The 72,089-nt window shown below is 40.8% G+C and overlaps 2 protein-coding genes across 3 annotated transcripts; one reads left to right on the top strand and one right to left on the bottom strand.

Annotated features, from left to right (window-relative positions):
- Positions 1-27,575: 27,575 nt before the first annotated feature.
- Positions 27,576-56,547, bottom strand: RPAP3 (RNA polymerase II associated protein 3). 2 transcript variants are annotated; one of them, XM_054988746.1, is made up of 17 exons: positions 56,411-56,547; positions 54,692-54,876; positions 51,885-52,022; positions 50,235-50,357; positions 47,945-48,072; positions 42,499-42,620; positions 41,781-41,851; positions 41,573-41,701; positions 40,754-40,881; positions 39,648-39,769; positions 39,012-39,082; positions 38,769-38,882; positions 37,353-37,573; positions 33,291-33,477; positions 30,613-30,710; positions 28,754-28,854; positions 27,576-28,132 (listed from the first exon to the last, which is right to left on the bottom strand). In XM_054988746.1, exons 2-17 carry the CDS (start codon positions 54,842-54,844, stop codon positions 28,047-28,049), a joined length of 1,992 nt encoding a protein of 663 aa, XP_054844721.1. In that variant the 5' UTR covers positions 54,845-54,876; positions 56,411-56,547; the 3' UTR covers positions 27,576-28,046. The 2 variants fall into 2 exon arrangements, with proteins under 2 accessions (XP_054844721.1, XP_054844720.1); XM_054988745.1 differs by having other exon boundaries at positions 54,692-54,852.
- A 133-nt stretch (positions 56,548-56,680) lies between these two features.
- On the top strand, positions 56,681-64,963 carry ATP23 (ATP23 metallopeptidase and ATP synthase assembly factor homolog). The gene is made up of 6 exons (XM_054988747.1): positions 56,681-56,975; positions 59,177-59,222; positions 59,349-59,430; positions 60,801-60,938; positions 62,966-63,049; positions 64,491-64,963. Exons 1-6 carry the CDS (start codon positions 56,786-56,788, stop codon positions 64,692-64,694), a joined length of 744 nt encoding a protein of 247 aa, XP_054844722.1. The 5' UTR covers positions 56,681-56,785; the 3' UTR covers positions 64,695-64,963.
- The last annotated feature ends 7,126 nt before the right edge of the window (positions 64,964-72,089 follow it).

The raw sequence follows: 72,089 nt of genomic DNA, 5'->3' as shown, positions 1-72,089 counted from the left end.
TCTAGTAAAGTAATGCATGTATTTAGGTCCCTGTTGATTGTTCAAAATCCAGTGCAAGGGAATAGAATTCTTTTGGCCAGCATCTGATGCGAATGAAAAGGGATAGAGAGGCTTGCAGGAACCGGCATACTGTTCACTGCCCTGAAGAGATTCAAAAATACACATTCCCTAATTAGGAGGAGGAAAGGAAGGACATGAGAACTGGCCCTGTGAGATTTATATCTAAGATTACAGAGTTGAATCTGTGAAGGAACTCATTGTCCTCTGGGATGGTACTGTTAATGGTTGGAGACACTATAGAATTTACCCTGTGATAAACTGGTTATCTAAAGTGGTAAGTAACTGTGTTTGTCCAAAGCAAAACCCAGAACCAAACACCCGATTATCCCTTTTATTGTGGTAGTGGAGAGCACTGTCAAGTCATAGTTGACTTATGGCGACCCTGGTGGGGTTTCCATGGCAAGAGACTAACAGAGGTGGTTTGCCTTCTCTCCCTTCTTTTGTTAAAGATCCAGCCTGATAATGAATTCTGTAGAAGTTGAAATATGTTGAAATATGCTGTTAGTTTGATTGGTCTTAATAAAATGGATGCCCTCTCCTGGATAGCCCAGGGGAGCCTGATCTTGTCAGATCTCAGAAGCAAAGCAGGGTCGGCCTTGGTTAGTAATTGGATGGGAGCCCTCCAACAAAGACCAGGGTTCCAGAGGCAGGCAATGGCAAACCACCTCTGTTAATGGTAGAACAGGCTGCCTTGGGAAGTGGTGGCAAATGTGGATTAAATCTATCATGTTGTATATACTATTTTGACACATCAACTGAATGAGAGAAAAATGGCTGTTGAGGAAAGGTCTTTCCTTTCTTAGGCTGCCATCTTTCTAGCCTCAGATGGTGGGGGGACATGAAGCAAGATCTCTAAAAATGAGTAGGTTCCTGTGGGAGAAGATAGTCCTTGACGTATGTTGACTCCAAGCTGTATAGGGCGTTATTTATACATTTTTCTGCACATTAAAACAGCTAAATAAATTATTCCGTTTTTCTTGGTAGGAAATGTAAACAAAATCAATTTTATTAAACAGGAAAACAATTTGATGTATATTCAAATGCTTATTTTACACATTCCAGATCTGAATCCTAACACTTAGAAAAAGTCTTGTGCTCAGGAGAATGCTGGCTCATTGAAACTCAGAGCAGTGACAAAAGCACAATTAAGGAATTTTGAATGGGTTGAACATGGACTTATGGGCTCTCTGTGTTCATAGTGACTCATTCATAAAGTCAGAGGTGCAACCATAAGCACTGTTGGAAGATTTATTTTATTTATTTTCTGTCTTTTATAACCTGCCTGTCTCCTCAACTGGGACTGAAAACAGCTTATATCATTCTCCTCAGCTCCATTTTTTTCCTCACAACAAACCCTTTGAAGTAGGTTAGACTTGGCCAAAGTCACCAAGCAAGCTTCCAGGGCAGAGCAGGGAATCAGACCTGGGCTGGCCAGATCCTAGCTATCGTTGCTGCCATACAGTCTTTTTTCTCTCCTGCTGCTATTACTGTACTGGCTGCTTTTACTTTACTGGCTGAGGGAACATAGGGCCCTAACAGGTTATATTAATGAAAGCTCTGGTGGGGCAACATGCATTTTAAGATTGCCTTTCCTAGCTACATCCTAAGTCTTTTTACTAGAAAGTAAATCCCATTTTGCTTGATGAGATTTATTTCTGTATAGGATCAGCCTGCATTACATTAACTGTAATACTTGAAAATTATTATTCAAGGCAGCTTGGTATTTCTTTGGTGGTGCAGCTTCTTTAGTTTGACATTGAAAAAAATTGAGTAAGAAATGTGTAACCATGACAATACTTTGGCATTTGTTTCACTATTGCCCTCTTTCATTAGTGTCAACAAAAACAAATAGCAAGGAAAGACCTTTCCTCAACAGCCGTTTTTTCTCTTATTCAGTTGATGTGCCAAAATAGTATATACAACATGATGGATTTAATCCACTTCTGTGTCTCCTCCATACCACAAACATGATTGCATGTTATAAATCAACATAACGTTGCCTTGCATTCAAAAGCAAATTACTACTGTAAATTACTATCAGAAAAATGTAAAAATGGAAGCATTTTGCTCTGCTCTGGTTAGACCTCACTTGGAATACTGTGTTCAGTTTTGGCCAACACAGTTTAAGAAAGATGTTGAGAAGCTAGAACATGTCCAAAAGAGGGCAACAAAGACAGTGAGTGGTCTGGACTCTGGAGACCAAGTCCTATAAGGAAAGGTTGAAAGGGCTGGGTATGTTTAGTCTGAAGAAGAGGCAATTGAGGGCGATATGATAGCCCTCTACAAGTTGTCACATAGAGGATGGAGCAGATTTCTGTTGCCCCAAGGGTGGGACCAGAAACAACAGGTTAAAATTAAAGCAAAAAAGTTTTCAGCTAAACATTAGGAAGAACTTCCTGACAGAATGGTTCCTCAGTGGAACAGGCTGCCTTGGGAGGTGGTGGACTCTCATTCCTTGGAGGTATTTAAGGAGAAGCTAGATGGTTATTAGACAGCTATGATGATTCTATGACTCAATATGAATGTATGCAGACTGGGAAAAGGAGGACATGAAGAGATGAGCCGGTGCTAGGCTCTCATGACCCTTTCTTACATGCCCAAGGTAATGCTGATCACCACTTTGGTATCAGGAAGGAATTTTCCTCCAGGTTAGATTGCCCAGGGATCCTGAAGGTTTTTTGCCTTCCTCTGGGCATAGAGCTGGGATACCTATGTTTTTATGTTTCTAATATGAAACAATGGAGCTAGGGAACTGCAGTCTTGATAAATGGACATATGTTGGAAAAGAAAGAGAAGACAGCTGTGTGGTCTTGCCAATATAAAAGCCACATGAGGCACAGGTAGATGTGCTAGCAAATATTAACAGTGAGACCATTATTCCCCTCTTTCCTTTGTTCATTGCTTGCTTGCTTTGCTTCACTTGTTCTTTTATTTGTTTGGATGATTTCTTTTCCTAAGGGAGGTGTTGGAAAAAAGTACAACCTGTTAGTACCATACTTACCCCAAAGAAGATGACCCTGAATGTAAGATGACCCCACTTAAAAATGTTATACACAAAACATTTATTACTCTTGTAACTTGTATGTAAATATCAGGTGACTTTCTCTTATTCTCGTCTTCCCCCATTCCTTCCTTTCTATTTGATGTAAAGGCATTCAAGATTACCAGTAGTAACCTAAATTCTGAATATTTGAGCAAAACCAAGAATACTTATATTTGTCAGGATTGGTACAAGGGAAGCATAAAGAGAACTGAGTGATTGTTGCTAGTGTGTAATCCCAAAGTATAACTTCTCATGGAATGGGGGCCTAAAATTGGTTGTATTTTTAAAGGGAGCTGAGGTTGTCATGCCCCAGATTTCAGTGTGTGACACAATATGATGAGTGGTGGGATATTCGGAGAAGGAGGGGACATATGGCACTCTGTGATCACTTAAACAGACTCTAGTTGAAGTTGATTATTTACATAGGAATAACCCATCACTGGTTGTCTTGGAAGCAATTACATTCCATCAGGGCTTTTTTTCTGGGAAAAGAGGTGGTGGAACTCAAGACCACACAATGACATTATTTTGGGTCAGCTGGAACAAGGGGGAGTTTTTAAAAGTTTAAATTGTCCTTGGCGAAAATGGTCACATGGCTGGTGGCCCTGCCCCGATCTCCATACAGAGGGGAGTTTAGATTGCCCTCCACACCTCCGAGCGGTGTGGAGGGCAATCTAAACTCCCCTCTGTCTGAAGATCAGGGGGCGGAGCCACCGGCCATGTGACCATTTTTAAGAAGTGCCAGAACTCCGTTCCACCGTGTTCCCGCTGAAAAAAAGCCCTACATTCCATGTCCACTTGATTGAATGATGATGATTTGCTGAAGGTACCTGGCTGGTACACTTCCTCCTCAAGCAATTTAGTAGCATATCATCAGGACCCAGGTAGCAATGGAGGTTTGATGAAAGTGATCAAAAAGGCTATCACAGCACACAGTCAAGTCTACCAATACAAATAATATACAAATATAACTCATTATACTCAAATATGAAATGACTGTAGTTAGACAGCCACTCGCCTAAATCCAAGCAAAGTATATTTTCTGATTTCTAGATTGGAATATGAGGGCATGGTAATGTATCATGTGATTGAGGGCCAATTCACATTTGTAGCATCCAGTGATAAACATGCTTCTGTTAAGTATGTCCATGTACATAAACTTGGCCCTTCCCTTATCCCGTGTCTTCTTTTTCCCCCCTTGAATATGCACATGACTCCTTTCTTTCACAATGACATTTTTAATTCATGTTCTTCTCCTCTGTCTCTGCTGAAGTGGGGGAAATGCTGCAAGGATTTACTGTATATAGCTTTGCTGTGACCCAGTTTGCGTGAACTGCAGATAATGAGGAAAAAACAACCCAGCACATAGCCCAAGTCAAGGAAGTGTCACAATGGATCTCATGCCCAACTTGCTTCCCAAAGATACAGTTTTTCCAAGGGTGAAATTTGTAAACTGAAGGAGGCCTGGATCTGTCACAGATTTCATCTAACACTCACAACTGGGTGGGAGGAAGAAAGGAGAAAGAGTAATATGTATCTAAAAATAACATTTTTCACATTCATCTTTTTTTAAAGCCAAGGAAGGAGGATCTTCTAGGCTGTGGTGGGAATTTGCTGCTTTGGCAGTGATGTGTTAAGCCTGAAGCTGGACAGGGATCTGTCTTCATGCAAATATATTTTAAATGGTTATTTCTGATTATTCTGCTAATTTTGATTTTTATATGTTTGATAATGATTACTTCCAATACTTCAAATTTTACTAGTTTTTAAAAAAGCGTTCAAGGTGTTCCTAGTTCACATTTTCTTACTATAATAATGTAATGCAGTATAAAAACACAGCCATGTAATTTTTCTAAATGCTTGCAAAAATCAGTATAAATGGTATTAATCCTTCCACAGATACAGAGAATTCACCAAAATGATTTTCCTTTTTTTTTATCACGTGAGTTCACGAAGCTACTGGGAGAAGACAAAGTAATTAAAAATTGGTTCAATGAAACATCAGCTTTCATAGCTAAACATTCACAGAAGCATTGGATCCAGCCCTATGATTTCAGGATCATGTTACACCCCCAAATTAAGAACTTCCAGGATTTGGACTTGTACTTGAAATAGGTATCCCAGTGTGCTATTGTCAGTGAGACATTGTCCTTCAAAGAACTTCTATTAGATGTTATTAGAATTGTACCTTCTAATTCATGAAGATAACCTTCAGTATACCCACTGAGTACATTATTAATAACTTTTTCCTGTTTCCATATATCATATGCATTTAATCTACATGGATCATAGAATATGCGAATTATTCTGAGAAGTTCAGTGGAATGCACAGATCAGCTTTGTGCCCCATGACAGGATGCAGCCTGTTGACTTGTCGTCAGCTGGTTTGTGGAGCTGCAGGGTGAGGTCGGGTTGCGGGCTGTGGAGTCTCTCCTCTGGCCATGGCTCGGCCTGGGTGGCTCCTTTCATGCAGGGCCTATTGTGGAGTGGGAGCATGACCGGCCAATCAAAGGGACTGGTTGGGTGATGATGTGGCTTGTTCTTACTTTGTGAGTAGGCGCCCAGGCCCACTCACATGTTTCACCATGGCCAGTGAGGAGGTCAGAGCTTGGCTTCTTTTTGAGGCCCATGTCCCACTTGCGCCTGGTCCTCCGGTGGTCAGCCCTTTCAGGTCACCTGCCCCTCCTCTGCCAGCATGCACAAGGATGTGGTGTCTGCCAGCACTGGGGTGCAGTGTGTTACAGCTGGAAAATAGCTCGCCTCAACTGGTGCTGGGGTTGGCCTTTTCTCCCATCTGCAGGGTGGCCCTCTGGCCCTTGCTGGATCTTTACCCCAGCTGAGAGGCCACCTCCTTTCTCCAGGAGGATTTTTCTCAGGATTTCTGGATTTCCTTCAAGGGTCCCATGGGGGCCACCATGTCCAGCAAACTCAAATCCACCATGGACTTGCCGGAGGTGGTGGCCACCAAGGTGGCCTACAAGCTTGCTGCCAGACACATCACTGGCCCCTTTGCAAGCCCACTGCTCCCTAACCTTAGGGTTTTGCCTTCGGGGCGGTTCACAAGAAGGCCTCAGGGAAGTACTATTTAATTCACCACCTTTCCTAGTCCCAAGGGGCCTGGATATTGTTCTGTTAGATACGCCTCCTTCAACCAGGCTATACTCCTTGTCAAGTCCTGTAGAGAGTGGGACCTCATGACCAAGTGTGATGTGCAATCAGTCTTTTGCCTGCTGCCCATCCACCTGGAGGATTTTTGTCTCCTGAGTTTCAGGGTTGGGGTTCCTGGTATGTAGACGCCAATGCCTGTGGGCTGCTCCATAGCCTGTGCGGCTTTGGAGGTCTTTAGTAGATTCCTAGAATGGGTGGACAAAGGTTGCATGGGGTGCCCTCACATTAACCACTATCTGGACAATTTCCTCATAGTGGGTCCCTGCCACCATTCTCACCTCTGAGGCCAAGGTTCTCAAGTACCTCACCTCCCTTTGGGCATGGGGCTTAGTACCCAAGTCCATGCACAGCCACCTCGTCGCCATCACTTTTTTAGCAAGGCATGGGGTTCCCCTGACCACTGTGGTTCCTTCTTGGCTTGTAGGGCCATCAAGGGCTGGCAGCAGTGTAATCCTCCCCTGCAGACAGCCACAGACCTGTCACTTGGCCTGTCATCATATGCATCATGGCCCAGTTCCCAGTGATTTACCACTCTCCCTACGAGGCCAGTCTTTTCAAAGCTTTGCAGGGATCCCTTTTAGGGCTCTTGTGGTAGGAAATGGGCACAAATCTGTTTAAGGTTAACACGGCCTGTGTGCTCAGTTTCTCCATAGTAGGGGATCTCTTATGGGATCTTGGGAGTGGACAGGGAAATGACAAGCCAAGCTCAGGGGATGCCGGGGCATTCTCGCTTCCTGGTGACAGGGGAACCACGCACAGGTTCGTTCCCACTTACTGTCATCCTATGGTGCCCCCCTTCAGCTGGCAGGTGAACCAGTCAATCTGAGATCTGTGCCCCATGCAGCGGCAAGGCTCTGTTACACTGTAAGCAATAAAGTTGTGGCCTGTTTTACCTCCAACACCGTATCGTCTCCTTCCTCCTTCCTCCACCCTCTCCCCTCAAGCTAGCAATACAAAATATATTTTACCTGAAGTACCTTTAACAGCTGCCAGTTTAGCCTTAAAAACCTGTCAATCAGGAAAGTCCTCAAGCTCCCAAGGCATCATGTGCCATTGCAGAAATGGTAGTAAAGCTGGTAATGTTTTTGTTTTTAACTACCATCCTATATAAATCTAATTTCCTGTCATGTAAATCCCTTTTTCTACAATCCAGTCTTTCCTAGAATATTGAGAGTGAATGCCTTTTTACATGCTAAGCTCCTGGGCTCCCAAATGTCAAGACTGAGAGTATTTATTTTAGTTAGTTTAAATAAGAACTTCTGATTACAATACTGAAAGGCTTGTAAGTTCCCCATCTGAAATGCAGTTGGGCAATATTTGAGAAATCAACTCATGCTGAATTGTTTAGAGCTGCTTGAAGATTGAGTTTTCTGATGTCAGATTGGGACAATAAGGTGAAGCCTAAAGTTGCTTCAAATCCCTCTCTCTCATACATAAGACGAACGCTTTAAACATTCTACATTTCTTTTAGTTCATTTTTAATCTTGCCTGAAGGCCTCTCAGTTGAAAGTTGAGGGTGGTTTAAAAAAAAAAACCCTTTGCAGGTTGTCATAGCTGTAGCTAGCAACAGGATTTTTCCCAGAGAAAATTTAGAATGGGACAAGGGTGGCTGGTGAAATTTGGAATTGGTAGGAAGATTTGGCAGGTAAGATTTGGGGCTGGTTCATGCATAATAAGCATATGCTCTTCCTCTCTCTGTGTGTGCACATCCTTTCAGTCATATCTCTCCTCCTCCTCCTCACTATTCCTACTCCAAGTTTCCAAATCAGTTGCTGTACAGACAAGGAAGTGCCCCTGAAGTCTGATTTAGATCTGAATATTGCGTGTAGAAATAAATGTTAGGAAACCATTGAACGTTAGCACAGGACAAAGCTATTTTTTTTCTTTTAAAAATCTTACTAAACCTATATGTATGACAAAAAGGAAAGGAAACCTTAGGGCATTTGCTGTTTTTGATCTTCACTGACCTTCAGATGCTGTAAGGGGGTAATGGTGAATGTGGAATTAGAAGACAAAGATCATTTGCTCCTGACCTACAAATATTCAATGGAAAGCATGTATTGAGCTTACAACAGAGAGACACACATGTGCAAGTGTCCTGTTTTATCTGTATTACGAAGTATTTACCATAGTTGCAAAGAGAAGGTCCTATCCATGTCTGATTGTAACTACGTTCTCCACACACTTGTTCCAATGAATATGTGCAGCACATAGGCACGATCCTGCTTCCACCAACGTATATTATTTTGCTTCAGACTTTTGACTTAAGCTGTGATCTTGATAAAAACATAAGAAAGCATTGTATGTGCTTCTACTGCTGTTTGTTTGCAAGATTTTTATCCTGCTTTTCCACTCTCTTTGGGCCACGTAAAAACCATTAAAATCAGCACACAAACACATTATTAAAATAATTTAAAACCAAAGATAAAAATAACACTTAAAACATTAGGGAGGGAGGAGGGATCACTGACAGAATCTCAAGTGGAACAAAAAAAAGTCTTCACCCTTTGGCAGATGTCAAAGAAGAGGACAGGCAGGTCTCACTTGGGGGAGAGCGCCAGCGTTTTGGTGCCTCTCTTGAGAAGGACCTCTCCTGGGGTTGCCACCTGCCTAGTCTCAGAAGGCAGGACATCTCAAGCAGGGTCTTAAAAGATGACCGCAGTGGTTGGAGGAGTTCAAAAGAGAGCAGGCAATCTTTTGGGTATGTTGGCCCCAAACCATCAGAAACAGCATCTTGAATTGTGCCTGGAAACAAATCGGAAGCCAGTGTAGATAAGCTAGGAGTGGAGGGATATGTTCCCTATGATCCTCTCTAGTCAGCATCCTAGCTGCAGCATTTTGTACCAATTTAAGCATCTGAACACTTTTTAAGGGCAGCTCCCACAGCACACATAGAGGTAATCTAACCTAGATATAACCAGGGTATGTTCCACAGTGGTCAGATATTTCCTGTCCAGGAAAGGCTGCAGCTGGCCAACCAGTTGAAGCTAGTAAAAGGCACCCGTGGCCACAGTTACCACCTGTTTATCCAGCAGTAGGCCGGGGTTCAAGGGCGTCCCCAAACTCTGGACCTTTTCCTTCCAGGGGAGTGTGACCCTATACAGAATGCATGACACCTTGAATCCTGGGTCAGACCTTCCGCTCACCAGTAGCACTGCCATCTTGTTGGGATTAAGCATCAGTTTACTAACTTGCATCCCCTCTAAAAGTGCCTTCAGGCACCAGTTCAGGGTTTCTACAGCCTCCCTGTGATCAGCTAGGAGAACAGATAGAGCTGAGGGTCATCTACATATTAGTGACAACCCAGCCCAGATCTCTGGATGACCTCACCCAGCATGGATGGGGAACTTTTGAGCAAGCCAATCTTATGGTCTGGCCAGGCCTTCACTATGCTGACACAACATTTTGTGTAAATCCACTGACTATGCCAACCTGTCATTGTGATTTACCAGCATAAAGGATTTAGTAGTGTACGTAGGGTTGCCAGGTCCCTCTCTCCTCCTGGTGGGATGGGGGAGGGGACCTGGCACTTACCTCATGCTGCTCATGTGTCTCTGTTTGTGCATATGCAATGATATAACTTCTCAGACTGACGTCATCACACCGGCCCTGCGAGCACTCCTGCACTCTGTGGGGCCAATTTGGCCCATTTGGGGCCCAAAATCAGCCTCAAACAAAGCACAGAAGTGTTCACACATCTGGTCCTTGCGGAAGTGACATTGTCGTGCCCCATGGGAGCGCATGCACTGCAAGTGTTCTTGGGGTACCTGACAGTGCCGGGCAACCTCCAGGGGCCTCGCCACCTCCTGCTGGTCACTGGTGGATTGGTAGGCAAGGAGGCAAACCTCCGGGAGTTTTCTCACCACCGACAGGCACTTGGAACTCTAACTCATGGCTATGTTCAAGGTTAGGATTGCACTAGTAGTTACAGAACTCAGTTACTTTTACTAGGAATTTTTTCATGATAATGTAAAATCACGATATTTGCCATCAGTTGGAATCCTTTCATCAAATTAAGCATGAAAATATAATCCTTTCTGCAAAATCACACCCTAAATTGAATGCAGGGGGTAGTTCTTTGCATATCTTTACGGAACAGAATCTACTAAGAAGACCCAGTTGGTATGTGTACTCACTTAAAAGCTATTACCATTCACAAGTATAATCAATTAACATCAGTGAATACATATAAGTATTTGTATGTGTGCTGAGATGGAAATTAAAGCAGCAGCAAGAAAAAAAAAGTCTAACAAGAGAAGGGAAAGCCCAGAATACCAAAGCAATGATTTTTAAACATGCTAAATTAACCGGAGAGCAGAGTTGGCACCTCTCAGCCAGCCCCATTCTTCTATAATTCTAGAGCTATTCCAGACAATTAATTTATTGCACAACAAATGCTAATTTGCTGCATGGGAATCATAATATTCTCTCAAAGAAACATTTCTGTTTAGGGGTAGTGCATTTTTGCAGCAATTGAACCACAATATATTGTTGCTGTAAAAAATCCTGTTATGTCTAAGTGCAACTACAACTTGAGTTCTGTGTGGAATGTGGCTGTGTGAATGTCATGGATATCTAGTAACTAGTGTCCATGATGTCAGCAACGATGAACAATACAATTCCTACTTACCACATTGTGACCTTAAACATATATGTCCTATTTAAAAACTGCCTCTTTTATCTGTATTTGGCTGGTCTTATGACTGTAATAAAATCTGTGTGCATATATGTCCACACTCACTATGCTGAGATCTTCAACATAAATGCAACAACCAGGTGAACTTGCCTTGATTGAACTTCATTGATTACAGATGAGGAGCGCTCCTGATCAGATTACTTTGATGGCTTTTGTTGCCATTTGTCTTGAATGTCATGTCATGCATTTTTCTACCTGCACAGTTGCTGCTTGTATTGCAGGTCCAAGCTGTGCCTTCGTAATGAGCAATGAATAACAAATTTGACTAAATGTTCTCAGCTACAAGAGAAAATGTATGTATCCCTTGGTGTCATAGTCAAGCCATCAGAGTGAGTGACTTATGAAACATGAAACTACTTGACGTTCATCATAACTTTGCATCTGTACATTTGGACACATCCTTTAAATGACTAGCACTGGATATATTGCCTAATGTCTGCATCTGGGCAGTGATTATGATTGCAAGACTGACTTCTGTTCATGGGCAGAACCAAAGGCACAAAGGGACATCCTAGTACTAATCTCAACTCAAACCCCACATATTATTCTATAAACGATGTACCTTTTATCAGTTAGAGGCAGCCGTGGCAGATGAGTTTCAGTGGGTGGCAGCTGTGAGACAGCAATCTAATCATGTGCATACAAATAGACACACTGAAATTTGTTTGGATACTGAACGGCTCAGCAAATGACTGCAATCCAAAAGCAAGATGTGGGACAAATTTGTGTGTGATGGAGCATCCCTGGTGGACACCAACTCTTTCCTGGAAAAATTGAGATTTGCCCTTAAGCATAAGAACATAAGCAAAGCCATGTTGGATCAGGCCAGTGGCCCATCCAGTCCAACATTCTGTCACACACAGTGGCTAGAAATCCAGTGCCATCTAAAGGACTGTCAGTGAGGCCAGGACACCAGAAGCCCTCCCACTGCCTTCCTTCCAGCACCAAGACACAGAGCACCACCTCCCCACAAAGAGAATACCATCTATCTCCTGTGGCTAATAGCCACTGATGGACCTCTGCTCCATATATTTGTCCAGTCCCCTCTTGAAGCTGGCAATGCTTGTAGCTGCCACCACCTCCTGTGGCAATGAATTCCATGTGTTTATCACCCTTTGTGTAAAGTAGTATTTTCTTCTATCTGTTCTAACCCGACTGCTCAATAATTTCATAGAGTGCCCACGAGTTCTTGTATTGTGAGAAAGGGAGAAAAACACATCTTTCTCTACCTTCTCTAACCCGTGCATTATCTTGTAAACCTCTATCATGTCTCCCCTCAGTCGTCTTTTCTCCAGGCTAAAGAGCCCCAAGCGCCTCAATCTTTCCTCATAGGGAAAGTGTTCCAACCCTTTAATCATTTTAGTTGCCCTTCTCTGTACTTTTTCCAGTGCTATGATATCTTTTTTAAGGTGTGGCAACCAGAACTGTACACAGTACTCCAAATGAGGCCTCACCATCGATTTATACAGAGGCATTATGATACCGGCTGATTTGTTTTCAATCCCTTTCCTAATAACCCCTAGCATAGCATTAGCTTTTTTTATGGCAGTCGCACACTGTGCTGACGTTTTTAGTGAGTTATCTATCATGACTCCAAGATCTCTCTCTTGGTCAGTCTCCGCCAGTTCAGACCCCATCAACTTGTATTTATATTTTGGATTTTTGGTTCCAATGTGCATTACTTTGCACTTGGCTACATTGAACCTCATTTGCCACATGGATGCCCACTCTTCTAGCCTCGACAGATCCCTTTGGAGTGCCTCACAATCCTCTCTGGCTTTCACCACCCTGAACAATTTCGTGTCATCTGCAAATTTAGCCACTTCACTGCTTAATCCCAATTCCAAATCATTAATAAACAAGTTAAAAAGCATTGGACCCAATACCGACCCCTGTGGCACCCCACTGCTCACCATCCTCCACTGTGAGAAGTGCCCGTTTATGCTCACTCTCTGTTTCCTATTAATTAGCCAGTTTTCGATCCACAAGAGGACTTGGCCCTTTATCCCATAGCTACTGAGCTTACTTAGGAGCCTTTGATGAGGAACTTTGTCAAAAGCTTTCTGGAAGTCAAGATAAACAATATCTATCGGGTCTCCCTTGTCCACTTGTTTGTTCACTCCCTCAAAGAACTCTAACAGATTGGTGAGACAAGATCTTCCCTTACAGAACCCATGCTGAGTTTTCCTCATCAGCTTTTGGTCATCAATGTGCCCACTAATTTTATTTTTGATAATAGTTTCCACCAACTTACCCGGTATTGACGTCAGGCTGACTGGCCTGTAATTTCCCGGATCTCCCCTGGAACCTTTTTTAAAGATGGGGACAACATTAGCTACCTTCCAGTCCTCAGGAACAGATGCAGAGTTTAATGACAGATTACATATTTTTGTGAGGAGATCTACAAGTTCACACTTGAGTTCTTTCAGAACTCTTGGATGTATGCCATCTGGGCCCGGTGATTTATCAGTTTTTAAATTATCTAGCAGTCGCATAACCTCCTCTCTCGTCACCTCAATGTGACTCAGGTCTTTCAAAACCCCTCCCAAAGTCAGTGCTTCCGGAGTGGGCATGCACTTCTTATCTTCCACAGTGAAGACAGAAGCAAAGAACGCATTCAGCTTCTCGGCCATTTCCCTATCACCCTTTAGTAATCCTTTTACGCCTTGGTCATCCAAGGGCCCCACGGCCTCCCTAGCTGGTTTCCTACTTCTAATATATTTAAAGAATTGTTTATTGTTTTTCTTTATGTTCTTTGCAATATGCTCCTCATATTCCCTTTTTGCCTGTCTGATCACAGACTTGCACTTTTTTTGCCACAGCTTATGCTCCTTTTTATCAACCTCACTCCGACTAGTTTTCCACTGCCTAAAAGAATCCTTTTTACCTTTTACAGCTTCTATTACATTGCTTGTTAACCATGCTGGCCTTTTCCTAAACCTATTTGTGCCTTTCCTAACCAGCGGTATATATTTAATTTGAGCTTCCAGGATTGTAGTTTTAAATAGTCTCCAAGATTCCCCAAGTGTTTTGACCTTTTTTACTTTCCCTTTCAGTTTCTTCTTCACGTACCCCCTCATCTCAGAAAAGTTACCCCTTTTGAAGTTAAACATGGCTGTGTTGGTCTTATTTGGCAATTTCCTATTTATACATATGTTGTACTCAATAACATTATGGTCACTGTTCCCAAGTGGTGCAATCACATTTACATCTCTCACCAGGTCTTCAGCATTACTGAGGACCAAATCCAGGATCACCTCTCCCCTAGTAGGTTCTGTAACCATCTGTTCCATAGCACAGTCATTGAGACAGTCTAGAAACTCACTTTCTCTCCCCCGATTCGAACACCCATTGGCCCAGTCAATGTGTGGGTAGTTAAAATCACCCTTCTTGTTTTAATACATTTTTGTTAATCTTTTCACCTACGCACAGGTGAAAAAATTAACAAAAATTAAGACATGTAAAACAGGATGCAAGAATTATTTCTGAGAAAGTCATAGCACACTCATCTTTGGCAGTTATGTGTTTGAACTAAGGATGTATGAATATACCTGTTTTAGTTTCCTTTTGTTTTGTATTTTATGTTGTGAGCTTTTCCATTTTGCTCATTTTCACTGGTGATGTTCCCAAGTCATGTGTTTGTTGTATGTCATTTGTATACTATATGCCATTTTATGCCAACTCAGAAGCAGCAAATTTATCAATGATTTTTAGGGGTGTGGTGTGGGATTTGACAAACCAAAAAGTTGCCCAACTTACTGAGAATTGGATTTTAATGTCTATATCTGACTCCTGAATCAGATCATGAATTAATTGTCAGGAATTTGATGGCACTTGCCTTTCTTCTAGCCAGTCATAGCCCTAGAACCAATCATGCAAGTTACCTTGAACAATCACATAGAGCCTCGCTACAAGTGACATTTTACACATGAAGGGCACTTGATCATTTTCACAAGTCATTCTGGGAACTGAAGTCCCTCTCCCGCATCCCTTTTCCTTCTGTTCCTTCCCCTCTCTGTTAGAATGGCTGCCTGAAGAGACAGAGAAAGCCTACGGCAACAGCAGCTTTTGCAAATCGTCTTGCTGGGGGGTGGGGGAATGCTCTGGAGAAAGCTGACGTCGGTGAAGTCCTAGTGTCCGTCTCCTGTTAGAACTGTTAGAACGGCTGCCTGAAAAGTCAGAGAAAGCCTGCGGCAACAGCATCTTTTGCAAATCGTTCCTCCAGTCACAAGCCTGCTCTCAACGATCTTTGAGGGGGGGCAGCTGCAACTTTCTCAGCTTTCTCCAGAGCATTCCCCCCCCCTCCCCGAGCAAGATGATTTGCAAATGCTGCTGTTGCCGTAGGCTTTCTCTGTTTCTTCAGGCAGCCATTCTAACAGAGGGGAAGGAACAGAAGGGGGGAGAGGGACTTCAGTTCCCAGAAAGACTTGCGAAAATGATCAAGTGCCCTTCATGTGTAAAATGTCACTTGTAGCGAGGCTCATAGTCTTTCTTGGAGGGGAAGGAAATTTTTAACTGCAGCTATCCATTATGCTGGCCACTTGGTGCCACATTTGTGCCATTTGTGTGCTGAGCTCTTTGCTGCTCCTTACATCTTGGGAGAGATGCTCTGCTTGGCCTGGACTGTGTTGGACTCTTGACATACTGTTTTGATTCATTTTGATTATTAATTTATTGCTACTAGCTAGCCTTTCCTTTATCCTTTCCCCACAGGGACGGTTTGTAAGGGGCAATGACATTTGGTCCTTGGGGATAGGTATTTTAGTTGTTGTTTTGGGTTCTGTGCAGATTAATCTCTGGTTTGTTGTGATATTCTGCCTTGCCTTTTTGTGCTTCTGAGGAGTTTGTTTCTTGTCTTTCATTGTGGGTTTATTTCTTAAGTATGTTGGCTTTTCTGGTTGCCTTGCGTTAATGGGTTACTTGCTTTCCACCTTTTGCAGATTAATTAGTGATTTGGAGTAACGTCAGTAGGATGAGTTAAGTGGGTTCACAATTGGGAGGGGCCCTGGAAAAAGCTAGGGATAAGAGTATGAAGGGGGGGGGTAGACAGTGCCTTTCCACTCTGCAACAAAGCCTTGAAGGCCTGTCCCCTGGTGAATTGGTGAAAGATGTCTTGTTGCCCTCAGGGATCTATTACACCAGTCAAGGGCACCCTTTTTGTGATGATGAACTTTCACAACATGAGCTTGGCTGAAAGACCTTGTCCTCATGGCTAAGAAAGTATTACTCTCTCTCCATTGCTCTCCAGGAGAATACTTTTTCTGCAGTATGTGCAAACAGAGACCAGTAGTCCCTCCCCCCACTCCCAACGAACCTATTGCAATGCAACGTGAGCTTGCTTCAACTTAAAAAAAATGCCATTTCTTTGCTGTCAGTGGGACTGTGGGACTCTCTAGACAGAAAGTATGGAAGGAGTACATTTACTTGCAGTTACAATGTTTTTTTTTTAAATACTGCTCCAGAAAACCAACACCTAATTCTGCATCTTTTCCCACTATGCAGAAATGATAGCTGTGGGGATCTTATTCAAGACACTTGAAAATCTGGCCCCTTTGTACAATTTTCTTGAAACTTAGGGAGTTTATTGGAGAGTGGACTAGGTTCCCTGATATTAAGATACTCTTTGGTGGAAAAAATCTGCTCTGGAAAATCTGCAATTTTCTGCACGAGGAAAACAATGGGAGTGGGGAGGGGGACTATTGGTCTTTGATTGCACATACTGTAGAAGAGCAATAGAGAGAAATGGAGAGGGACCAATACCTTCTTAGCTATGAGGACAAGGTCTTTCAGCACATGGAAAACATATCCAATCTGATCTAAATGAAAATGGAAATGGAACCTGAGATTTAAAAAAAAATAGTAGAGTCCTATGCTCCATATATTTTTCCAAAATAGTAAAAAAGAGTCCAGAAGCACCTTTAAGACTAACCAACTTTATTGTAGCATAAGCTTTCGAGATCCACAGCTCTCTTCATCAGATGCATCTGATAAAGTTGGTTAGTCTTAAAGGTGCTACTGGATTCTTTACTATTTTGCGACTAACATGGCTAACTTCTCTGGATCTATGAGATTTTTAAAAAAACTGATACACCATCCCTTTCTTAAAATATAGTACAGAACTGAAACAATAATTTTCTTTTTCAGTGCATACCCCTAAAGAATTGCTAAGGAACCAGTATAAATATTCCCTGAGAATTAACCTTGGAAACAAGGTGGTGAGAGAACATCTCAGATCCCAGGAGTACTGGACCTGAATTTAGATATGAACAAATGAAACTGGATCAACTCCATAGTCATTATTAAATTCTCAACTCATATTAGTATAAGGTGATAAAAGATGCAGTTATGGCGTCTCGTTATCAGAAAGATGCCATTTGTGAATTGGGGTAACATACCAAAATAATAACATCCTTGTACATGACAAGTTTCAAACTGCATATATTACATGCAGTATTCTAGCAACAGAGATAGGAAAAATATATTATTTGATGTTAGAAACTGAATTTCACAAAATATTATCTAGAATTGTAGGGATATGTGTTTTTAAAAGATGGTATCTCAGCAGACTCAAAGAAAATGCTGACGGCCATTAAAACTGTGAAAGCTCCAACTAAGCTAAATTGGTTTAGAGTCCTACTGGGACTAATTAATTGCACCTCAGGATTCATCCCAGATTCTTCCACATAGATTCATCCCCACTCACAGAAGCTATACTATCTCACAAGATCCTTGTTCAACTTGGAATTATTCATATTAGAGAATATGGAATAAATCACAATGTTAACATACAGAGTGACCTACACAAGCAGGAAGAGATGATCAATTTGGGGTGTGAACATTTTCACACTATCTTTTGAATGGAAGATCTCTCTGTTAGGATAATCAGTGACCATAGAGCACCAGAAGTAGTCTTCTTCAGCACTGCCAAGTTAGAAGTACCAACAAAGACTGAAAGATGGAAAACCACAACCACAGCCTCATGCTTTCATTGGGGAATACTAACTGGGCAAAGACAATTCAGTGGGTCAGTTGTCTTACCTAGGGTTGTGCCATCTGGATCCAAGATGCGGGGGCGAGGAGGAGGGGGATTTTTTCCTGACCTGGCCCAATCTAGCTTTCCCAAATCAAATTATAGAATGTGATGTAAGTGGTCAGCCCTGGCCTTTGACATATTTGATATACTTTTAATACAGTCCTGTGATATAAAAGGTCACAGGACCCCTGAATTAATGTGGCTTGGTCTGCATCAGGGAAAATTCCAAGCTGGCGAGGCAGATTCATTAGCAAACTGCCCCTTTTGTGCAGTTCCAGGAGAGACTTTGCATTTCTTTTCACACACTGCAGCAGCAAGTAATCAACCCTTTGTAATTCCCAGAGACTGATCTTTACAGTCTTTGTCCCAATGGCTGAGGGGACTCCCACAGCCTCAGGACACGTTCTGTAGCCCGGCTCAAGCTGAGCACACCTCCTGGATCCAAGTACTGCTCCCTTGGGGTCACTTTCCCTAAGACTCTCTCTCCTGGCTGAGAACACTGGATATTTGAAACTCTTCCTCTGCAGACTATTCTACTCTCCAGGATTGGTAAATATACTTCCCCTCTGTCACTCTATACCACCTTCTGCCTAGCTTCCTAGGACTTCCTAGGTGTGTATGTAACCATTTTATTATTTATTCCTGTGTGCATGTTTTTTTTCCTCTATGAATAAAAAATTACTCTTTGTACCTAAAAGTACCAGTCTCATCTGTTATCTTGGGGAAAGGACCCTGTCAACACTGGTGGAGATTTCCGGTCGTTACCCCTCTTGTATAGCCTTACTCGTTGCTGCTAATTCCCCCACATTCTTATACTTGCAAGATCAGTTCAGGTAACAGTCAGATCTGATCTGGGACTCTGGATTCAGACCCCTGGATTCAGACCCCTGTGTAAATCTGATAAATATGACTTAAGCCTCTGCCTGGCTCCTTCCTGGGCTTCTCCCACTTCCCCCCCCCCCAAAAAAGGGGCAGGGGAGGAGGGAGGGAGAGTGAGGCAGAGTCAGGAGGGAGTGAGAGTGAGTAGCTAATCTATGCAGGAGCTCTCCTTGTCTGGCTGGCTTCTATGAATGACTCTGGTTCAGTTGAACTACAACCCCAGATAGTTTTCACCTTAGGGAATAATGGCCACTAAATCTGGGATTCTCTGATCTGTCATAACCAGATCAGAGAATCTTTCTTTGATTTCAGGAATCTCAGATCTTTTTTAGGAAACACGGATCTGGATTTCCCAGATTTTTTCTGTTCTGTTTTGTGCACACTCCTAGTCTTATCCCAGTGACATAGGAGAAGTGAATGGTTATCAGTCACGTATACAGAAGCATTTGGGGGGGCTTTCTTATTGCTCTTGCCATATACCAAATAACAGACAAGTTAAGAAAACAGATTGCATTATGCTTTGATGTGAATGTTCAATTAGAAGACAATATTCCGAGAAAAGTCTATACAGTTCTGAAGTTCACTGCTCTGTGGTTATTGCTAGACTAATAGCAAACAAAGAGAAACCAAGCATCTTGTTTTTCAAAGAATTCTGCTAGAAGCAAACACAAACAAAATTGCATGCAGCAAATAAGATTGTGTACGATTGGATAAAAAAACCAAACACCAACATAAGATTTAAAAAGACTGAAACGAATGAAAGGCAAAAGGTCTGCGTTCATACCAGACATAATTTAATGAAACTAGAGAGTTCTGTCTGTCTGACACTATGCCAGCTTTTTCCATAACCCCATCTAGCTGTGCGTAAATAAATTTAACAACTGCTAACAAAAATAAAAAACAAAGCATAAAGTAGAAATCATTCTGCTGTCTGGATTTCCGTCAGGATTGCTGTGCATAATATGTGCAGGTGTGATGAGACCACCTCTAGAGGTGGCAAGTTTTTTTAAAAAAGCAATTTCAATTAATATCATGAACAAGATAAAATAATGAATTTGGTGACTGGTATACTAACTGCTTCAATCTTTCTTCAAAGTTTCTCCTCAGCATTGTTTCTCATCTCCAAGGTTTGCTTTGCTTTCCTTATGGAAGGCGCAATGTTAATGTATAATATCTTCTGGCTCCCCTGGGATGCCAAATGAACCTTACTCTTTCCTTCTAGTCACCACAGTAACCAATAGCAACTTCTAACAATGCCTGTCTATTCAGGTGCCGAACATTAACACTCTTCTGCTCATGTCTGAGAAAAACACAGGGCTTGCTGACATGTTACAGCGGGTGTTTTAGTAGCCTGAAATCTTTGGAGCTGTGGGGTATCTGATAATGTGTAGCAATGCCAGATTCTTAATCACCTCAACTTATTTTTAGCCTTTGACTGAGATTAACTAAGGGTGAAAGTGAAAGCAGTCCCCAGGAAGAAATGCAGAAGTTCAGTTTCCAGCTTGGTCAAGCAATGACTTGTTAGCCTCCTTTTCCCAAATGTACAACTGGAATAGGAGCGACTTATCTCACAGGTCTTTTTTCATTACAGATTTCATGCACAAGCTAATAATGCCATGAATAACAACAACAACAACAACACCTAGTCACCTCATCTTTTAGCTGAAGTCTCAAATATTTTAATGAATACCTTAGATATGCAAATATTGAAATAACTTATGGAAAGAAAAGGAACGAACCACAATGTAGAAGATGTTCAGAATGTTAAATAGGTTTCCCCCACTTGTACTGATGCCTTTATTATTTAGAGAGGGCTACATATTATTATGTCCTGTCAACGTGTTAAAAGGTTCTTAGCACTACTGGATTTGGTTTCCTTTGGGAGACTAGTGATCTATGATGTTTTTGTAATACCTCTTCATTTACAAATATACAGTCAAGGTATAGTGGAAGAAAACATGTATTCCTCCTGCTGGCAGAAAATCCCCAGAGAAATAACCTGCACTCCAAGATGCTTCACCTCTGGCAAGTCAAATTTTGAAACTTCTTTTTCTGCCTCATCCTATCCAAATTCTAACTTTAAAACTGCTATTTCTCAAACAAACATCTGCCAACACTTACTTCATTTCCCATCCTTCCTGCAAAATTGTCATTTAGAGAACCAGCCTCAATCTTTAAGAAACATTACAATTAGTTTCTCAAGCCCATGACACTCATTTACAGTCTGATTTGCAGCCAACTCTCAATATTATTATAGGCTACTAACTAACACAAAAACAATGTTAATGTCATTCAAGTCCATTGAAGTCAATGAATTTAGAACATTGTCACTTGGCTTAGCATGGTACTGTGAGTACTGGATTGTGACCTTCATGTGTATCTTCTGTTGTTAACATACTGGGCTATCTTGGAGGCTTCGCGTTTAGAGCCATTTTTTAAACAGGATCTATTTATGTTAAAATGGATTCTGTTCCTCCTGCAATTTCTGCAGTTAGAAAAGTATGGTGCATAATATCATGACAATATCCATTTGACCCATTCTTCCATGCTAAACTAGCATTATGGGCCAATCCTGATTTAAAAATTTGGAGGTTTTTTTTTTTTTTAAACAGAAGGCTTGGACAGATAGGAGGATTTTTACTTTAGATCAATTGATAGGTTACGATGATGAATTCTTGTCATTTTCTCAGCTAACATTTAGGTATGATTTGCCTATTTTTGCTGAATGGCAATATTTACGATAGCAACATAATAACATAAGATGTATATACTACCCTTCAGAATGACTTAACAACACCCACTCAGAGTGGTTTACAAAGTACGTTATTGTTATATTTGAACATCTGTTGGTGTTCAAATATGGCCCTGCAGCTTTGAGTGCTTCAGAATCTCCTCCACTTTTGGAAACCCTTATTGAATCAATACAGAAAACCTACAATATTTGTGTATAAATATCTGATGTTGGTTAATAAATATGATATGCGGAGTTTCAGAGATGAGTGGAATAGTGAGCTATATTGTCCAATTATGCCAAAGCAATAGGACATGGCTTTAAGCCTTATATAAGCTGCTTCTGTGGCTCTTAAACTGCAACGTATTCAGCAAATATATATATATTTAGGGTATATTAGACACTACAATACCGTTTTTGTAAAAGATTAAGTCCGGTGTCCAATTGTTAGCATTGTAACTTACAAGATGTATCTTCTAAGTATATGGTTTGGACATGTCCAGTTATTTGGTCCTTTTGAGAGGAAGTTATTACTTATATTAATTTTGTATTAGAATACTCATTTATTTTTGAGGATGTTTATGTACTCTTAAATTATTTGCCTGTCTCCTGGAACCTAACCGATGGTCAACAGAAATGGACCCTCCACGACCTCACAGTTGCTAAAAGACTAATATTACAGCATTGGAAAGACAAAAGCCCACTTCCCATAACTCATTGGATTCAGGACCTCATAAAATTACCAGCATTTGAATGTACCACATATAGACGACAATCATGTATGGACTTATTTTTAGATATTTGGATGCCTTTCATAGAAGCTTATAGATTCACCAGTATTGTTTCATTTTTGTTGCTGTTGTTTCATCTCTTTTTTTTTGCTTTACACAATTTTTTTTTAAAAAAAAAAACATACTGGTAGATACTATAGACTCTAATCCTCATGGGTTTCCCAGAATGACAGATCCATAGATTGTTGGGCATTCTGCTAGCAAAGTGTAGATTAGACTTGTGCATGGGAGTTCATTTCATTTCTTTTGTTTTTATTATTAATTCTCAAAGGGACTGTTTCATTATTAGGTTGTTTTGTATAGTTTTGTTTCATTATTGTTTTTTTGTTCATTTTCAAAATTCTATTTCAATATTATTTCCCATATTTTCACTGGAAGAATCCCTCCCCCCTTTCTCCGTCCTTTACTTTCCAGTTTTCTATCTGAACTGGACAAGACTTCGAAAAATTGTACTACTCCACTAAGACTTTTACAGACAGCTAGAATAAAGAAGTCCTTTTTGAGGCAATGAAATGTGCCTATGTTTAACCTTAAAGTCTATGGTAGAATCAACAGGAAACAGTAACACATGAAGCAGCTTGAGAAATTGGCATTGAAGTCACTTAGCTTGAAGAACAGTAGCTTGATCTTATAGGGGAGACATCCAGTGCTCAGTAGACTACTCTTGTTGGCTGCTGCTGCTTCAAAATCACCCCTCCCTCTACTAGATCTGTCTCCGCCATGCTGCACGTTCTTCCTACCAGAGCCAGAAGATCCCCTGCCAGTCATGATGAGCTGTGTTTGTGCACAGAGGTCAGATAAGATATTGTAATGTATATAGATAATTTTGTTACTGGACTACAGGTGGTTGGGTTACACTTGGGACACCCAATATACAACACAGACTGAGTTACACAAGAGAGACAAATCCCAAATTCATTGTAATTCCCAAAGAGCCACAGCAGCTCCAGAGGGGAGGACACAATTAAAAATCAAAAGGGTTCAGTACATGCTCAGGCACACTCAGGCAACACAGCCAGCCACTAATGAAACAAGTAAGATTGAGGGGGGATTAAATAAAAAAGTGTCCTCTAAGAAGCCAGAAGGGTCAGGAAAAAGCACAGAAGTCAAGGTGAATAATAAAGTTGGGAAGAAGGGGGGAAGCAAACCTTCAGTAAAAACAGAACAAACTATATTCAAGAAGAAAGGAATAATATAAAATATTACACTGTACTTTGGCACAAGAAAACTTGCAAACGTGCTCCCCCCTTCTTCTGAATTGATTCTCTACACACAGGCATTTTACAGAATGCGAAACCAACTATTATCAGATGCAAAATCCCACACCTTATGCTTCAGGACTGGACTTCTTCACAGCTATATATAATCTTAATGCCTACAATCAGAGTCCCTCTACACAAAACATCTTACATGGGAATGCTCAAGTGTAGGGAGATATGTTAGCCGGGAAGCTTTGTTTAAAGACAGAGCTGGGGAGATCGCTCTTCAGAGGGTTTGTTAATTTCATCTTTGCCTCCCCAAGGCTCTTACCAATTTCACCTCTCTAAGCCAGGGTGGTTTAAAAAAACAGAGCCCCTGGAGATTGCTCCTCAGAGGGTTTGTTAATTTCATCTTCTTGACAAAACCTTAGGCAAGGAAAACTTTAGGGGAGATGAAATTAACAAACTCTGAGGAGCGATCTCTACTGGCTCTGTCTTTTAAAATTAGGCTTCACTACTAACATTGCATCTCCCTACACTTGAGCATCTCTATGTAAGATGTCTTGTGTAGAGATACTCTCAGAAATCAAGAAAAAAGACCCAGAGGCTCTCCCCCTCCCTAAGGAACACATTTCATATTTATTTCATTTAGCTCTGAAAACAATGTTAACTTAAATGGAAGGCATGGACTTTTGACACTTTCCTTGTCCTCCAGGAATCCTTTCCAACTTCTGGAAAGTAGTCTTTTGGGGTCATCAGTGATTGCTGGATCAGTGAGCTATAATTGGGAGAATAGGGGGGGGGGGTAAATTGCCCATCCCGCAGAGCTGCCCAAACAGGAGGGCAGAGCAAAATCAATGTCCCCCCCCCCCACACACACTATAGCTCCCCACAGAGGTTTATACTCTTGAAAAATGGTGTAGAGGGAGAGAGAATCCCCTCCATCCCATGCTGCAGTCCCAAGTAGGATTGGATCTCCACAGCATTTATAAAGCAATGAAATTCCTGCAGTAAAATGGCTGCCATAGTTGCGCCTGTTAGAATCTACTTTTCAGGGATCATAAAGTGCTACTGGGTGGAAGTACCATCTGCTGGTACTTAGGATCCAGTCCTATGTTCCAGATGAAAAACTTTTTCAAAATTACATATATATTGATGCTTCTTTTTAAACACAAATGTTTACAAAGATGCTTGATTAGCCAATTATGGATAAATTGATTGTTCACAATTTTGTAATCACACTTTGGGAACTCATCATATTACAACTCAAAACCCAACAACAAGCAAATCTTTATCTCTTATTTGGGCATTGGTAGTAACCATGTCTCAGTAGCCATTCATCATGTATTTTCCCAGTTATTATGTTTGACAATATGTTTTTTCTCTCTAAGGATACACTCTACCTCAGTAGAGTAAAATGGAACAGTACAAAATAGATAACGTTAGGCACATTGTCATCTATCAGAAACGTTTCTTCAGCCCAACAGTGTAATTTTCTTACACCCGGAAGGGACTTCAAGCAATAGTTAAATGTGCAAACGGGTGGTGAATTTTTATATGCCCTACAGGGTTTGAAATCTGTTTGGTTTTTTCCCCATTCTCTTGATTTTTGTGGCCAAGGAGGTATTTGTTATCTACCCAGGCATATTTTTATTGCCTAAGCATTTACTGAATTATATACTTGACAATAATTACAGTCATCCAACATTTTAATGAAACTAACAGCTGTGATGTTGCCTGTCAAGTCCCTCTTGCTTAACTGAAGAAATAACTTTCATAAAGAAAAGTAGATTTCATGATCTACAATGATCTAGTATAAATTGCTCATTTTTCTATAGCAATGTAACTTCTACTCATTTTGGCATTTAATGCCAATATTGAAAAGGATACCTCTCTCAAAATTACTTTCTGAAGATAAGAGGGAGACTATAGTACTGATGGAATGACAGTAAAATTAATTACTCCATATATGAAACCTCAGTTACCGGGAATGGGGGGTGGGGGGTGGAATCTTTAATGAGCTGTCATTATTAACTTGGTCCATTGTAGCACAATTACTAGAAAAAGGAACACTTATTTTCACAGAGAACAATTTCCCCTCTCATTCGAAAAGGTATTTATCACAAGAAGGGAATTCTAAAAAAAAAAAACTGTTTTGTATAATTGCCAGGGCATAATGTGAGACTCTACAAAAGACACCTCCTATGAGAGCATGTGGAACAAATTAGTTAGCTTTTAGGAGTGCCACTTTGTTATAACAGAGCCTACAGACAGTTCTCTACTTCACTACTTGGCAAGACAGCCTGATTCTATGACGGGTGATCTAAATGAAATACTGCCACATCTTGGTCAAAATACTGATGATGGCCATGTTGAACAAAGCGAAACAGTATACTTCTTTCCATTGAGTTGACTGGTAGTAGAGAAAATGTAAATTTTCAAGTTATGTATACTGTGTTAGACATAAATATTCAGAATTATAATTTACTTCAAGACTACCAAATGTCCATTTGTTCTGCCATGCCAGATAAAGGTATGTGTTTATTATTTAATTCTTGGAAAGGAGATAATACAAAAGTCAAAAGTACACCACTATGAATCTGCCCTTCAGTTTGTTTCCTGGGATTCACCTACTGAGAAATTATTTGCCGGTGGCGATGGTGGCAACCATCTGCTGATAGATCTTCTACATAGCCTGACGGAGAAATCAAAACTAGAAGAAGCTAGGTATATCTTGATGGCTAAGATTATTAAGAGTTTCTTCAGTAAGGTACAAGATAACCTCAATGTTGCAGTTACCTAGCTCCTGCTGAAAAACTAGTATAATCTTGGTAATTAATCCCCAGTTAGTCACCACATCATCATCAACCACAGAGCAGGCTTCTTAGTTTTGTTCTTTGGAACAAGACTCTCTCTTTCAACTGATAATTATAACTGAGATTATGCTTGTGTCTTTGAGAGATCTGAGCTAGGGGATTAACAGAAAACATAGTACGCTGCTTCTCATATTGTCAGCTTGGCCATCAAATATTAGTAACAAGGCTTTGAGAGTATTCAAAAGTATTCAAGACCATTTTGAAGTAGTTATTTGCATCCCATGGCTTGATTTTAAGTGAGCAACTGTTGGCATAGTAATAGGTCCTTTTCCTGTCAGCTATATCTAATGCAGTGATACTCACCCAGTGGCTCAGGAATCAAGGCTCTTTGACACATCACCTGTGGCTCTTGGGAGCACTGTTTCCCAATATGGCACCTGACCCATGTTTCAGGAAAGGAGGTAAGGTTCTGCCCTGGTGGGTGGGACTTGTGGTTAACACGTGGTTTCCACCTTAAAATAGCTATCACCGGTAAGTTGCAAGTCTCCTTTAAGTGTAGACCTCATGATGTGACGGAAGTAAATGTGGCTTTTTTGGTTAATGGCAATTGCAAATGTGGCATTATGTGAGTGGTAAACTGAGTGTCACTGACCTAATGAGTATCTGGGATAGCTGGAGATGCCAACAAATGACCTCTGCCCAGAAATCTCTATGCCTGCCTGAGTTTGGGACTATATCTGAAAACTGATCCTGATGTTACAATGGAGTATTTAAATCAACTCCACCTTTAAGGTTTTGCTACCCCACCCTTGTTGAAGAAGAAAGAAGCAACAAAAGAAATTTTAGTAAAATAAACCTTCAGATGTCACTGTGTTAATCTTATTGAAAGCATTACCCCCGCCTTCTCCCCTCCCCATAAAATTACCAACATAATCTTATTGGCCAAAGATTGTTCTTTAGACTTAAGAAAATTAGATCAGGAGACAAATTAGAAAATATGGACTCCCAATTTTTCTGTTATTTGAAACCACCCAAAAGCTAATTATAAAACAGGTAAATAAGAATTATGCAACATGCACTTGGAATAAAAGCAAAAAAAAATTAATTGTAAAAACAAGAGTAATTATTCCAAACATCTTTTGGAATTAAATATTTGTGTCTTTATTTATAAGAACAAAAATCCAGAATGATTTTAACCAGCAAATCAATTAATACAGAAAGAATGTATGAATACTGTAATTGCTTGGTGTCAGCTTTGATTCTAGAATAGGAATGAAAAATCCTGCTAAAATTAGGTGTCAGTTAAACTGCATTGTAGATTTCCTGACTGTTTGGAACGTCAATATTTTTCTCTGCATCTTTAGCTGTTAATAAGCTTGGATCCAAAGAACTATGCACAGGGTATTACTTTTGTGCTCTCTGCCTCAAGCCAATACAGATGGACTGGGGACCCACACGGCATGGGGATCAGCACAGGGGAATACAACAGAGATGGTGAAAATTAACTCCCATATCTATAAGTAGAAGGCACTTTGCACAGCCTGAAGTCTCTTCCCATAAGTCACAAGTGCCTTATAGAAAAGGCGCACAATCAGGTGGGGTCTTCATACATACGATGCACAAGATAGTCTCAAATTCTGTATCTTGTCTTGAGGTTTTTAACTGAAGAATCATTTAATCCCGACTGTTCCAAATGACCAAACAATGAATGTGCAGCTATAAATAAAAGATAAGTAATTTACTAATGAATTTACTAATTCATTACCACATAATAATAAAAAGGCAAGCTTCGATTCTATACATAAATAATGCCCCTTTAAAATATCAACTAATTTTGATGTCAGACGTGCCATCATAATAAGAATGGATAAAAATCTCTTAAAAAGTTAAAGCTCAATATTCTGCTGAGATTGTGTGTGTGTGTTATGTGCTGTCAAGTCGCATATGGTGACCCTATGAATGAAAGACCTCCAAAATGTCCTATATTAACAGACTTGCTCAGATCCCGCAAACTGGAGGACATGGCTTCTTTTATTGAGTCAAGCCAACTCATTTTAGGGCTTCCCCTTTTCCCACTGCCTTCCACTTTTCGTAGCATTATTGACTTTTCCAGAGAATCTTGTCTTCTCATAATGTGATCAAAGTATGATAGCCTTAGTTTTGTCATTTTATCTTCTAGGGAGAATTCAGGCTCGATTTGATTAAGTACCCGCTTATTTGTCTTTTTGGCTGTCCATGGTATCTGCTGAGGTTAGTACAATCTATATTAGCATCCATTCTTGATCTCAGCTTACTAACTGGACTCCAACAGTGATCCAGGATTCCATATTCACTTACTTTTTTTCTCTGAGTCAGACATAAACATTACTGCCATATCAAATCGTTTTGATTCTGACAGTTTCTCCAGAATTTCTAAGATCTGTGAAGGCTCCTCCTTCCTACAAGACAGTGAGATGTTAACAGACGAAAAAATAACGCTGGTAAAATTTATGACATAAATACAGTAGTCAATCTCAAGTCAAAAATGCAAAGGAGAGCATGTGAATTAAGAACTAATACTTGCATGAGAGCTAAAGTGATTAATAAAGCACTGATTAAGTTAAAAGCTCACACTATGACAAGCGGTAAACCAAATATATGCCTGTTGATAATTTTAAAATCAAGTCATGTTGACAGAGGCAGAAATGAACTATTCATGTTAACTTTCAAAAGAAGCATCTTGAATAAAAGGAGCTGCAGCAAAATTCCACTTAAAGAGTAACTGGGGCATCTCAGTTAGTTTAAAAAGCATAGTAGCCATAATTTTTGCATATGAGAAATATCCCATTACTGGTATTCCAGTGATAAATGATGTTCTTGCTTCTCACTAACATAACTTTCAATAGATATTCCCTTAGCTTTCATTTCTTCTTTGACAATTTCATCTTATCTTTCTGTAGCTATTTCCCTCTCACCTTCTCTCCTTCTATATATGCAACATGAACACTTGGTGTTGTACACATCAGTAAGGATGTTGCACATCTTAAACACAGCAACTAAAATGTGAGAAGGTTAAAAGATTATAGGACTCAACGAGAAGATATGGATGGTTCAAGAAGCAGGACTACACATATTTTGAAATATTGCTTTCAAAATGAATATTTGACGTCACAAATCTTTATAAAGAGCCAGTTTGGTGTAGTGGTTAAGAGCGCGGGAGAGCCAGGTTTGATTCCCCACTCCTCCACTTGAAGCCAGCTGGGTGACCTTGGGCTAGTCACAGCTCTCTGGAGCTCTCTCAGCCCCACCCACCTCACAGGGTATTTTGTTGTGGGGATAATAATGGCATTCTTTGTAAACCGCTCTGAGTGGGCATTAAGTTGTCCTGAAGGGCGGTATATAAATCAAATGTTGTTGTTGTTGTAAAGCTAATCTTTGATGGCATAAGCTGCACTGAAATTAATAGTGACTGCCCAAGAACAACTGAATAGGCACAAGAGGATCCACAAATTCTGACTGACCTTGGCAGACATTTCTATTGCTCGTCAACAACCCCACCTTTCCTGATCTTTTAGAATGCATAGCAGATTCTGGGGACTGTTTCCCAAATGCAGTTCAATATCAGAGATTGACCCTGCCTCCCTTGTTAATCTGAAAGGGCAATGTTTCCAACTGAGTAGCATGCTTTGGAGGCATTCCAAATGGCTCTGAAGCACAATGTTAACTCTGAGACAAGATTCTTCCCCTCCCCAAAGTAACACACTTCAGAGAGGGCAGGGGTTTATCTTCAACTTTGTGCTGTGCTTCAGAAGCTCCAGTGCATCCAAAATGTAGCAGAAAGTCAGATGAAGGAAGGGATGATTGTCATGGCAACTTTTTGTGGATCAGTTCACAGCGATCCATCTCTGGATTTTCATTCAAGTATCTTGAACAAACTGCACCTCGGCAGAGTGTTTCTGCATGGAGCAACAATTTTGTGGCAGTTGTTCCCTACAGTTAACTTGCCAAATTGCTTAACAAAACATCACATCTCCTATAGACTGAATTCAGTATTAATTCCAAGTACTGACACATTGTTTGTTTCAATAAGAACCACTATTAGTGTTCACTGTAGCAGGACATGTACTGTGAAAAACATCAAAATTGCTTTCAGGGCTGAGTCCAACTGAAAGGCACAAGCATTTAACAACAAACAACTTAAAAGTTCATTAACTTACCCAATGTAAAATTCCTGCAGAGTTTTCAAAATTTCACTAAATACATCTGGATCCAAGGAGTTTTGGAACAGATTAGGGTAAACAGAAGGATCAATTTGCTTTGTGGAAGACAAACACATACACATAAAATTAGAGCAGGGATTAAATGTGATCCTTCTCTTTCCACATAGCTGCACTGTTCCAGTAAAAAAAAATGAGCGTGCTTTCTGTTTATAGGACATCCATAAAGCCTACATCAATGGAGTCCTTGCTCTAGAATGTGGCCCAGGAAGATTGGGTTTCATGTTATATGTTCTTATGCAGACCTAGTTTTATTCCATATGTTGTTCTAAAAAAAAATGACTACTTCTGGCTGTCATAACAGGTGTCTTACATGTAGACAGGCTGGACACCAATACAAAAGGAACAAGAGGACAGGAATACAGTCGTAAAACTTTAAGATATGCCAGCATCTTTCAGGGAACCCACCTCAAAATGGTAGGCAACAAGGTCTGAAGGGCGAACAAATAAGTTCCTAACCTCTTGGCTTCATTGCCATCATGGAGGTCCAAGTACTTGAACCCAAGATAAGATTTACAGCAGTTTCAGTACTTTGAGCCCCTTCGCTACTTCTGCATAGCCGCTACAAAGCCCTTCCCCCAATCCAACAAGGTAGCTCCAGTTTGAACACAGGGTCTTCATGCGTCTCTAGATACTGAACTCCATGGAGGAGACCCCAGAGATCTTCTTTACAGCCTTTCCGCTCCAGCTGGACACTTCTAGCTGAAGCCAAGGGGTTGCACTCACAGGAACTGTCCACAGAACTGAATGTGTGAAGGGAGGCGTGTCACAACTTCTCTCACTAAGCTGGGCTGCTTACCCCGAGCCATGAATCTAAAGTTCCCATAGTTCTTCACTCATTCTGTTTTCCAAATAACGTTATTCACATATAATTTGGTAAAGTGACCATCATCATTCTTTCACAAGAGATTTAAACAATGGCCTCCTCTATATTAACTACATTGAGACAATTACAACATGATTTCTTAAATGAGAACACTCTGAAGAACATATCTGTGGCATCAGACAGACCAGGTAATGATCCATAACATTTCCCATACATAGGAATGACACAATGATGAGTCACTAAGCACAGACATCAAGAGAGAAATTCATTCTAGACTTTGTCCTCCACACTTCTGATTCTTGGAAAAGTCATGGCTTGTGTTCAAGACCAAGATTTCAATGCCAGCAATATTAATTCATCAATGTTCCTCTCTTCACCAGCTTTATTAACAAGGAATCAATTCATTTACCACCACTACTGCCATTTTGCACATTAAAAAAAAGGATTTCTGACTGAGCTGACATACAGCTTTCTTAAGAACTCTAAAAATGCTCTCAGAATCCTTAAAGTAGTTCATCACTCATTCTGCAACAAGTTTCAAGTAGAGAGTGGCAATAATACACCAGAAAAGTACCCCAAACAGATCCTTGCACAACCAAAAGGAGCAGCTGCCTCCAATGTGACAACTGTGGTATGTGGCACCGCACCAAACAAGTAAGGCAAAGATGAGTTCTTTCAATCTGAAGCTATTCTCAAAGTGGTGCTAGAGGAAGAGGCCTTGGAAACTAAACTCAATTCATCTGAAATTATCTTCACTGCAAGTAATCAAAGAGAAATGTGACGCCACAGGCTTAATTCCTCATTAGCTGAGGCCCATGGAGTCTGCCTTTCTAGAATGTCAATTGCTAGACTCGGGAATTTTGGGGAGTAGGTCAACAAGCGATTACTGAATGTGAGTGGTGAATATTTGCACTAATATATGTAAACTCTGAAAGACAATCATGTCAAAAGAAAGGAAGTATCTCATCACAGTGTATGCATTTGTATTAGTATAAAGATTGCTGAATAATAAAGGGGTACAATATAATATAATGTGTAATTTGTGATAACCACATGCTCATGTTTCATTGATTTACTGTATTTTTCCAGTGACTGTAGTCTTTGAAAAAGAGATTCTTGAAACGGGCGTGATAAGGATCTAGACCACCCATTAGAGGAATTATTATCACAGAAGAATTGATTTGTTACACAACATATACTCAAGGACTTTTCATTCTGTGAACTCTACAGTCAACTGTCAAGTATTATTGGAATTGTACTACCACATGTTTGGAGCATTGGGCGTCTTGGAGATTGAGTGGCATTATAAGGACTGGTGTTTGTATGGTGCTAAATGAGCATTTGCACTTTATCTATATGTGCAATTAGAATGATAAAAAGCACTTTGAGCACTCAGCACTTTATTGTTATTAAAGTGGGGAAGATATTAGACGCCTGAACAAATTTAACTTCTGACTTGTTGATTTATTACATGTAGGTTTTTTTCATATGATATTTATTAATTGACTCATATAGGTGTGTAAAGCTAGGAATAAATTTACAGATATAAGTTATAACATGGGTAATTATTCTCTTTGTGCAATTAATACTCTTTACCACATTGCTCTCTGTGATTTGTTAACAAGATGGTATTATGGCACAATGCCAAAATTATGGAAGGGAAAAAGCAAAGTAAGACTGAAGGTAGAAGTTTTATCTAAAGAAAGCTGCTACGAGAGGCCATTCCATTAACAAATAGCTTGCAATTCCCATTCCAACCCAAATTTCAGCCATTAAAAAAAAAACTTTTTACCTTCAAGTAAGTGTACAGTTTGTCTGGGAAACCTTTTAATTTTCTGAAATCCGATTCAAGCTGGAAAGCATTCATGGGCACAGGAGGTACAGGGAACGTAGACACAGGAAAAAGAGTTGGGCTTTCCGTCTCAGTTTTTTTCAAACCGCAAGACTGTAGAGCAGGTGAACATCCCTCTTTCTCATTGCTAAGAGGCACAAAAACATTAAGGTAGACATGACATGGTTTCGTCTGAAAAATCTGCTGTAAGAAACACATGTCATTCTGTAGCTGTGCAAAACACTATGACCTGCTGTTGCAAAAATCTCTCTAGGGCTTCTGCAGGAATACCATTAAAATGTATCAAAACAGTTCCGCAGTTCTTGGTGGACTGTAGCTAAATCTGCACTAACAGCCTTATCGTATTTCATTACACATGCCAGTACGCCAGTGCCCACTGGCCCTAAGCAATCTTTGTGCAGCTCTGGTACATGCACTTCTCTTCCCAAAGCTGTGTACTAGGTTTTTTCGCCTTTAAATTATGACTAACACAACTCATACGAGCACCCATGCACCTATTCAATTGCACACAGTGAATTAGGAGGAAAATAAATAATAAAAAAACTGAAGGAAATAACTCGCCCTTCTTAAAAGTTACAGCCTGCCATAATGAAGGAAAAGCAGCAAGACAGTGGTAAGGATAAGGATCAACAATACACATTTCAGACCACGGCTCTCCTTCAACAAAGGGCATGATTTTGTACCAGCAGTGACCGGTCATGTTTGGGATTGGACCGTTTCCCAACACAAACAGCAGTTTGCTTGAAAAAACACTGGTATGGACACAGCCTTACATAATACATATTTTTCAAAACCTAACCCTGCAAGCAATCATTTGCTTTAAAAATCATATTTCACACAATGTGCTTTAAACAGGTTTACCTACACAGTTATGTTTCTGGCAATCATGCTACAAAAGCTTATAGGTGAATAAAGTTTTTGTTTTCAAGTAGTGAAATACAAAGAGCTAAAAGGGGAACACTTCCGTAATACTGAAATATGTATTTTCAGTTCCATGTTATATTAAATGCAAGGAACTAATACAAATGGGTATATTTATATAACACATGTCAATAAAAATGACAAAATCTCCCAGGTCCATTCTCAGCTGGCGTGGATGCATGTTCAGATTATGTACTTCTGGAATCTGCTTGTCTGGTTTATATGGAAACCTTTAAGCTTATGGAGCCTGAGGATGTGAACAAGATCCTTGGAGAGGTGAGACCTACCACCTGTGCTCTCAACCCTTGTCCTTCCTGGCTGATAAAAATGGCCAGAGTGAGTCTGGCTGAGTAAATAAGAGGAGAGCTAAATGCTTCCTTGAGAGGGGGAGGTGCCAGTGCTCAAGGAGGCAGTGATTAGACCTGCTTTGAAAAAGCCCTCCCTGAACCCTACTATGTTGCAGAACTTCCAGCCAGTCTCCGATCTTGAATTTTTGGGCAAAGTGCTTAAGATGGCAGTTGCTACCCAGCTCCAGAGGCTATTGGGAGAAACTGATCTTCTGAACCCATTTCAATCTGGCTTCAAGCCGGGATTTGGAACAGATGGTCTGATTGATGACCACCACTAAGAACTAGACAGGGAGAATGTGACCTGGCTAGTCCTGATGGATCTCTCAGAGGATTTGGGTACTATCAACCATAGTATCCTGCGGATCCACCTCTCAGTGCTGGAACTAAGGAACACCGTATTATGGGGGTCTGAGTCCTGAGAGGCTGGTCTCAGAACATGGTGCTGGGGGATTCCTGCTCTGCCCTCTGGCTATTGACCAAGTGGGGTACCTTTCTTTTCCAACTACTTCCAAGGATGCTGCTGATGTTTTGAACTGGTGACTGGAGACAGCAATGGGCTGGATGAGGGTGAACAAGTTGAAACTGAATCCTGACAACCACAGGCTCTCTGGGCTAGAAAAACATCAGAGCAGGAACCTGAAATCTCTCCTGCCTTGGACAGGGTTATACTTCCCTTGAAAAGTCAGGTCTGCAGCTTGGGAGTTCTGCTCAACACAGCAGTCACCTTAGAAGGCCAGGTGGCTGTGATGGTTTATAGTGCTTTTGGCCAGCTTTGGTCGGTGTGCCAGCTGCGCCCATTCCTGGTTCAGTCAGATCTGGACATAGTGATCCATGCCTTAATTACATCTAGATTGAACTACCGCAATATACTGTACTTGGAGCTACCCTTGAAGAATGTTTGGAAGCTGCAGATAGTGCAGAATGCTGCAGCTAGAGTGCTTGTTGGGGCCAGCTTTTGGGAGCATGTGACCCCATATTACAGCAATAACACTGGCTACCAATCGACTGCTGAGCACAATTACAGGTGTTGATTTTGGTCTTTGAAGTTCTACATGGCTTTGGACCTGGGTATCTGAAGGACCTTCTTCTCCCTTACGTTCCTGCCCAGGAATTAGGATCCCAAGGGGAGGCCCCCCTGACTGAGCCATCAGTGAAAGCTCACCTGGTGGGTACACAGGTGGAGGGCTCTTTCGGTGGCAGTCCCATGACTATGGAAAACCATCCCCACGGAGGTGCATCTGGTACCCTCTCTACCAATCTACAGGAGGCAGCTGAAAATGGTTTTATTTAGGGCTGTTCTTTAATTAACTTTGGCTTTATGTTTATTTGCAGTTCTAAACTGTGTTTTTAAATATTTATTTATTTATTTATTTAACTGAATTTATAGTCTGCTCTCCCCACAAGTGGGCTCAGAGTGGTTAATAACAATAGAAATACATAGAGTGATAAAACAACAATAAAACAAAACAAAACCGATATACAGTTCCATTAAAACACATTAAACATTAATTTTATGACTATTTTATTTATATTGCAAGCTGCTTTGAGTTCCTGCAAGGTAGAGAAGTGGCTAATAAGTATTTCAAACAAACAAAGTTTTAAAATCATGTTTTAGAAAAGATCCCCACTTTCAGCGCACCAAAAGTAAATTTCCACAGCTACAGAAAGCAAAACGTTTTCTACAATTTCATAACGCAAAAGAAAAAGCATGTCAAATATACAAGCGCACTCTGCACTGATTATAGTGCAGCCACTTTCTCTACTGTAATTTATCTGTCATTCTATTTGGCTTATTTTCAAAAGGTTGGAACTTGGCTGCAGGAATGAATTTTTGTCAACAGTATTGCATACATAGTGTTTTCTAGAAGCTATAATGATTTGAGAATAAATCCTCCCAACACACACTAAGTCCATTTGTATACTTACACATATTAGACCACAAAATTTTTTTGAAACATGACATTTAAGATTAATTTGAAAGAAGCATGTTGTGCAAAGTGACAACAACTGTTCACATTAACTATCTTGAGCTAAACTTTCAGATAGCTTAAGGAAAAAGCAAAAAGCATCCCCAAGCTTTAACATTTCCAATTCAGTTCCATTAAAGAAACTTTTTTTTCCTAAGCAAAGGATTGAATCCTATACTTTGTTTCTGCTTGCTCTCCCTCTGTCCATTATGGAGGCAATCTTCCACTGCACAACACATATTCCTCCGTCTCTAGGCATTTCTGCTTAACCCAAGGCCGTGTTGTTCAAGGAGCTGAAAGGCACCCAGCACAAGAGGAATATGCTTTGCAGCAATGAATAACCTTTACAACTGATGAAGAAGGGCACAATTGCAAACTAGGCACAGGATCCCAACCTATAATGACGTTTGGGAGCCTTTTTAAAAATGGATACAAGATAAGTTTGGAGAAATTTAATTTTCAACTAAAATGTGGTCCTTTATGGACATTATAGAAGATAAATGGAAAAATGTGCAAATAAAGAGCTGATTAGCAGAATACTAAGACATGTATTAGAGTGAATGGTGCAATGTAATAGATATGCAATTTCTTTTTTTTGTTCTTTCTTCTCTTTCTATCCCCCCCTTTAACTTTTTATTCCCTATTTTCTATTTAAAAAATAAAAATTTTATATTAAAAAAAAACTAGGCACAGGATCCCACAAACTTTAGCATAAGTTCTTCCAAACTCCTTTTATATTTGATACTAAAAACAAGTGCACTTACTGTGTAGCTAAAGAATCACCTAATTCTTCAATTTTCAATAGCTTTGCTTTGGGAGTATCAGTTGGAGAAGAGAAGTCATCTTTGACTGGATTCTTGGTAGGTGCTATGGCTTCTGTACTTGAAGAAACAGGCCAACCAGGCTGGAGGTTGGTGGTAGTTGCTGAATTAGTACTTGGCATCTCATCATCCACTTCTTCAATGATTACTCTTCTCAAGGGTTTCTAAACATAACACATGTCTGTAGTAAGTGGAGGGTATATAGGTTCAGTTTTATGCTAATGAGCAACAGGATCGACTCCTGAAAAGCAACTATGTTCGCATGTCATACTAAAAATGAAGAGCACACAATGTGAACTTCTGCAGGCAAATCACTCAAGATGACACCTCACCCTCCTCCTCTAATACAAGAACTACAGATGAGAACCTTACACAGTAGACACAATAGTTTGATGTACTCGTGGAAAAGGTTATTTCTTGTCTTCATGCACAAATCCACTGGGACTCTCAAAAACTGAATTGGAAGTACTTCAGAGACAAAATCAGGTCAACCCTCCACTATTTCCCAGTCTTGCAAGACTCATGCAAAAAAAAAAATATTGAGATTTTGACCAATTTACCATCTTCATTTTGAGCTCCCTCCCCCTTGTCCACCAGGCTCTACTAACTCCCAACGTTTTCAGAGTCACAGGGAACTAACTGGGAAGGCAGAAAAGAGCCACCTCCATCAGTGCGTTTTATAAGTGCTTTGAAAGATCTGCCCAATAAAGTCCTAGAGGTATGGTCTGAGAGTGTGTAACGCAGCACCATTACTGAAGCTAATGAGCTCCAGCTCTAGCCAACATCTGGCTGGAACATCTCCTGGAAATCCTATGTAAGAAGCCTTAGTACGATAATGAAAGAAAGTCGGGATATAAATGTAATAAACAGATAACCACACCACCAGAAATAATTCAAAACTGTCCACTGATTTCCCAGTGTTGGTTTCTACATTAGGTTTAGATGGACCTTTCTCTACTCTGCTGTCTTTCCCTTCCCCCTTTGTGGACATATTGCTTCCTTTTACATTGGCAAGGAAACTAGCCAAAACTTGCTCTCGTTTTCCAGACTATGTTTTCCTCTTCACTACAGAGCATGCCCTGTTCCCATCAACTTTTTGCACAGAGTGTGCAAGAAGCGTAACAGATGGGCCATGGAGAGATGGATTAGCAATTGGGGATGGACAGAAAAACAGATCAAAGCCAGCCCCAACCAAGATAATAATAAAATCTTTGCTACAAATCCCTCAAAATGTAATGTGGAAGCAACTAATTTTTGTTCATTAAAATAGTTGTACATGCAGGAATTCTTATTCAGAAATCTTGCATGCCAAAAGTGTATTTAAAGAGCTATAAATAAATATATATTCTTTCTACTTACTATTGATCTAAGATGCATGGGTTTATCAATGGGCTTCACCAGGTTTTGTGATTCTGTCTCATTTAATAGTCCAGGATGTTCCTGATCTGTCCACAGTCCTTTTGTAATTAATTCCTTTAAAAAGATTAGTCAGACAGCCATTCATAAACATTTAAATAATTTAAATTTCACAAAATACATGCTTAAAAAAAGGTATTTACTGTTGATGCAGAATAAGGACAAAAACACACAAAACATACTTACATTCTTAAGCTTTGTTATTTCATTAATTGCTTGCTTATTTCCAGGTTCCAGCTTCACGACTGTTTCAAAATCTGACCAATACATATAAGAAATGCAAATGCTCATATTTAATACATTCTTTAGGGAAGATACCAGTTTTCAGAAAGATAGCTCTTAATTTACATGTTTATGTGAAACAGCTGAGATGCAACCAAACCCAATTTAATCCCCTTTAAGACCAAGAAATTCAACAGAAAATAAAGTATATATTTTCCCACTAGAAACAATGGGACGTGCTTAATAGCTGCACAATCGTGTCCCCAATGATTAATACAGCCATTAATGATCAAAATCAACATAATTGACTCATGAACTATTAAAATATGCCAGAACCCGGGTTCTCTCTTGCAGCACCCAGTTTCCTCTTTGCCAGTTGAGGCACAAGGCAGTGATGTTTGGGTTTTATTGAGCTGTATTCAGTGTGATTTGCTCAGTACAGTTTTATGTTGTTGTTATGCCCAGGCTTGTTTTAATGGAATTGGCCTGTTTTTTAACAGTTGTGTTTAAATGGTGTTTTGGTTTTTTTTTAAAAAAAAAATAGTTGTGTTTTAATGGCTTTGTATTACCATCTTAGCTGTAATACATTGAAACCCCCACCTTGTATAGCTTCTTTAAGTTTTCTTAGTGCCGCTCTAGCAGTCCCTCTTCTGGCATAGGCTTTAGAATAGGAAGAATCCAGTAAAACAGCTTGACTACAATCTTTCTCTGCCTCTTCGTATCTCAAAGAGAATTTTATAACAGATTACTCATTGCTGCTTATCACATCTGACATTATTTTTGGTTTCTTACAGCTTATAATTACTCTAGCTTGACATTCAAACAGTGAAGAAACACGAAAGTGAAGTGTAATGGTTAGTGTGTCAGACTACGATCTGGGAAAACATGGTTTGAATTCCTACTCTGCCAAAAAAGCTTGCTATGTATCCTTCAGCCAGTCACACTTTCTCAGCCAAACCTGCGTCACAGTGCTGCTGTGAGAATAAAATGGAGGAAAGGAGAAGGATGCACGCTGCTCTGGATCCCCATCCGGGAGAAAGGCAGAGTACAAATAAAATAATAAATAAACGATTAGTATCAATTTGTGTACATCAGGTCCTAGACATGTTACCTGCTCCTTCGTTTAAGCCACTTTCAGTGTCATTACATTGAAAAAGTGCTTGGATTAATTAGGGCGAGGATAGTAAGTCATCTATATTTTAAGCTTACAATTAGAATTATTTGTAAATTGATCTTAGTGCTGAACATTATCTTGACACAGCTTTAAACTATTTTCAGGCTGCCATTGTTATACACATTTACTTGAGAGCAAATCACCGAACAGAATGGGACTTATTTCCAAGTAAACATGCATAAATTCTACTATCAGTGTCATGAATGAAAGTGGTGCTTGCATGATGTAGTTTCTCTGCAAGGGTTTCAATTTTATGCACCAACTGCTTGAAGTAAGCGCAGCTTGCTTAAGTGCCGAAGGAAAAAAAAAGGCAAATTTCATAGAATTTTAAGGGTAGTAACAGAAGAGACTAGTAACTGAATTCAGACAGCCGTATAATCCCCCAGAGTTTATGTCAAAGGAATTCCCACAGGAGAACTAAATACAAGATTGCCTACTTAATGCATGACTTAAAGAAAGTTGTGAAAATCAGTTTAAACCTGACACCTAACAAAATATATGGAGGAGTAACTACAAATGCAGCACCACTCACTTTTGGATTTTTAGGTAGGCCATGGCTCTGTTTGCTGGAAGAAGAGCATTGGTGCCATCTGCTGCAATTCCACGTGTGTAACATTCAATTGCTGCTTCATATTTACCTTCTTTGAAATATCCATTTCCCTATGATATTTGGGAAGAGAAAATGACCATTTATAGAACAAGAAGTCAATACATTTATACCTATCGATAATATGTTGAAAAACAAATCTATATTAAATGGATACTAGGTGTCTCTAAAGAGCATCACTAACCTCAGTAAGCAATTAAGGAAAAATTATATATTAGAAATAAGCCCTATAAATGTAAGATTATAAAAACAAGGCAAGCATTAACCTTATCAGTACTCTGGCTATTCATCCTTGCAAACATAACACATCCTGTCAATAACAGATTTCCTAAAGCAAGGCCATCTGTTACATAGTAAACAATGAAAACAAGATGCTGGCTACTGAGAACTGATTTGTAAGTGGCAAACAGGGAAAGCACCAATAGTCGTAACTCTTCATTGTGATGTTCAATCAGGGTTACAAGCAGGTTACGACCATGCTAGGCTGACTGAAAAAAAAATCCAGCTCAATTACTTGCTTAGAAAAGATCCTGGTCCTATAACAAGTATTTAACAGCTAGTTATTCAATAACATTTCAGCCCATTTCTTCTATTTGACACAGACACACTGAATTAAACTCCAGTTCCACAACTAATAGCTTTGCTATGTAAAAACACTCCCAAAATTCTAATATATGACCCAATTACTGTAAAATGCCAAACTTTCCCACCCCAATTCTTGTTAAATATTTTTGTTGTATTTACCAAATCTTTTTCCGCAATAGCCTTTTGCTTAAGCTGTTCCATGCTAGTTTGTTTAATTTCTTCTACAGTCTGTACACTTTTGTAGGTATCTGTTTCTTCAGACTGGGAATTGTCTTTTGACATGACAGCCTGAAATAAAAAAGGATATAATATATAAAGTGTTTTACTATAAAGCAAAACAGTTACAGTATCCTAAAAACTTCTTTACCTGTTCAATTTTCCGGAGTTCACTTTTTGCTTCAAAGTTGTCTGGATCCAATTCTAAAGCTTTTTCATAATCTAAATAGTAAGATAACACATAAAAAGTTTTTTCAAAATAAACATGGTGTTAAAGAGGAAAAGGAGGAAGCTGAACCATTAGAAAAATTAAGATTAGATTAGAAACTAATTTATTGTGTGTTAATTGTTTCTTACAAATGAGATACAGATCATCATAATGATATATTTAAATGAGGTATACCATATACTATACAAACTGGAAGATTACATTGGACACATTTATGGATTGTCTACAGGTAATAACAGAAAGCCTATAAATTCTAAATTTTGACTGGAGAGTACAAAAAGCGTCCCTCAAATTTCAGAACACTGTTATTATTCAACAGATTTTAACTAGGAAGGAACTACAGGGGAAATCAGTAGTTTAACATATAAGTTAACTGAGAAATCAAATGTTCTTTATTCATATGCAAAGCAGTGGGTTGGATCCAACCAGATTATCTGCTGGTGAAAAGGGAAGGAGAGGTTATCTTTGACCACACAAAAAGGCTACACTTAGAATTGTAGAACCTGAACTTTTAAAAGCTGTATGGGATGGGGGATGTCCTATGAACAGGAACTGGGTGACTCAGCAAAAAAGCTGAATAAATAGCTCAGTAAAGAGTATACATTTTAAAAACAAAAAACAATAAAAGAACCAAACATACCTTCTTTAGCACCCTTAAAATTGTATAAAGCAAAGCGAGCTGCTCCTCTTCTGGCATAAGCCTTTGTATAATTTTTATTTAAGGCAAGTGCTAAGTTACAATCAGATTCTGACATGGAATACCTGTAATAATAATGTAAGTTTGTTACTCAAAACACATGTCCATACAATACATATTAAGTGGAGACACATAAAACTTCACAAAAAAAATTTGGGGGGGGGGGGGCGCGCATTTCTAATTTCTAATTTATACTGATGGTGAACTGGACAGAGCATTCAGGAATATTACATCTTTCACTATATACTCTTCCTCACTGTCTCAGTGTAGTTTGTGGTTTACTATTTGTACTCTTTTCCCACAATAAGTCAATGCAGGTTCACAATACAAGGCTGTTTCAAAACGACCTATCCCTGATTTAAAGTAGGTAAGCGTATACATCTTTGGGGAAGGCATGGCATTACATTCTGGTTCTAAAGCACCACTATTATTAAATTCATGGCCTGTACTCCTACTTCACAAGCAGGAAGCTTCTCTGGTTCAGGGGGATACTTGCAGAGCACGGGCATGGTCCACAGCTTTGCCTCTGCGCATTTATTTGTCCACCAGCTCTCACTGCTATTACTCTGAGCAGACAATTAAATAAACCTCAGTAGACTACCTTACACATACATGCAAATTTTGGGTTACTCCATGTCTCTATGCTGGAATTATTTATCTTTTGGTAACATTAAGGAATATTTATTGCTCTTAATATCTTCTCTTGCTATATGATTTAGTCCTTCATCCATTCGCTCCAATCTCAAATTCATCTTTATCAATATTTATTTACTCATAACTTTTTAAGAAAATAGCATTTTGACTGGTGAGCATCATATGCCTGTCTCTCACAACCACTTAAGAAACCAGTATTTCTTCTCCTGATATCAAAGGATCATGGAAGCAGGTGATCACCAGGAGAATTACCAAATGGTTAACTCCTTAGTCAAAAGATAGTGAAAAAGTGGAAGACCGGCTTCATGCTCCATACCAATTGTCATGGATTTAGTTAGAAATATACGGGAACTGTTGCTGGATTTGACTGAGAAGATCATAGATTTCTTTGCGTACAGAAACGTGGCTAGCCCAGCTCCACAGCTAGACATGCCACAAAGGGAGTCTAGAGGCCTAGAATAGAACAACCTTGGAGAACAGCATGAAACAGAGGAGTAAACACAATTGTATGGCCTTGTATAGATTAGAAGAGCCATCTAATCCATATCAACAGATACTATGTGTTGAGGCCCAGGTGCAGAGAGTGTCTGAGAATGACAGGAATCTTCACGTAAGTTGAAGATATACTTCAAGAATGAGCGTACTGGTTGAGGGTCAAAAGACATGCATATATATGAAAAACTTGTAATCACTAATTTTATATAGACGTTGTTAAGACATGTATTGTCGAAGGCTTTCATGGCCGGAGAACGATGGTGGTTGTGGGTTTTCCGGGCTGTATTGCCGTGGTCTTGGCATTGTAGTTTCTGACGTTTCGCCAGCAGCTGTGGCTGGCATCTTCAGAGGTGTAGCACCAAAAGGCAGAGATCTCTCAGTGTCCACTGAGACACTGAGAGATCTCTGTCTTTTGGTGCTACACCTCTGAAGATGCCAGCCACAGCTGCTGGCGAAACGTCAGGAACTACAATGCCAAGACCACGGCAATACAGCCTGGAAAACCCACAACCACCATCATTGTTAAGACAACTTGTAGCTAAAATGAATTAACCATTTTTATATACTTTAAGAAGATGTTTCAACTATAGATAACCTTGACTGGTGTTGGAAGTCATAAGATAATTAGATAGCCAAGAATGTGACCCCTTTTGAAGTGGGACAGTTAGTTATTGTTAGGAGATTATTTTGAAACTCTACAAATTGGAGAAGCTGAATTGATCAGGAGCTTCTTCCTAGAAGGGACTCCTTGTCTGTGACCTGCTTATCTTTGGGTCAGATACTTTCTTGGACTCGTGTAATTGCTCTCTTTTAATGATCTATGTAGTTATAATGGATGGTATGCTTTTCTGTTGATTGAGCTAAAATTAAGAATGCTGATTGTCATGTTTTAATAATAGCAATTTAGAATGGAAGCAGAAATTCTGTAATTGTATTACTTGTGCTCAATACCCGTTAATGAACTTAAAACATTATTTTTGGTGTATCTCTTGCCAGGAGTTAAATGATTTGACATATGAAAACTAACTAGATGCTTAGGGCTTCTCAAGTGCACGCCCATACCTGAATCAGGTCTGACCAGAGTCATCCAGAACATAATGGCATACGAAAGAAACATGGCACCAGAAAACAAACAGGAAAGGAACTATAAATTAAATCTGAAGTTGTCTCAGCAGAGGAGCTGCAGATATGACATGACATTTGAGGTTTGGAATAGCAGTCTTGGGGTTACAACCGAACCAATATAAACTAGCCATCCACATTTATTTAAGGAAGAGGTATTCTATTTCTATCCTCCCCTATTTGTCAATCTGTCTCGTGGCTACACCCATGAATTATGCATACTGGGAAGTTGCTATTTATTGAATGGGAGTATCAGTTTTACTGCTAGTACTATTTTTCTTCAAATCTGAATTCTGACCTTCCAAGCAGCACAAGATGCTAGAGATACTTGGTTTCAAAACAGTCTGCAATGTTCCAAATCTAACAATAAAGCATTTATCGGCACATATTACTAAATGTATTATGGTGTGACAGATAACAGTTACTACAGCAAAACAAAAAAACTGGCAGCGAGTTTTGAAGCCTGATCCCTGTATCTTTGAGTGGTTGAAGGTGGGAGAGGTAAAAGACATTAGAAAAACTTGGGATGTGTAGATTCTCTTAACTACATTCCAGTGTATCTTTACTCTCAAGAGTTTTGCTCCAACAATCTTCTATCAATTTTCATGGAATAGTGAGGAGTAAAACACAAAGACTAAAAAACAGAATCCTACTTCACATTTCACCACTGGCTGTTGTCACACGGCCATAAATTTAGCGCCAAACTAGCGCCATCTCCGCTGAATGCTCTCCTTATTCCGTCTCTCTTGTGATTTCGCCATTCTCCCCAGTTCACACTTAGTGACTCTTTATGTCGTCTTCATCCACTTCCGTGTGAATACCCTGGATTGACTATGAACGCTTTGCAACACCAAAGCACTCACTCTCCCCGATCATCTGTCTCACCTAACACTGATTCTCCTGCCCTACACTCCCACAAGCCCCAGCGCGACCTGCAATTAAGCCTCAAAGTAATTTTTTTTTTAAACAGTCAGCCTTATAGTGCTGTAGCGCTATTCTGCCATGGGCGGGAAACCTCTGCTACCTATCATGGTTGGCTTTTGGGTTGGCCCAGCACAACATTGGTATAATAGAAGAGTGATATAGCGCAAATATGCGAAAAAATTTTTTTTAAAAAGGGAGGGATTTTTAGGGCCCCGTTTCCAGAGGCACTTTGACAGACAGTTGAATTGCGCTTTTCCCTTTTAACGTGACTGACTGGAAGCGCAAGCAGTTGTCAAAAGGTGGGAGAATCCGTTCTAATAACGATAACAGAAGAAACGATTTCTAGGGCAAAACTGACGAAATAAGGGCCCGTGTGACGACGGCCATTGTCTACAATGTCTGTGAATACTGGGTATTTTTTTTTAAAGTTCATGGGTGTGCATTTCTGTGACTGAGAGTCAGGATCCTAGGAAAAGTGCACCCCTGCATTGCAACATAAACCCAACAATAAAAACAAAAGCCTAGTCCTTTTTGTGCCAAATATTTTAGGTATGAAAAAGGCTAATGTTGAAAGCTTTCTTTGATAGGTTTTTTTTTTTTGCACAGAAGAGTAGAACTTGAATTCCTTCGTAGAAGTGAATGACAGAGTGCTTCAGAACCAGCACTTCACTTAGGTGTTTTCTGCATGCACGTTCAAACCAGGTTTTCTGGATATTTGATTAATGAGGACTGGATCCACTTTGAGACTCTGTGCTTCCACACTTGAGAGAGTCAAACAGAAATTGTGTCTTATTTTCTGCACTAGAAAAATGCCGTTTCGGCTGTGGACTTTCTGGGAAACACATCATCTTCATCAGTTGATTAGCTTAGGACACATATTCGTCAGTTGATCGGCTGAGGAAATGTGCAAGTTTTTTAAGGCACCAAGGTTGCTATGTTATTTTTAGAAATTAAAAAGCACCAAAAAAGAACAGACTAAAAAGTACAGGAAGCGCAGAGTACATATTGCTGTTCAACCAATCAGGATGCAGGGGGATACAGGGGATTGCAAAAGGCAGGGCCAGGTTTCACACTGAAGAAAACATTCTGCCCTTTTAAAAAGCCATGATTTGACTTCACTGGAAAAAAGGCATCCAGTTATGTGTGCAGGGAGAAAAGCTGCAGAAAAGACAGGGAAAGATTGATTCTGCAGCAGGTGCAGCCTTTTTCCACACCGAACAAAAAAAAGTCTGGGAAGCAGTTTGGAGACTGAATCGGGGTATTTTGACCATGAGTGCAGAACTCTGGAGAGAATGCAGAATGGGGCCAGAACCAAATGAAAAAGCACCATGTGGAAAGAACCTTAGAAATGCCTTCAGGTGTGTGCTGAAAAGTTAAAATTAAATGTATGTTTTTTGCCACTGAAAGAGCTAGCTTTAGCTTTGAAGTTTTTATTCAGGCGTTCCAAACACAGACTTGTTTTTTCCTGGGATCTCAGAATTTTGGGGTCATGGAAATGCAAACCTATGAGGATTTTAAGATAATAAAGTCTCCTGATGATCAGTCACCAGAAAAACAACATGGACCACCTCTCAGACTGATTGCTCATTCAACCCATCGCATTTTGATCTGAAGAGCGTTCAGGGGAGAGAAGTCTAAGATTTGATCACAAATATACCTTAACAGGATTTGTGATATTCCCTAATTAAAGGAGTAGTTTTTATATTTCTATAAGAGCATCAAAAGACAACAGCAACATTCAGATTTCTTCAGTTGATGGGCTCTTTTTATTAAAGCACCTGTAGATATTTAAGTAGTGTATTATTTCTGCCTTTAGATTCTTCCTTGCTTTGCTGGCAATATGTACAATATCAGAATAGGGCTGTAGTTCTTATATTACTTCAGAAAATGAGGAGAAAAACCCATCTTGTTCCATTTTGAAAAAGTTAAGACAAATTAACTTTTGAATCTGGAAGCAGATTAGTCTCCAAGGGATTTTAGCTTAAGTACAATAGTGATATCTGGATGTGAAAGCTTGAAGCAGTTGAAACAGAACAAAGGTAACAGACTTTTTAAAGAAAGATGGTAATTGTTTAACAGAATTGACCTAACATACATTTTAAGATGAGCACACAATGGATTAAATTATGACCAACCTCCCTTTCTTGTGATTATTGATCAAGCAAAGTACAAAGATATTAAATGTAAGTCTTACTTTTTCATTCGAAAAAAAGCAGATGCTCTGTTTGTTGGCAAAACCGGATTGTAAGGATCTGCATTCATTCCCTTTGTGTAACACTCTATTGCGGCATCATAATTTCCTTGCTTAAAATAATTATTGCCCTGTTTTTTAAAAAAGAAGAGAATACATTGGCCAGTATAGCAACTACTGAAAATTCTCTCCTCCCTATTCACTTACCTTTTGCCGGCTTCTGGAATACAGAAACTTCGGAACTGCTATCTATGCCTAGATGAGACTGGTGTAACATATTCTACATGCCACTGCCCTTCAAGACAACCAGAAATGTCAACCAGTTTAAACTGATGCTACTCAACTGTTAATGGGTATAAGTTGCCAAGAACATACTACTCTTATTTTTAAAAAACTGCATTAGATACCAAAACGTTCTGGGTTCAGTTAAAGTGCTTGCTTTAGCCAAACAAGCCTTGAACATTCCAAGTCCTGATATTTGCTATGATCCTCTCCACCAACACAAGCTTTGAGGTCACCCAATAAGGACCTGCAAAGAGCACTGTATCTTCTGGAAGCTAAAACAACATTCCCAAAGAGCAGGAACTTTTTGGTGAAAGCCAAAAAACTCTGGAGTGCTATTTCCTGGGAAGCCAATTTGCCCTCTTTTCTTGCATCCTTCTGGAGGAAGGTGAAGATGTTCCTTTCAGCAGCTTTGATACTGTTAACATAATATTCTTTCTCTGGGCTGGGGGCATTAATTTGTCACTTTCACTCATAATTAGAAACACGTTCCAGAATGTGATATGCTAGAATAGTTACCCATCTCTATGAGAATTGCCTAAACGACTCTTCAATGTTCAATCTTGCTGCTTATGCTTTTAAACAAGCAGTTAAGCGTGCTGATGACACTCAAATCTATTTCTCCTTTTTATGAGATCGACAAATAAAGGTGGCATCCTGAGAAAGCATCTTGGATCAGAAATGGACTAGATAAAGAGAAATTAAATTCAAGGTCCACTGAGTTTTTTGGAGCTAAGCTTTTAACCAATAGCTCTATTTGATTTGACTTTGCTTTATTCTGATTTTTTTAGAATTTTAGTTTTAAATTCACTATTGTGCATGCCATTTTGGATTTGGGTTTCTAAGTTGCTTCGGTATGCTCCGTAAAGATTCGGAGCATACTGAAGTGATGGGGGAGGGGGGAGGCCACCCCCAACCTTAAAATCCCACCCCACCCTTTAACCCCATCCCCCACCCCACTTACCTGGTCAGGCTCCAGCCACCATTGCGGCTGGCCGGCAAAGAGGGCCTTCCCTGCCATTGCTGCAGCCGTTGTGGCTGGCCGGCAGAGAGGGCCTTCCCTGCCGCTGCTGCGGGCGGCCAGCAGAAAGGGCCTTCTCTGATGCCGGCGCTGGCACAGCTGGCCAGCAGAGAGGGCCTTCCCTGCCGCTAGTGCTGTGCCGGTGTGGCTGGCTGGCAGAGAGAGACTTCCCTCCCACCAACACCACGCTGGCGCAGCTGGCTGGCAGAGAGGGCCGCCACCACCAGAGGCCAGCGGGGAGACAGGAGGGCCTCCTCCTCCAGCCGGTGCCAGGTAAGTGGGGGTGGGGAGGAAAAGGTAGGTATGGAAAAGTTTAAAGGGCCCTGTCGCTTGCCCCCGGGCCCCCCGAAGCATTACAAATGCTTTGGGAAGCTTTGTTTCAGTATTTCCAAATCTGGCCCCGATTCGGAAATAACGAAGCTTTCCGAATCAGGCCCAATAAAGGCATTTTACCCGAATCGGATACCCAAAGTGCACACCCCTAGTAATGACATTAAAGTATTTCTTTTTTTAAAAGCGTAGATGCCAATAATCATACAATCAGCTTTTTGTAAACCCTCAGGAAGAGGTTCATCACATCTTGGTACCACAGATAGCACAGCAATGGTGCTAAATAAACTATAAATCAAAGCTGTGATCCAAAGAGGCTTCAGTGTACCATGGGGGATTTTTTTACTTGGTAGACCTATTTTCCAAGTCATATCATAAACTGTAGACCTTTCCATCGGTTTTAATGTATTGTAAGGGCTTCCTTAAGCATGTGAAAACTAGTCACACATTCACAAAGAAATCTGGATGTCCAGTTTTCAGTTTTAGACAGGTGAGAATCATTTTTGAGACCACATACCAAACTAGCAAACTTTTTCAATGTAAAAAACCCCCATATTGTAAGGACACAGAGACAAATTACAATAATTCAGATCCAGCCAAAAATTGATTGAGGGGGGAATCAGGAGTTACGTGTCCCTTATTTTAAAACATGGCAATAACCTTTTCTTTCTCAGCAAGCGCCTTTTCTGTGTCTATATGAATCCCATCTTCTTCGGAATCTGACTCTAGAGACACTGAATCATGGGTGTTGTCTCCCTTATCCAGTTCTTCAAGTATCTTATCCTGAAATGAGGTACATTTAAAGACACTTAGAAGTTAAGAACTATTATAACTGAAGTAGTAAAGATACTAAAAAAATCATTGTGTTAACAATACCAGTTAGGTCAGTAATTTAAATTTACACAAACATGTAATACAAAAGGAATCCTGTTTTTTTTTTAAACTGATGTCTATGAGTACCTTTAGATTACTGCTAGAACACGTAACTCCATCTAATTCTTATAAAGATTAACTTTACCAGAAATACGTATAATAGAATGACAGCATATGATTACTGATGTGCTACCTCATTCTATAGAATACTTGTCAAATGAAGATTTTTAAAATGCATATTTAAAGCCAGAATAGTATCACTCAGTTGAACAGCTGCCTATGAAGGCTTCACGAAAGAAATCTCACAAAGAACAGCAGCAAAGGCAAAGAAAAAGTTCCAGTTTTGCAGCTTCTAACCATCTCACAAAGAATGACAGAAATTAAATTCTGAGAGTGTATTTTAAAACTCCTCAGACAGTTGTCTGAATTCTTGAATTTCAGCCACCTTAGTTCCACTGGTTCTCAATTCTACTGCTTTCAATTTGAACCCTATGCAAAACATGGTGGTAGATGTTGGGTTGTACCACAGCAAATCTAAGTGGTGGTGGTAGTGGGAATATTATTTCACAGTGTTAGAGTCTCCTGATGTTAAAAAACAAATAGTGCACTGGGTGATGATGAACCAGTTTACTGTATATACTTTTTGATGTGTATGGGAATGCAACAATATGAAATCCCTTTCTCTCCTCCCTAGCTTTCCCTAACTTATTCTACAGAACGTAAGAATGAAATCTATTGGAGTTGTCTTAAAAACAACTTTCCTGGAATAGAATTTACATCAACTGAAATCTTCACTTCTAAGTAAAAAGGTTTAAGATATAGTGCAAGAATGCAAATCTAGCAAGAACTAAGGAACCTTCATTTCGTTCAAAACAGAAATGCTGATTAATCCAAGAATTCCCTCCTTATTTCATGGATTAGGCAAACATATATCAAAATGAATCACATAGCAAAGGATAAACAACACATATTGCTGATATTTATTGGCTTTTAAAGTAATAAATACAGTTCTTGAGGAATATTTAATTCCTTAAAATAGGGAAAATGTAGACACATAATAAAGTGCAAAAAAACTAGATTGATCATATTAATCATCAGTGAAGGTGAAATTTGCCTAACACATACAAAAAAGAAAAAAAATCCTTTTCAAAATTCACATATGGGTACATGAATGGCAGTACATACACTGCCCCCTAATGGGACGTTTCTTTTTTATTAATTGTTGGTAGCTGGTGTCAATCAACCAACCATTAGTTTTTAAATGTGAATCTTTAGAGCCATTTGACTGTTTAAGCCTTCTTTAATGCAACCTTATTAAAAATGCAACAACTCAAAATTGTATTTAAAAATACTGCATAAATTTTAACAATACATGCCTACACTATACAAAATAAAATTGTGAATTGATTTAATCTTATCATGAACAAGTTTACTCACCACATCAAGCTTTCCCCATGCTTCATAATCATAAGATTTTATCCTATTTTTTCTGTTTTCTTCAGTGGTTTTCTTAGAGACTGCTTTAATTTTGCTCTTTTTTTTCTTATAAGCTTCATTCCGAATTGGAGGTAAATCCTAAATAGAGTAAAATGTGGCAATCACTTTCACACAACATTAAGTAATTTAGAAACAAACTTCATTTAAAAAACTGGGCTAAGTCAGTACAACATCAGTAATGGCCTATTCACATCTTGCTGCTTGCAATTAGTCTTTGCACTATGAGCTCTAGATGGGGGGCTGCATCTGCATCAAGAGACATACCCAGCCACATCAGTAGGACCCAATGAGGGTTGCAGTATAGATGCAGATTCACATCAGCATCAATCTCCTGTAATATAAAAACTGCACATGAATGCCCCTTTGATTGATGGTTTTCAAGCAAATGTCTGTTTGGAGCCGCATTTCGTGGGGGCCGGAGCTGACGTCATTTTTTTTTTAAATTCGCATGCATCGTAATGTTGCGATGTTGGAACCCATCCCCCCTGTATTTGCTGACTGGGCTATCCTGTGCCCACTGGAGAAGCAATTGGTGGCAAAGTTCTGGTGGAAAATATGTACTTTTCATGCTTGTTCCACTCTCTCTCTCTTTTTTTTTAAGCCAAGCCAGGAAAGGGGTAAAACGCTGCTTCTTCATTCCCTCCTGACAGCTTCCCTGCCACTTTGTTTTGCAAATAGCTGTGCAAAATGTTTGTTTTTTCCCCCTCTTTGGCATTAGGATAAGACTCCTGGAGGAAGAGAAAAACAGCCATTTAACCCTTTCCTGGCTTTTAAAGCCAGCAGGGAATAAGCAGCAACTAGGACTAGTTCCTGGCTTTGAAAAAAATTATTAAGACTGTGTGCATACCTGGGAGGAAGAAAGCAAATGGAGAAGAAGCCTTATGACCCTTATCTCGCTTTATTGATAAAAATGGCAGAAAAGAAGTTCAGAGAGTTGAGCAGGGTGGGAGTGGTTACTGGCAGACAGATCAAGCAGCTCCTGGGGGAAAGGACAAGGGGGGCACGAGAAGCAGAAAGGGAGCTTTTGATTCTGCATGGATATAACACGTGCCAGTGGTGACTTGGCAGGGGCTAAAAAAAATCATGGAATGCGTGCAGGGGAAAAAAACAGGGAAAAGATGGACAAAAACCATTTCTGCTTCCCATGACTCATACATGTGGAACTATGCAGAACATAGGAAGCAGAGTAGATTCTGAAATGCTGTACAGTAACCATGTGGAAAACATGTAAATTTCCCAATGGCAGAATGGAACTTTCCTGCTTTCCCCTTCCCATTGATCTCCACAATGCTACTTCTGGAGAACAGAGAACCAGAATGGAGAGGGTCTGCAGCAGAAATAGGAAATCAGCAGAAAGTTCCAGTTTACTCTGGAAACAACTGATAATTAATGGATTCTGAATTACAAAGGCTGGAATCAGAGTTGTGAAGACAAATTGAGGGTTCCCCCCCACACACACACTTTGAGATCTGTGTCAAAAATGTTTTAGCACTAATATCTTATTGATTTGATGGTCATCTTTGCATTCTTCAAGGAGCTCAGAGTGGCATACATAATCCTCCACCTCAACTTTATTGTCAGAGCCTGTAAGGTAGGTTGAAAAAAGTGTAACTAAAATAAGGACACTCAGTTAACTTTGTAGGGGAAGAGTGACTGGAACCCAAGTTTCCACAGCTGTAATTCTACACATTAACCACTTTATCATTCTAACAATTACAGCCTGTTGTCAGCACTATTGCTCAGGCTGCCTTCACCCAGAAGTAGTAGTACCAGCAGACAACTTCCTTAGTCTTCTGAAAGCCAATGGGTATTCCGCACACATACAAAGAACACCTCGTTGTAAAAGAAATGAAATCTCAGTACAGTTTCAACTTCAGATACAACATACTGATAGTTTCATGTGGGTAGCCAAGTTGGTCTGTAATCAGGGCCAGTGCCAGAGTTTCTGGTGCTTGAGGCCAGGGGGGGAGGGCAGCTTCAGGACTGCTCCTGCCCCCTTGCACGCAGAGCATGCACACGCACCTGGACTGCGGGGCAGCAGGCGGCTGGGCAGGAGGGCTGAGAGGCTGCTGGCCCAGCCAGGCACGGTGAGTGGCTGGGGAGGCGTGCGTGCGTCCTCCCAGCCCTTCCGCTCCCTAGCTCCGAGCACTGCCCTGGACACCTGCCGCGCCTGGCGCTCCCGGCCGGGGGCACGTGCTGGCGGCAGCAGCAGCAAAGGAGAGCTAGGAGGCTGCAGTAGCTGCGGGCCAGACATGGCAGGCAGCCGGGGCAGTGTGCAGGCAGCTTCCCATCCCTCCTGGTCAGCCGCCTGCACGCTGCCCCTGCCAGCTCCGCGGCTCACGCCTCCTCCCCCAGTGCCCCCTCCAGCACCTCAGCGCTGGAGGCAATCGCCGGGCTTGTCTCAATGGAGGCGCCGGCCCTGTCTGTAATAGAAGGGAGCTCTGACTCTTGAAAGCTCGTATGCTGAAAATCTAATTGGTCTTTAAAGGTGCAACTGAGACACAAATCTTGCACAACATACAGATACACTGTAAAGCTGGACACCACATACAGCTAAACTGTAATGCTACTGCAACTAAATCAGTTTTGTCGTTTGTCTGATACGCTTATAAAGAACTTTCCTGCCACTGCAATAAAGGCAGATTACAATTCATTTGAATAGTTATCAGTTCCATTTGAAGTCAAAGGGAGTAGTACAGATCAAATTTTAACATCCACATATCTTAATAACATAGCAGGGCATTTACCTTTTCTAGGGTTCCACTCTGCCTCATTAAGTCCGAATCCTTTTCTTTAATATCCTTTTCCCAGCTTTCTAAATCTTTCACAAAATCTTGTAGCTCTTCTGCATTTTGCCGCACTTGCAGCTGCAACTCTATTGCTTTATTTGGTGAAGTCATTTGGTAACCTTATGTGTTGGGGAAAATGCAGGCTGTTAAGAAGCATTTGAGAAATGTTTTAAGGGGAGAGAGATGGGACACATTATGAAAACTGAATAATTTTGTAGGGTTCAATCCTTCAGTTAGGCCAAACCTGTTCTCCCATGAAAACTACAGAGTTTGACGTAACCAGCAAGCTTAACCCAAATGCAGCTGTAGTGCAATATCTTTTAACACAACCAAATGAAAAGCAGGATTTCAAGTTCTTCGTGCAGTATGTTCAGTACAAAAACTGTACTATCTATCAAGACCAAGAAAAGGGAACAGATAACTCTGTTCACTATTTAGTGACTATTTGGACCAAACTAGATGATACAGCATTCCCAAATCCACCTCATGGACACATGGCCATTTTAGATCCTTTTTAAAAACTTGAATACTGCTGAAAATGGCAGGGGGGAGGAGACATGATCCCCTCATCCTCCCATGCCATGGTCCCCAGCATTGACCCTCCCCTTTACACTGTTTTTTAAAAACTGTTGGATCTAAAATGGCACCATGGTGAACTTGGGGGAGGGGGGTCATGATATCATATAGTATGGCCCATGCTTCCACGTGCCAGTCTCTTTGTAGCTTTTTTTGCTTCAAATACAGAGGTATTCCGAACAGCAATGGAGCACCTACATGGCAGTTTCCCCCACGCAACAAAAAAGACTACTTTGCTTCCTTTTTTTTAAAAAGTAAACTGGGAGCTCAATCAGATAAGCTAACAGATCATGCCAACAGACTGCTCTAGCACAGTACTGTTTATAATAATCTAGAAACTGCCGATTTAAAGGGGCGGGGAGGGGGGGGAGAAAGAAACAGAAAAGCCCTTCAATGGTGCAGAATAAGAAATAGCAGAGTACGTTTAGGCAAGAACAACAGCACCGACGAGGCCTTAAAAATGAACACCTTCCTATTTATAGCATGCAAAGGCATTTTGATAGCTATCTTTCAAAAAAAAAAAACCCATACCGAACCAGGTTTAGGAAAGACTGCAACAAAGCAAGGGGAAATCTGGAAAACAGACCATTAAGGGATGACGCCTGGGGACCTCCCGCCCAAACCTATTCCAGTTCAGATGCTGACACAGCCTCTTTATAAAACCAGCCTCAGTCCTAATCAGAGGATTGCTTTATTGCTGTGTTTAGATATTTTCTCTCTCTCATGGACTCACACGGCAGTCACGACATTTCTTACGGTGGAATCCTAAGTAGAGTTACTCTAGTCTAAACCCATCGAGGCCAGTGGGCTTGGACTGAAGTAACTCTGCCAGGCTTCAAGAGCGAAAGCGAGGGAAGAGGGGACCTGCGTGTATCTGGGGAGAGAAGGCCTCCTTCCAACCCCCCCCCCCCTCGCCATGATTTTTCTCTTCCCGCTAAGAGTCTCGCTGGTTCCAAGGATGCTCCGAAGGGCGGCTGAGCGCTACGAGCACGCGACAGACTTCCCAGACGGAAAAGCCCCCGCCCTGAGACCCCCTTACAGACCACTCCTTGGCAGCGCCCGCCCCAGGCCCGCAGAGCCCCGCCCCACTCGCCTCTTCACCTGCGCGGTCCTGATCAAGTCCGCTCGTCCGCCGCCGCCACTGAGCCCGCGCGCCCCTTTCCCAGAATCCCACGCACAAGAAATTAGCGAGGCGGCGTCAAACGTGACAGCTTGTCTACTCTCAGCTTGTCTGTGACTCTCTCCAGTCCGCATGCGCAGTGTTCCAGCTCCTGGTTGTCATGGTTACCAATGCCACCCGCAGAGAGACGACCCCTTCCAATGCTGTTTGTGATTGGAGGAGAAGAGGAGGCGGAACAGAGAGGTTTTCCGGCAGGATTATGGTTACGGTCGCCGGCAAGGGACAAGGGAAGGTCACAAGCGTTTCTTCTTCCGCTGTTCTGTGCTGGTGCTTGAATCGCTGAGATCGACCCCTCGATGGCCCCAGAGCAGCCACCACCGCCGGGGAGCAGCAGCAGCAGCGCCGAGGAAGAGGATGATTTCGGGTACGGCCTCTTCCCGGAGCGGCGGCGCGGCGAGGCGAAGCAGGCGAGGTCCTTTCTGTACAACAGCCTGTTCACCTTCAACCATAAGTGCCAGTTGATGCTGAAGATCGCCCTGGACTCCAGTAAGTGGTTGCCTTGCCTAAGACGAGGGGAGGGCAAAGCGAGGCTGCGCTTCCTGGGCTGTGTCTGGGCAGGAGGGGAGCAGACATGGTTGGCAGTTTAGAGGTTGGAAATTCCTGGAGATTTGGGGAGAGGGAGCCTGGGGAGGGCAGGGTGTGGGGAAGACCCTCAGTGGGGTATAGTGCCATAGAGTTCACCCCCAAAGCAGCCATTTCCTCCAAGGGAACAGATCATTGGGGCCTGGAGATCAGTTGTGATTCCGGGAGCTCTCTAGCCAACACCTGAAGGTTGGCAACTGTAGTGAGCTGCCATGCTAGTGAGTGACAGCCCTAGTTTCTGCTAAATTTCCGGCCAGCGTTTTTGACTTTCCATAGTTGCCACTTTTCAAGATCCAGGTTCTTCGCCAGGGAAGTTAACTTTCAAAAAACAGGAAAGGGCTTTTTGCCAATACATGCATGCATATGTCAGCAGGGATGCAAAATCATTAAGCCCCTATTCACACATGCAGAAAAGATAGGTGGTGGAACTGACTGCAGAATGCAGCTGGAGGATCACCTTTTGGAGTGTTCCCCTGTATTAAAAACCTTCCTGCAAACAGGAGATTGCTGCAGAGTTGGTAGAACTTTTCTCATTGTTGAGGCAGCTTTCTATTGACACAGAGTTTTTAATTTTTTTTTTAATGTGAAGAAATATTCACAGTTGAATCTCCAGCCTTCATTCTGCTACTTTATTTTTCTGCATGTAGGGACTAGGCCTAGGTGACACAAAGTGCCTGGACTGACATTTCATGCACTGCTGCTGTCAAGCTGTTTTGGCTCTTATTTCTGTATTTCTAGACAAAAGAGCAAGCACCTTTTTTGTCAGTAGGGGCCAGCCAAGTACAGAGTAAAATGTAGCTATAACAGAGTAAAATTAAGTCTTTAGCAATATAAGCCCCTTCCCCTTAGGGAATTCAATCTCCCTGCACACACACTTGATTGTGTACATGGCGTTGTGGAAATATCATAAGGTAGCATCATTGCAGTATCAGGTCACAGTCTCATACTGCTACTAGCTGAGGACGTGCTCCACAACACAGAGGCTATGTTTCATAATTTTCCACTGGCAAATTTGTTTCAAAGCAAGTCTCTTTCTTTCCATGAAATCTGAAATTTATTCCTTTTTAAACTCTCTGACTGTTTTCCTAAAGCTTTGCTGCATGTCTTTGACCTTTTCTATATGGTTCACATAAGACAATTTAGTTTAGAATGTAGAAGTTTTATGCTACTCAGAAGGCCTCTGCCAAGAAAACTTGCAGTTCAGTCCTAAACAGAGTTACACCCTTTTAAGCCCATTCACTTCATTTGATTTAGGAAGCTATTTCCATACGGATTGTTTTCTCTCGAGTTCAGTGCTGTTTTTCCCTACTTCCCCAAAGGTGGGAATTCTGAGAACCTGAAGCACACACAGATTGATATAATGATATTCAATTGCCAATTTAAAAATAACCTGGAAAAGCACCAGTGGCACTGCATTGGCAGCTGCAACAGCCTCAATGGAGAAACTACACAAACCTGACCCCATGCGGCAAACACCTTTGTTTAAATTGCGCTGTCAACCAGTAAAAGAGGTTAGCTTATTCTTGTCCTTTTGCTGTCTCTCCTTTGTTGAAATGTAGGTTGTAATTCTCCAGGTACATCTGTAGCTTATTTATTCATTTAATTTTAGAAGCAATTTACTCAGATAAGTGATATGGTGTGAGTGGAGGGAACATGAAATAATATAGCAGCAACTTCATGATCAGAGACACTCAGACAAAAACTCTTGTTTGTGGACTAGATGCTTTGCTCACTGGGCCCCCTGTGGATGCTTTCATGGAGGCCAAGAAACAGTCAGTATCCAAAATCAAGAACACAATGTAATACCTTTTATTTTTATTGTCTGAAACGATACAGAACAGTGAGCTGGCTTTTGAGTTCACCAGAACTTTTTTATCAGGTGGAATGTTAGAAAAATTAAAAAGTCCCATAATGACTGATAAATAGCTTGGATTGTTTATTGTTCCCTGATTAGTTACATCTATAAAGTAGTTTGAATGCAACGATTTTTCAAATGAATAATATACTATGGCAGTAAATACTATTAAATAAATAGTCTATAGCTTTATTCTCTGGACAAGAGGTTTGCTTAGGAATATTATCATTGCACTGATGTTTTATTTTAGATCCATATGCAAGATTGCTGCTTGATGCTATGAAGAATTCTGGCTGGTAAGTGAAGTTTTTAAATTTTACTCAAGTTATTTTATATATTTATTGTATTTATAAATTTACGTATTGATAAAATTGGGATTTGCACTTGCATCTCACGTATATCACTGCACTTGGGTTTCTTAGCACTGTTTTCAAAGACCGACACTTTTCCTGTGAAGACTGTGCTGGGTGTGTTAGCGGTGGATTTGATTCATCAACATCACAGGTAGATATCGACCAATATATGATACTCTTGACAAACATACATCATTTTATACTTTATTGTGTTTGCAAAGGAAAATTGTTGCATAATCTTAATAAGGATAAGGAGTTGGTTATATTAATGATTTCACTAGACTGATGATGAGTATTTGTCTTTTTGTTGGGAGAATGTAATGAAGATGTTAAACCTTTAAAAAGGAGTACACACTTTACAAATCGATTTTTATTCATTTATATCCCACCTTTCTCCCTAAGAGGGATAAAAACACAGTTTACACTGTTCAACTCTCCTCCATTTTATCCTCATTACAACCCTTGAGGATGATTGGGCTGAGAATTTGTGGTGGCCTAAGGTCACCCTGCAATCTTCCATGGAGAAGTAGGTCTCCTAGATTCCAGTCTGACACCCTAACCCTCCATTACAAGAGTGGTTTGAATGGGAAGAATCCAACATAGGTCAGGGAAATACAACTAAAGTGGAATGTTTCAAAAGGTGGTAGCTCAGAACTGTTAGCACAGTATTGGTGTCCTATGCAAGAACGATGAATTTCATTTCATTGGCTACAAGCCAGAATAAAACTCATAATGCTAGGAACACTAGCCACAGTAGGCTGGGATTGTGTTAATTGGAGAATGATTTTCCTCCATGTTCTCATTGGTGTCGATTTCAGGCTTTGTTATATGTATAAAAGGCATTTCTGCATTCATTTTCTTGGGTGTGGCCAGAGGATAGAACAGCCTAAGTGTTTTAGCTAAAGGTTCCTAGGCTGGTTTCTCCTTCCATGGACAGGCAAATTTGTGAAGTCACTCCCTACTTTCTGACACCGCTTTCTGACTTGGATATGGGAAACAGATAAGAAAATCTTGTTTTCTTTTTCTTTCTACAATGACCTGCCTGAACCTTTGTTCTCCCCCTCCATGTTTCCCTACATGAAATGTAGGAAAACCAGTCTGTAAATGTTGGAATGTAGTCCATCTTCCTTCCCTTCTTTCACATTTCTGCGTAAGGATATGTATCCCTCTCTCCCCAAATGCTTGCAGCATTGAGGGGAAAAAGAAAGAGCAACACTTTAACCACCTATGCTTGGGTCTGACTAGCTCTAGGAGAACAGTCTATGGCTTGCAGGTCTGAGGTTAATTTTGATATTGCTATTTTTAATGTCTGTTTTAATTCTTTTATTGTATTTTAAATAATAAAGGACATTTTGTTTTCTTTTGTTTGTTACCCTGTGAGCCACCTTGAGCAGGATTCTGGAGAGGCGGCTTATACATTTTGTAAATCCAGTGGTTAAGGTTATGAAGCAAATAGATATAAGTCTCAGGTTAAAATATCATTAGACTTGCTTCGTAACTTTTTTCATATTTGTGTTGTAGATTGTTCTGTGCCAAAACAACATTCGTCATCAATCACATATGAACAGAGTAGTTACACATGAACTTATCCATGCATTTGATCACTGCCGTGCACATGTGGACTGGTTCAACAACGTCAAGCACTTAGCTTGCTCAGAGGTTAGTTAAAATGTTGGACTTGCTTAGATCTAACTTAATAATGCTGTAGGAATACATGTAATACTTAATGTACAAACACTTCGGTAGTCTAGTTCAGCTGAATGATGTTGCGAGCAATGCTAAGCAGGTTTACTCAGTAGGAAGTTCAGTGCTATTTAATATCCTTGGGGTGTTTTTTTTTTTTTTTTTTTGCAACTGATACAAATGCAGCACATGGGAAGGCAAGCAAATTACAAAACCACATATCTTTTTGAGCTCCATGGTATTTTTTAAAATTATGATAAACTTTTTTGAAAGAGCTATTTATTTATTTATTTATGACCTGGATAACCCAGGTGAGCTTCATCTCGTCAGATCTCAGACGCTGAGCAGGGTCAGCCTTGGTTAGTAATTGGATGGGAGACCTTCAGCGAAGATGAGGGTTGCAGAGGCAGGCAAAGGCAAACCACCTCCGTTAGTCTCTTGCCATAGAAACCCCACTGGCAGTCGCCATAAGTCACCTATGACTTGAGGGCAATCTCTACCACCACACATATATTTGCTGGGTTTCCTCCAAAGATGTTCAGGGCGGCTTACAAGATAAACACAAATATGTAAAAAAAGACAGTTAAACACAGAATGAAAACAAAGTTAAAATCCAGCCTACCTTTTAAAAGCTGTCTTAAATAAAACAGCTGTGTTGAAGGAAAAAAGGAAGGGAACCGTTAGGGAATTAAAAATATAGATGATAAATGATATAAGTTGAAGCATCTATTGCCATGCCATATTGCGCACAATTTCTCTTGCAGGAGAAGACTGAGGAAAAGTAGGAATTGAGTAAACTGCGCAAACTGAACCAGCAAAGCCCAATAGAACCAAACTACAGCAAGGAAACCTATGTTAAACCAGAGAATCCTCCGAACTGAAACAGGGAGTGGGTGGGTGAGGCTCACTGGAGCTGCAAAGTTCAGTTCATACATAACCAATAGAGGGAAAAAATACAAGAAATGACTCCTAATTAGTATTTTCACATCAGCAGAATGCCCTAATTCTTTGACCATGTTTTGTAAGATCATCTGAACTTGATCCTTAATGTCCTTTTCTCCGTTCATCCCAATTTAAAGTTTTGGAGGTTTGTTTGTTTTTTTAAAAAACTCAAGAGCATAGATTAGAATCAAAGAATAATACTTCCAATCAGCTCACTAATGTCAGTAAATTAATAAAGAATACAAATGGTGACTACATAATTAAATAATTCCTAATACCTTAAACAGATTGGTGGTGCTTCAACCACCTTGACTTGGTATCTGTGCTGTGGGGGATTATTCATTCAATGGAGTTAAAGGTCCATTTTGAAAAACAAAGCGAGGTTGTTATTGTGCCACACAGGAAAGCCAATGAGGTGATTGCTTGCATCCATTACCCGCCCCCCCCCCCCTGCTGAAGAGCAAGGAGTACAGTGGTTAAGGTGGACAAGTTCCCTGCAAAGGCAGCATAATCATTGTTCTGAATAAATAGTCTCACATGTGAAATCACAAAGATAACCTTTCAGCAGTGTAGGCGGAACAAGTGTGGAATGTTACTGAAAGTTTCTGTGTGAACTATCTGTCAGGTGTAAACAGTTCTTGGGAGGGAAGACAGCATGATGTAGCCCAGTCTTATCTGATCTCGGAAGCTAAGTAGGGTTGGTACTTGGGTGGGAGACCACCAAGGAAGGTTCTGCAGGGGAAGGCAATGGCAAACCATCTCTGCTTCTCATTTGCCTTGAAAGCCTCTAGCTGGGGTCACCATAAGTCAGCTGTGCCTTGATAGCATCTTATGCACACACACAATCAATTCCTAACTATCCAGCAGATTTCTTTTTGCCCCCCCCCCTTTTCTGTAGGTCTAAGCAGATATGATTTAGCATGCAAACATATTGAAATGAAAGGTTATTGGTTCAGCCTATCGGTTAGTGATCTCTTATTCAGAGGACAGTTAAAATATATGTAATTGCATTAGGAGTTCTCTGAAAACATTTTCTGCTGCTTTTTTCCTTTCCCTCCTAGATCCGAGCGGCTAATCTCAGTGGCGACTGCTCACTCATGAACGAAATGTTGCGGTTTAAATTTGGCTTGAAGCAGCACCATCAAGTAAGTTGAGGCTGACCCATGAAAGAACAGGCGGGCCATTGACCTGTTGCTCCTCCTGGGCTGGGGCTGTCCCTGTGATTCTGAGGCTCAGAGACTCTGATGGAAATTGAACTGCAAAGGAATAAAGGGTATCAGGAAGAGTACAGCTTGCAGTGAAACTGACTTGTCCTTGCCTGCTCATCAGAAATCCCTTTACTCCTCTCTCTTACGCAGCACCTTAACCTCTCTCTCTCTCTCTGTGTATGTTTGTTCACACCATGCACACATGAGCACACCATGATAGTAATATGCAACTTCATTTTTTAAAATGAATTTGTTACATATTCAAGCATGCCACCTTTTGTGCACAATTCCTTAGGACAGGCTGAATTGCCTTCCCTTTTGGTCCATTTCACCTCCCCCTCCCTGCTATTTATCCTCCACCCTCCATGTCACTGTAAGGAGTACTATCCCCTTGCTCCTTTTCTAGCTGAAATGAGTGCTAGAATACTAGAGAAGCTCTCTCCCAAACCCTTCCAAAGCAACAGAAGGGCCCAGATGAGGCAGCTGCCAGTTCTTATTCCATACTAAGGAATGTGTATCGAGAGCCAGTGTGGTTCAGTGATTAAAATGTTGGACTAGGATCAGATAGGGCCACTTTGCCATGGAAGTTTGCTGGATGACCTTGGGCCAGTCACATATTCTCAGCCTAACATACTTCACAGGGATAAAGTAGAGGAGAAAAGAACTATGTACGTCACTTGGGGTCCCCATTGGGGAAAATATAGGGTATAACTGAAGTAAATAAAATAAACAGTTGCTATTACAAATGCCTGCCCCAGCCTTAAGGAGCTCATTCTAGATTAGAGAAATACAGATGTGATGGCTGGAAGATGCTTGTTGACTTTTTTGGACCACCGGCTGCTTAGGCAAGTGGAAAAGTTGCATGTTTCAGTTTAGCACTAATCAAATGATCAGTTAAACACTGTTGTTAGTTTTATCAGCAATTGTCTGTCAAGTCAGCGTTCCTTTAGTTGACATCTTCAGGCAATTCAGTATCTGAGGTTCAACTAATGGGAACTCAACTGAGTATAATAAAATGTTAGGATTGGTTCATTTTTGTTAAAGGCAAATTCAGATTATTCCCACCAGCTGTTGCACCAATCATGGCAGCTATTCTCCAAGGAGTGATTCATAGCTAATAAATATTCACCATATACAATCTGATACCAGCTATCAAGCTGAGCATCTCGGTACATTATCAAGGCTACACTGCACATGGAAAATTGAAACTAGTCCCTTTTGCATGAGTTAGCATTATACTTCTGAGCATTCACAGCAAGTGTGGCTTTTAAATATGCTTTTGAAACTACGTTGTAGTTTGTAATTATTGGCACCAATTGAGATACGTAGAGATTTCCTAGCTTGTTACTTGAACTTGTTTTTTTCTCACTTTTCCCAGACTTGTGTACGAGACAGAGCTGTTCGCTCCATCTTGGCCGTTAGAAAAGTCAGCAAAGAAATAGCTGAGAAAGCTGTGGATGAAGTCTTTGACTCCTGTTTCAATGATCATGAACCATTTGACAGAGTGCCTCATAGTAAACAGGATGCAAAATATGCATACAGAGATTTTCAGAACCGCCATCGATACTACACAAACGTATAAACAGAACTGTTCATTTCTAGCTGCTAAACAACATTTGAGGGCAGTTTGCAAGAGATGAGTTGTGCTGAAATGGTGACAATAACCAGAGTCCTACAAGAGGGGGATATCCTTGTTATTTCCTCTTCAGTTCTATGTTTCATTCTGCATAAGAATTTATTCAGAGATGCATTTTTTTCAATGCACATGTGAAATTGTTTGAATATTCTGTCAGGAATTTCTTTTGCATGTGTCTTCCTTGAATAAATAAAATTTCGTTAATAGTTTTTATATACACGTATGTTTTCTTGTGCCTAGTTGGTTGAACAATGAATCATCCGGGTGGTAATCTGCCACAGGTGGACAGTGGCAGAATATGTTGCATGGCGGTACAATTGCCCATGGGAAAAATCTAATAAAATGCGATCAAATGGTGCCATGGCAGCCACTGCTGGAGTGCAAATGACAGGTTGTGATTGCATTGACAAGTTTGGGAGCCTTCCGGTTGCTAGCAGTGAATGTTTGGGTCCATTCAAAGATGCTGTCAGTTCTAAGGTGCCTTCCAGTGTATTTGTAAATGAGTACTGATCAACAAAAATGATAGAACCTGCAGGAAAGTGATATATTAATATTTACGGTTTGAAAATTTCTGACTTACCCATGGGCTTAGACTGGAGTCACTCTGCGTAGGATTTCACTGTTAGTAGTTCCCTACAGAAGCCTTCTCATTAAGGCTTCTGAAGAGATTTCTTAGTTCTTTGTCTGTTCCTTCTGAATGTTTTCACTGTTTTGATATGGTAAATGAATATCCTAAAATAGGTCATATTCATGCTTGTGCATATATGTCTAGCTAGAGTGTTCCAAGAAGAAGCAGGATATTAACCTGAGAGTACTAGTCTGGAGACAAGATAAGGCAGTGACACTTAATAAAAAGAGAGATGCTGTCCTCACATAACTTGCCGAATTAGAATTTAACAATAGATTGAATTAACCAGAGTTTAACAGTTCCTCTTTAAGCTCTTGGTCATCCAATTGAAACTATTGATTAAACCTCTTAATCCCCAGTGTTTTGCACCAGCTGGAGTCTCTGAGTCAGCTTTGAGGGGAGGCCTATATAGAGTGCCTTACAGTAGTCTAGTCTCAATGTTACTATGCTATGAATCCAAGTGACCAGATTTATCATGTCAAAGTAAGGGGCCACCTTCCAAGCTAGTCTGAGTTGAAGAAGGTGTTGTTTGCAGCTGCTTTTACTTGCTTCTCTAACAGCAATGCTGGGTCCAGGCTAAGCCTGTGACTCTTAGCTGAGTCAGCCAAGGTCAACTGAAGCCCATAAAAGATCTGAAGCACAATGTCCTTCAAGATCTCTGGTTTTCGAACCTGCATCATTTCTGTCTTGTCTGGATTTAATTTCTATTTGCTTGTTTTCAGACAGTTGACAACAGCTGTCAAGCAGCAACTAAGTATCTTTACTGCATCACCAGGGGATTTGGATAACAAGATATAGAGCTGGGTGTCATCTGTATATTGATGACATCCAATTCCATAGCTACGAATGAGTTCTAACAATTTTGCATAGAGGTTGAATAACACGGGGAATAAGATTGCACCTTGTGGAATCCCAAAAGATAATTCCCAAACTGCAAATAGCTGGTCTTCAATAGCAACCCTTTGAGTTTGTCTCATGAGTAACGATTTAAACCAGTCCAAGGTACATCCTCTGATACCTACTTCTGCTTCAAAAGGCCTCAGCAGGTCGGCGTGGCATACTGTTTCAAAGGCTGCTCATAGATTTAGGAGGAGCACCAATGAAGCATGGCCTTTGTCTACATCCAGGCAGTCATCAACTAGAGGCACCAGAGCCGTCTCTGTCCTCTAGCTTGGCCTAAAACCAACTTGAAAAGGGTCCCAAACACCAGAGTTGTCCAAGAAGGCCTGGAGTTAGTCAACTACTGTTCTCTCAACCACTTTGTCCAGATAAGGCAGATCAGTGACTGGGTGTTACTTGGTACATTATTTTTGGTGGAGGATCCCATATCCAGATGGAGTTAACTGACAGGGACGCCACGTCATTTTCTTCCAACCATATCTTGGTTACATAAACCAGGTTAATCCTCTCCTGCAACAATGTGGTCAGGTGGGCAGTTTTGTGCCTCACTGATCTGGCATTGCAAGGCATTAGAGAAAAGACGGGGAAGTACAAACATTAAAACCCACAAATCACAAAGAACAGCACCATTTAGACTAGGGTTTGCCAGGTCCCTCAAGTCTCCTAGTGGGAGACTGGGACACTGGCTCTTACCCTGTGGCTGCTCCGGAGGGTCTGTCCGGGAGTGATGTCATCACGCAGGGTCAAAAGGCGCCCTGCATGATGACGTCAAGTACACCGGGAAGGGACAGAGAGAGCTTTTAATGTCTCTCTTGGAGCTTTTATGCACAACTGATCCTCAGAGCTGATCTGACAATACATATATGTGTGTTTTTTCTTGTTTTCTAGGTTTCTTGTTTACTGTCTTGAGGTGTGTAGTTTATAGTTTAAATAAAGAAATTTTTAGTTAAAAAAAAGAGCTGATCTGCACTAATGCATCCTTTCAACCTCTAACATTTTTTTCACCATCAGCTTTACCTACTTGCTCACATTACAATATACATTAGTTATTCTCTGTACAAAACCATGATTAGTACATTATATTGCAAAATCTCCAATATTTTGAGTATAGGACACCATTTCACTTAATACTACAGGGACAATTTATTTCTTTGTCTTCCTATAACTGTAATTTTTTTTCTGCAATGCTATTAATCATTCAATTAAAATTATTACAAATAGACAATATATCTATTATAACTGTATTTTAAATGTGGAATAATGGAGAATGAGCCATACTGAAGAGTCTTCTAGGACTGAAAGGATTTGGTAGAATTGCAATTTGGATAGGTCAAAGCATAAAATCCCCAATACTGACTGATTCAACATGCAGTCCTAACAACAACAGCAACAATAATATGTCAGTTCAAGTTGACTGTACCTTATAAAAATGTGAGGGTGTGACATAGGTTTTAGATTTTGATTGATATCACCTTTTGGGGATTAAAAATCTTAGTTATCTTGCCGAGCACTGCTTTAACTCTCCTCCCCACAAGTTTCACGTGGAGAATTTCTAATCTTGTTTTCAAGAGGTAATTTTATCAGCAACCCACTGCTTCATTGCTGCTAGCTACAAAGTGACTGAATATCTGAACAAAAAGTTAGAAAAAAAAACAAACACCTTACATACTTATGGAGAAAATAGCAGGCTAAGTTCTAAGCTTGCTTCCTTTGGTGTAATTTAGCTGACCTGCATTTTTCTAAATTTCCTGGGGATCAGCTGAGCCTTGCAATGGCATAATATTGCTTGTTAATGCACCTTCAACCTCTAAAATCCCTTTTAGTCCACGGTTTGCATAATGCTGCATTTCAAGAAGTCCTTTAAAGTTTCTCACGTTAGCTGTATTCTGCGTATTATGAGGTGGGGGAGCTTTTCACTACCAGATCTTTGGTTCCTCTGGTAGGCCACTGCTACCCAAACTGAAACAGACTTGACTTTTTACCAGATGTTTGGAGAAGCTGGTAAGCCTCTGTGCGTGTGCAGAGTTCTAGCAAGTGGCTGAGCAAAAAGCTCATAGGTGAGACTTGGACACAGCTTGACTTAGCCCAAGAAATGTCTTTATTGACTAAAGTAGACTATAAAATGCATAGAGCACAAGAATATATAGGAGCAGTGCACAAGGTTACAGCTAATGAGAGAAAGAAAAAAGACATCCAAAGATCTAGGTTTTAACTATCCCTTTAGATTTAACAAATAATACCTGAGGCATCCCCTGATGGGATGGATGTCCTGCCCTCGGAGGGGGGGGGGGTGAAGGCAAGTCCCCTTAGGACCTTCTGTTCTCCAGTCTGCTAAACCATACACATAAAAGGTTGCTGAGCCTTTTTGTACCCTCATTTCCCAAGAGGAAAGAGTTGCCTCCCTTAAAACTAGTATCTCCCAAACTCCATGGTGATGTGTCCCTTGTCACATCAACCATGTATCTCATGCCTCTGGTTTTATGATGGTACCGAAAGGCTAGGACCATATCCCCTAGAACCCCTTGCTCTATCCCAGGATATCCGCTAGAGCAAATGGTGTTTGCTGCCCTCTCCTTCTTGCTTTCCCAAGGCTGGATGTGAAACAGTGATCACAGGCCAGTGACAGTCTGATATAAAAAAAGACTTGTGCCTCCATCATGACGCTGTGTACTTTGTATCACACCTTTATTGCTAATAAGAATTTTAAACTGATGTGAAAGACTAGCATCTGTAAAAGCAGGTCTTCCGTTTGTCAGATATACAGGCAGATGGACTGTCATTCAGACATTGACTCCATGTTTCAGTAACTGGGATCCTATTCAAGAAAGGTTCTGTGAGGAGATACTGAAGAAAGCCTCGGGGCTTTTTTCCCAGCAGGAACACAGAGGAACGGAGTTCCGGCACCTCTTAAAAATGGTCACATGGCCGGTGGCCCCACTCCCTGACCTCCAGACAGAGGGGAGTTTAGATTGCCCTCCGCGCTGCTGTCTGGAGATCAGGGGGAGGGGCCACCGGCCATGTGACCATTTTCGCTGAGGGCGATTTAAACTTTGTAAAAATCCCCCTTTGTTCCAGCTGACCCAAAGTGACGTGATTGTGCAGTTTTGCGTTCCACCTCTGAGTTCCACCACCTCTTTTCCCAGAAAAAAAGCCCTGGAAAGCCTGAATGCTTATGAAAATTACTTCTTCATGTAGATGTGGGACTCTGAGGAGTTTGCATAGATGAAACAAGAATCACGTGTTTTGTCCTGTGTGCGCAATACAAACCGCAGGCTCATGCGGCCTCAATGTACCTTAGGGCTGTGAAGATAAGGTAGAGGAGGATCAGCTCTTGAATTGCCACACAACTTTGTTATTTGAAACTGGATCCCTTGCTGTGGTCTTTTATTCCTTTAAAATGCTAATAACAATCAGACGAATGGCAGAAGAATTTCCTAAGCATATGGAGCAGAAGTGAGTCTTGTTTCTTTGTGGAGAAGAAGTGAATTCTATTGGTCTGAAAATGTAATGTTTTAACTGTGACATGTAAGCCACCCTGAGCCACAAAAAAGGAGGCATATAAATATATTAATATACCTCTGATATTCTTTGTTAAATAGGCATCTAAAACTAGGCATCATTCTAGGATAGCAAGGCTGCAAAGAGAAGATAGATGGCAGTGTGAGCAGAAAAGAGCTTGGCATCAAGGGCAATGGGGGCACAGAGCTGCAGCCCCCGATTGGTGTTGCCATGGTTTGGGCAATGAAGGGGAAATGGGTGAAAGCTAAGCCTGTGATTGACGTCTGTCGGCATATATGGAATCCCAAAGCCATCAGAAACAATAGAAAGCACTTTCTCATCAGTTCTTTCCAACCGAAAGGTGGGCATCGCTGCTTTATAATCCCCTGCTGCCTGTTTACTTTTGATTAATGCTCTGCATGCTGAAATGATCCTCCCCGTGTCCCTTTCCAAGCACCTCGTCCTACATTTGATTGTCGTTCTACCTCTTAGTGAATATATTTACTCAATATTTAAGAATAAGATTTAGGATTAGTAGTTTCAAAGATTAATTAGATTGTAGAGTAATAGGGAAAGTTTATATTTAGTTTAGCTCCCTTTGGGGTATATAAGGCATAAGGATAAGGTTTGTTGAATAGACTGATTTAGATTAAATTTAGATATTATAGATTTATAGGCTTTGTCTGTGCATGCTATGTCTGTATGCGAGAGATATTCAATTCTTTTTCCTGGCTGTGTTTTCTTGTGGTAGATGGTTTTAGAGGGGAACGTGCTTGTGTTCCAGAAGGCTGAAATGTGAGTATGGTAGAGGATACTGGTGCATGAGTCCTGCATCCACTGTAGCACCGTATATTGGGGAGCAAGGAGAAGAGAACAAGGGTGATCAGCCCTTGTTTTATATGCCCACTCCCAGTTCAGCACCAGCACTATGGAGAAAGAGCTGACAGTGGTACCAGGGGGATCTTTCTCTAGCAATCTAGTGGCAGAACTGCTGCTGCTTTATGGTGGGTGAACCCCAAGAATGTTCCTGTGCCACTTGCATGCTAGCCACACATGCCAAATAGTGAAGAAGACACTTTTCACCCAGCAGGCTTACATGACAGAGAATGACAAGGACAGCCTCAGTACTGAGATTTGCACTCATAGCTTGAGCATAGCATTGCCAGGGGCCCCAGGGGCCAAAATAGGGGGCATGGGGGTACCTACTTCTCTCACTACCCTGTTGTGCCAGAAAATAACATCATTTTCCAGTGTCATGGAGAACCACAGGGCATGCTGAAGCTGAGGCCAGTAAAAATCACCTCCAAATGGGCAATTTTCACTGAGCTCAGCTTCAGTGCACCCAGCGACGCCTTTGTTGCCAGCATGATGGGGGAGTGCAGGAGCGCATGCATGTGCTTTCCACCTGTGTCTTTCCCCTCTGTTGGCCAGGTGGGGAAAGTGGGGGCAGGGATTCCTCTGCTCTGGTCTGGGGGGATTGCAAGCCTACTTGAGCAGCTGCAGCAGCAAATGAGATTTGTCAGAATGGGAATTGGCAGAAGGCACCCCCTTCCATTCCACATAGCCCATCAATGTTCTGGGAGTTCAGCAATTAGCCTCGGAGAAGTGTTAACCTATATCCCTTCTTCCCACCACATGTATTGTCTCTGTAGAAAACATCATTATGGCATGTGTGTGTGTGGAGGGGGTGCTTCAAGTGCACACACATCTGATCTGATGGAAGAGAAAGCTGAGGGGACTCAAGTAGTAGGCACCCTTCTGGATACACATGCCAATAACGCTACTCCTGCCTGCCCAGCAGGTAGCAACAATTTCCTGTTGGAAAGAGGCTGCAGAAACCTGGTTCTCCCAAGAAGCCTGTAATCTAGGAACATTTGGTACAGCATGTAGCAGATGCAGATGTTTGTTTATGCGCACGGCAAGTTGCTCGTGTGTGGGCAGGTCTTGGGTCACTACTTCAACAATAGCAAGCTCAAAACCAGGCAGGTTTCTTGCTTTGCAAGGCAAGGGCCAGCAGAGGTTGAGCCACAGGCCCTGGGAACTGAGGAAGCAGATTCCAAGAGGCAGTCATCCCTGGTTCCACATTCCTAGAATTAGCAGCAGGCTATTCTGGAATGGCTTGCATGGTGTAAGAGTAGGCATTCCACACTCAAAAATGCCATGATCACTTGGGGACTAGGGAAGATGATAGCCCAGGATGGCCAGCCATTCTCTCTAGTAGGGAACACTGGTTCCAGTAGGTTCATGCCACAAATGGCATCCTGTTACCAGCTGCAAGCCTGGACCACCCTGAAAAAGTGGTGCTGGTCATGTAT

This window comes from Eublepharis macularius, chromosome 9 (genome assembly GCF_028583425.1).
Source record: "Eublepharis macularius isolate TG4126 chromosome 9, MPM_Emac_v1.0, whole genome shotgun sequence".
Lineage (NCBI taxonomy): Eukaryota > Metazoa > Chordata > Lepidosauria > Squamata > Eublepharidae > Eublepharis > Eublepharis macularius.
This window is presented reverse-complemented; position numbering and strand designations above follow the sequence as displayed.

Coding starts and splice junctions, on each gene's coding strand:
- RPAP3 (XM_054988746.1), bottom strand. CDS start 54,844: ATGACTTCACCAAATAAAGCAATAGAGTTGCAGCTGCAAGTGCGGCAA. Junction 40,882..41,572: donor CTATTGCGGAAAAAGATTTG/GTAAATACAACA, acceptor CAAATATCATAG/GGAAATGGATATTTCAAAGA. Junction 37,574..38,768: donor CCATGCATCTTAGATCAATA/GTAAGTAGAAAG, acceptor TGTTATGTTTAG/AAACCCTTGAGAAGAGTAAT.
- ATP23 (XM_054988747.1), top strand. CDS start 56,786: ATGGCCCCAGAGCAGCCACCACCGCCGGGGAGCAGCAGCAGCAGCGCC. Junction 59,431..60,800: donor TTGATTCATCAACATCACAG/GTAGATATCGAC, acceptor TTTGTGTTGTAG/ATTGTTCTGTGCCAAAACAA. Junction 60,939..62,965: donor AGCACTTAGCTTGCTCAGAG/GTTAGTTAAAAT, acceptor TTTCCCTCCTAG/ATCCGAGCGGCTAATCTCAG.